Raw genomic sequence first — 60,948 nt, 5'->3', positions numbered from 1 at the left:
GGGAGAGGAGGGCTGGAGGAGGGAAGGAGACAGGGAGGGAGGGAGGGAGGGCTGGAGGAGGGAAGGAGACAGGGAGGGAGGGAGGGAGGGTAGGAAGGAGGGAAGGAGACAGGGAGGGAGGGAGGGAGGGAAGGAGACAGGGAGGGAGGGAGGGAGGGGAGGGAAGGAGACAGGGAGGGAGGGAGGGAGAGGGGGGAAGGAGACAGGGAGGGAGGGAGGGAGGGAGGGAGAGGGGGGCTGGAGGAGGGAGGGAGGGAGGGAGGGAGGGAGGGAGGGAGAGGGGGGAAGGAGACAGGGAGGGAGAGAGGGTGTGGGACGACTTGGAGGGACGGTTGGGGATTGAGGAGTTGCCATGGAGACAAGGGGCCTCTGCCTGGCCGATTGAAACAGAGCAGAAGGGATCACTAAGCGCTCACCTCCTGGAGGAGCTGGGAGCCTTTACATCGACTCCACAGCTTTTATTATCGTGAAGGAAATGATTATTATAATATCATTATTAGTGGTCAACTCTTTAAGTGGGACCTAATCTATTCTCATGGCTGATGGCTTCTGGACCAACGGACAGAAGACATGGAGCCATGGAGGTGAGGCTGAGAGGCTGAGAGGCTGAGAGGGGAGGCTGAGAGGAGAGAATGAGAGGAGAGGCTGAGAGGGGAGACCGAGAGGAGAGGCTGAGAGGAGAGACTGAGAGGGGAGACTGAGAGGAGAGGCTGAGAGGAGAGGCTGAGAGGGGAGACTGAGAGGGGAGGCTGAGAGGGGAGACTGAGAGGTGAGGCTGAGAGGAGAGGCTGAGAGGAGAGGCTGAGAGGGGAGACTGAGAGGGGAGACTGAGAGGAGAGGCTGAGAGGGGAGACTGAGAGGAGAGGCTGAGAGGAGAGGCTGAGAGGAGAGGCTGAGAGGAGAGGCTGAGAGGAGAGGCTGAGAGGAGAGGCTGAGAGGAGAGGCTGAGAGGAGAGGCTGAGAGGAGAGGCTGAGAGGGGAGACTGAGAGGAGAGGCTGAGAGGAGAGACTGAGAGGAGAGGCTGAGAGGGGAGACTGAGAGGAGAGGCTGAGAGGGGAGACTGAGAGGTGAGGCTGAGAGGAGAGGCTGAGAGGAGAGGCTGAGAGGAGAGGCTGAGAGGGGAGACTGAGAGGAGAGACTGAGAGGAGAGACTGAGAGGAGAGGCTGAGAGGGGAGACTGAGAGGTGAGGCTGAGAGGAGAGGCTGAGAGGAGAGGCTGAGAGGAGAGGCTGAGAGGGGAGACTGAGAGGAGAGGCTGAGAGGAGAGACTGAGAGGAGAGGCTGAGAGGGGAGACTGAGAGGAGAGGCTGAGAGGGGAGACTGAGAGGTGAGGCTGAGAGGAGAGGCTGAGAGGAGAGGCTGAGAGGAGAGGCTGAGAGGCTGAGAGGGGAGACTGAGAGGGGAGACTGAGAGGAGAGGCTGAGAGGAGAGGCTGAGAGGGGAGACTGAGAGGAGAGGCTGAGAGGCTGAGAGGCTGAGAGGGGAGACTGAGAGGAGAGGCTGAGAGGGGAGACTGAGAGGAGAGGCTGAGAGGAGAGGCTGAGAGGCTGAGAGGGGAGGCTGAGAGGCTGAGAGACTGAGAGGCTGAGAGGGGAGGTTGAGAGGGGAGACCGAGAGGAGAGGCTGAGAGGGGAGGCTGAGAGGGGAGACTGAGAGGAGAGGCTGAGAGGAGAGGCTGAGAGGAGAGGCTGAGAGGAGAGGCTGAGAGGAGAGGCTGAGAGGAGAGGCTGAGAGGAGAGGCTGAGAGGAGAGGCTGAGAGGGGAGACTGAGAGGAGAGGCTGAGAGGAGAGACTGAGAGGAGAGGCTGAGAGGGGAGACTGAGAGGAGAGGCTGAGAGGGGAGACTGAGAGGTGAGGCTGAGAGGAGAGGCTGAGAGGAGAGGCTGAGAGGAGAGGCTGAGAGGGGAGACTGAGAGGAGAGACTGAGAGGAGAGACTGAGAGGAGAGGCTGAGAGGGGAGACTGAGAGGTGAGGCTGAGAGGAGAGGCTGAGAGGAGAGGCTGAGAGGAGAGGCTGAGAGGGGAGACTGAGAGGAGAGGCTGAGAGGAGAGACTGAGAGGAGAGGCTGAGAGGGGAGACTGAGAGGAGAGGCTGAGAGGGGAGACTGAGAGGTGAGGCTGAGAGGAGAGGCTGAGAGGAGAGGCTGAGAGGAGAGGCTGAGAGGAGAGGCTGAGAGGAGAGACTGAGAGGAGAGGCTGAGAGGGGAGGCTGAGAGGGGAGGCTGAGAGGAGAGGCTGAGAGGAGAGGCTGAGAGGAGAGACTGAGAGGAGAGGCTGAGAGGGGAGGCTGAGAGGGGAGGCTGAGAGGCTGAGAGGAGAGGCTGAGAGGAGAGGCTGAGAGGAGAGGCTGAGAGGGGAGACTGAGAGGAGAGGCTGAGAGGGGAGACTGAGAGGAGAGACTGAGAGGAGAGGCTGAGAGGGGAGACTGAGAGGAGAGGCTGAGAGGAGAGACTGAGAGGAGAGACTGAGAGGAGAGGCTGAGAGGGGAGACTGAGAGGAGAGGCTGAGAGGAGAGACTGAGAGGAGAGGCTGAGAGGAGAGGCTGAGAGGAGAGGCTGAGAGGAGAGGCTGAGAGGAGAGGCTGAGAGGGGAGACTGAGAGGAGAGGCTGAGAGGAGAGGCTGAGAGGCTTAGAGGAGAGGCTGAGAGGAGAGGCTGAGAGGAGAGGCTGAGAGGAGAGACTGAGAGGAGAGGCTGAGAGGGGAGACTGAGAGGAGAGACTGAGAGGAGAGGCTGAGAGGGGAGGCTGAGAGGGGAGGCTGAGAGGCTTAGAGGAGAGGCTGAGAGGAGAGGCTGAGAGGAGAGGCTGAGAGGGGAGACTGAGAGGAGAGGCTGAGAGGGGAGACTGAGAGGAGAGACTGAGAGGAGAGGCTGAGAGGGGAGACTGAGAGGAGAGGCTGAGAGGAGAGACTGAGAGGAGAGACTGAGAGGAGAGGCTGAGAGGGGAGACTGAGAGGAGAGGCTGAGAGGAGAGACTGAGAGGAGAGGCTGAGAGGAGAGGCTGAGAGGAGAGGCTGAGAGGAGAGGCTGAGAGGAGAGGCTGAGAGGGGAGACTGAGAGGAGAGGCTGAGAGGAGAGGCTGAGAGGAGAGGCTGAGAGGCTGAGAGGGGAGACTGAGAGGAGAGGCTGAGAGGAGAGACTGAGAGGAGAGGGTGAGAGGGGAGACTGAGAGGAGAGGCTGAGAGGAGAGGCTGAGAGGGGAGACTGAGAGGAGAGGCTGAGAGGAGAGACTGAGAGGAGAGGCTGAGAGGAGAGACTGAGAGGCTGAGAGGAGAGACTGAGAGGCTTAGAGGAGAGGCTGAGAGGAGAGGCTGAGAGGAGAGACTGAGAGGCTTAGAGGAGAGGCTGAGAGGAGAGGCTGAGAGGAGAGGCTGAGAGGGGAGACTGAGAGGAGAGGCTGAGAGGAGAGACTGAGAGGAGAGGCTGAGAGGAGAGGCTGAGAGGAGAGGCTGAGAGGGGAGACTGAGAGGAGAGGCTGAGAGGAGAGACTGAGAGGCTGAGAGGAGAGACTGAGAGGCTTAGAGGAGAGGCTGAGAGGAGAGGCTGAGGGGGGAGGCTGAGAGACTGAGAGGCTGAGGGGGGAGGCTGAGAGGAGAGGCTGAGGGGGGAGGCTGAGAGGAGAGGCTGAGGGGGGAGGCTGAGAGGGGAGGCTGAGAGGAGAGACTGAGAGGGGAGACTGAGAGGAGAGGCTGAGAGACTGAGAGGCTGAGAGGAGAGGCTGAGAGGAGAGGCTGAGGGGGGAGGCTGAGAGGAGAGGCTGAGGGGGGAGGCTGAGAGGGGAGGCTGAGAGGAGAGGCTGAGAGGGGAGACTGAGAGGAGAGGCTGAGAGGAGAGACTGAGAGGCTGAGAGGAGAGACTGAGAGGCTTAGAGGAGAGGCTGAGAGGAGAGGCTGAGGGGGGAGGCTGAGAGGGGAGGCTGAGAGGGGAGACTGAGAGGAGAGGCTGAGAGGAGAGGCTGAGAGGAGAGGCTGAGAGGAGAGACTGAGAGGGGAGACTGAGAGGAGAGGCTGAGAGACTGAGAGGCTGAGAGGAGAGGCTGAGAGGAGAGGCTGAGGGGGGAGGCTGAGAGGGGAGGCTGAGAGGAGAGGCTGAGAGGGGAGACTGAGAGGAGAGGCTGAGAGGGGAGACTGAGAGGAGAGGCTGAGAGGGGAGACTGAGAGGAGAGGCTGAGAGGGGAGACTGAGAGGAGAGGCTGAGAGGGGAGGCTGAGGGGGGAGACTGAGAGGAGAGGCTGAGAGGGGAGGCTGAGAGGGGATATACTACACATGTTAATTACAACACTACACATGTTAATTACAACACTACACATGTTAATTACAACACTACACATGTTAATTACAACACTACACATGTTAATTAAAACACTACACATGTTAATTACAACATTGCAGATGTTCAGTACAACACATGAGTTGTCTTTGAGCTTATGTTTGATGTTTCGTCCGATTCCTTCTTTAGAGCTCAATTAATGTCCTGATAGTCAACCGGTAATACCAAAACAAATGCTTGAAGACATAATGGATACTGTTTGGTCTGATGAGTCCGTGGTCACCCTGTTACCTTGGAGATGGTCAGGTTATATCCCCTCCAAGTGTTCCAATGGCCTCTCTCACAACCCATTAGCCCGCAGAGGAAACAGGTCGGCACATTCTAACTGAGAGGTGGGAGCAAAGAGCAGCGATCACGCTCAGATGACTGGACACTGGATGATTGAATGTGCGCGTGTGCCTGTGTTTGTGTACGTGCATGTGTGTGCGTGCGTCCTGCTTGCATGTGAGTGTGTGCACTTGCGTGTGTGGTTGTGTGTGTTGAGAAAAAGAGAGATATGCACAGAGCAAACGGGGGTAAGTGCAGTTACTCATTGCTGAGGTAATGGGCTGGGGAGACTGATTCAGCAACATGCAGCCTTACAGACAGAGCCCTGACCCTCGATACATGACAGAGCCCTGACCCTCGATACATGACAGAGCCCTGACCCTCGATACATGACAGAGCCCTGACCCTCGATACATGACAGAGCCCTGACCCTCGATACATGACAGAGCCCTGACCCTCGATACATGACAGAGCCATGACCCTCGATACATGACAGAGCCCTGACCCTCGATACATGACAGAGCCCTGACCCTCGATACATGACAGAGCCCTGACCCTCGATACATGACAGAGCCCTGACCCTCGATACATGACAGAGCCCTGACCCTCGATACATGACAGAGCCCTGACCCTCGATACATGACAGAGCCATGACCCTCGATACATGACAGAGCCCTGACCCTTGATACATGACAGAGCCATGACAGAGCCCTGACCCTCGATACATGACAGAGCCCTGACCCTCGATACATGACAGAGCCCTGACCCTCGATACATGACAGAGCCCTGACCCTCGATACATGACAGAGCCCTGACCCTCGATACATGACAGAGCCCTGACCCTCGATACATGACAGAGCCATGACCCTCGATACATGACAGAGCCCTGACCCTCGATACATGACAGAGCCCTGACCCTCGATACATGACAGAGCCCTGACCCTCGATACATGACAGAGCCCTGACCCTCGATACATGACAGAGCCCTGACCCTCGATACATGACAGAGCCCTGACCCTCGATACATGACAGAGCCCTGACCCTCGATACATGACAGAGCCCTGACCCTCGATACATGACAGAGCCCTGACCCTCGATACATGACAGAGCCATGACCCTCGATACATGACAGAGCCATGACCCTCGATACATGACAGAGCCCTGACCCTCGATACATGACAGAGCCATGACAGAGCCCTGACCCTCGATACATGACAGAGCCCTGACCCTCGATACATGACAGAGCCCTGACCCTCGATACATGACAGAGCCCTGACCCTCGATACATGACAGAGCCATGACCCTCGATACATGACAGAGCCCTGACCCTCGATACATGACAGAGCCCTGACCCTCGATACATGACAGAGCCCTGACCCTCGATACATGAGAGCCTGGCCTGGACCCTCGATACATGACAGAGCCTAGCCCTAGATGTATGACACAGCAGGGTGTACTAGTGTGTTTAAAGAGAAATTGTACTACCATGGCCAGTTAATCAATTCCCATGATTGATGATTTGTTAAAAGTCTTTGTGTTGCATCCCCTCCCAGGTGAGAAGTTGAAGATGGTTTTATCCTCATAAATCGACAAGGCTTCCAGACCCCATCCTCAGTGTCAGAGGATGAGCTTCCACGACCGCAGAGCCTCCCAGCCCCCCACGGCCACGGCCGCCACGGAGCTCCTCACCATGGATACTGAGAGCCGCTACAGCCTGCCAGGACCCCTCCTGAACACCTCCGCCCCCTCCTTTCCTCTTCCCCATCCCAACGCCTCTTGCAGCATCGATGAATCCTACAAGTACATATTCCTCCCCATCTGCTACATCTTCACCTTCGTCTTCAGCATCTCGCTCAACGCGGTGGTCCTCTACCGCTCCTTCAGGAGGAAGAAGCGCTGGAACGCGTCTCTGATCTACATGGTAAACCTGGCCTCCACCGACTTCATGTACGGCCTGTCGCTGCCCTTCCTGGTGGCCAGCTACGTGATGCGGGACCGCTGGGTGTTCGGGGACTTCATGTGCCGCCTGGTGCGCTTCCTGTTCTACTTCAACCTCTACGGCTCCATCTTCTTCCTCACCTGCATCTCCGTGCACCGCTACCTGGGCATATGCCACCCCATGAGGACCGTGATGCTGGAGACCGAGAGGGCGGTGAAGTGGACCTGCGTCCTCATCTGGGCCGTGGTGTTTGCTCTCACCTGCCCTATATTCCGATTCGCCCAGAGCGGTTACGTCACGCGGCTGGGCGGAGTCGGGACTGGAGACCCCAGCACGGTCACCCTGGAGCCATCGCTGATGAACGGCAGCCATGACGCCACCCAGGGATACCAGAACTGTTGGGACGATGCAATCGACGAGGAGTTCCATGACTACGTCCCCTACGCAATCGTCCTCCACCTGCTGGGCTTCTTCCTGCCGTTCTCCATCATCGCCTGGTGCTACTCCCACGTGGTCGTCACCATCTTCAGGAGCCTGGGCCCCCGCCCGCCGGCCCCGAGGGCGGGGGACGGGGAGGACGCCTGTCGAGGTGGAGGACTGGAACTAACCGGATTCATCCCTGGTGGCGACGCAGAGGACAGAACCGGGGGCAGCGACGCCAGGAAAGATGTCTTCAAAAGAGAGCCGGGCTATTCCCTCTCGTTGGGAGCCCACTCCCCATATGCCCGCCGCAGACGTAAGTCCATCAGGACCATCGTCACCATCACCCTGCTGTTCGCTCTATGTTTCTTCCCCTTCCATGTCACGCGGACGCTCTTCCTGCTGCTGAAGGTGACCCGAGGGGTGCCCTGCCACACCATGACCGCGGTGTCCATGTGCTACAAGATCACGCGTCCGCTGGCCTCCTTCAACGCCTGGCTAAACGCCCTGCTCTACTTCCTCACCAAGGACAAGGCCGCCGCGCCCTGCTGCCAGGCCACTGTGCCCTGTTGGCAGGCGACCAGCGAAGGTGCCGGGCCGCAGACGGGGTCGCTATGGCAGCGCAGCGCGATGGGCCGAGCCGGTGCTGCGCGGGACGGACCCATCAGAGAGGAGATGAGGCGCAAAGACGTGGAAATGTCGCCGGTGTCTGTCCACAGAGCTCGGGACAAAGTGACGTACACCAACGGATGATTCACAGGGTTAGCATTAGCCATGCAAGCTAACCCTGGTATAGTGACGTACAGCAAAGGCTGATTCACATGGTTAGCATTAGCCATGCAAGCTAACCCTGGTATAGTGACGTACAGCAACGGCTGATTCACATGGTTAGCATTAGCCATGCAAGCTAACCCTGGTATAGTGACATAAACCAACGGATGATTCACATGGTTAGCATTAGCCATGCAAGCTAACCCTGGTATAGTGACGTACAGCAACGACTGATTCACATGGTTAGCATTAGCCATGAAAGCTAACCATGGTATAGTGACGTACACCAACGGATGATTCACATGGTTAGCATTAGCCATGCAAGCTAACCATGGTATAGTGACGTCCACCAACGGATGAGTCACAGGGTTAGCACTAGCCATGTAAGCTAACCATGGTATGGTGACGTACAGCAACGGCTGATTCACATGGTTAGCATTAGCCATGCAAGCTAACCATGGTATAGTGACGTACACCAACGGATGAGTCACAGGGTTAGCATTAGCCATGTAAGCTAACCATGGCATCAGTTCTATATAAATTCTAGTCTTATCGCTAATTTTAACTTCACTCTCTTATCACTAACTTTAAGTACAACTAGTCTTTTCACAACGTTAACTACACTGTCTTTTCACTAACTTTAATACACTTTAAATTCACTGTCTAATCACTAACTTTAATACTAAATACAAGATGAACCATAAAATATGCCTTATTAATAATGCTATGAGGCTAACAATAGGTTGGTATTCTGTGAGAAAGACAGCAGTATGGTTCCGGAACTGAAATTCTCATTCATTTTCTCCATATAGGTTTTCTTTCAAAAGCCATAAGGTCGTAGACATCCAAAGTATACCATGCGCCGTTATATTGTGAAACGATGGTATATTCTCCTGTAGAAGCCACAAGTTAAAGAAAAGTTTGTAGATTGTGAGTGTTGCAGTGCTTTTAAATGCCATCATGAATAAAAAAAGTCAAGCCGGCGATGAGTGCTGCCGATGGACCTGTGCTGCCGCGGACCAGCGACCACTGGGTGGAAACCAGTACAGGTCAGCCTGTACTGGAGTGAGGACCAGCGTCCACCGAGTGGAAACCAGTACAGGTCAGCCTGTACTGGAGTGAGGACCAGTATGAGGGAGAGGAACACAGGGCTGTGCGGAGCTTAGCAGGCTGGATAGTCAGCTGACATGAGTTGTACGAATCATGTCGTTATGGTGCCGCAGTGATAAAATAAAATAAAACATATGATATAGCAGTACTATGTAGTTATCTGGGTGACATATATAATAAAGTATATATGATATAGCAGTACTATGTAGTAATCTGGTTGACATACATATATATATATATATATATATATATATATATATACATAGGTTGGTGTTGGGGCAGCGAGATGGGCCCAAACTGTTGCCGGCGCTTCCTTCTGACATGTTGGTTTTTAATAAGGAGTCATTTTTGGCTTTTGTTTCTGATGTGTTGGTGGGAGCTCAAAAAGCAGCTAACAGGTCAGACATCATCAGGCTAGTGGTGGGGGCAGCCGAAAGGTTCCTCGGAACAAAGCAGCTGCCAGAAAAATTGCATCAATTCATGACAGAGACTCAGGGCATGAACACGTCACAGTTGACGAGGACCAACAGTTTGGAGGATGTAAGCGATGATGATGAGGTTCCTTAACGTTTGAATGTGGTTTATTCTTCAATGGAATGGAGCCCGGAGTCTGACTGCGAATGGCCAGGAGTTAAAGAGATTTCTTAATGAAGTTAAAGAGGCTCCAGAATTGATTTCAAGAAACATGGCTAAAGCCCTGTCTTGATTTAGTAATTCCAGGATATGAGTGTTTGAGGTTAGATAGGTCGGATAGATCAGGTGGGGGTTGTGCAACTTTTGTTAAGAACGGATTGCAATATAGGAGAGTTGATGTTTGTTCTTGTGGTGAGTGTTTGGCTGTGGCGGTTTGGAGCAGGCATGGCTCTATAACTGTGCTAAATTATTATAACCCCTGTAAACCTTTGGTATTGTCGGATTGTGATGATATAATGGAGAGGGTAAGGTGTCCTGTTATATGGGTTGGAGATTTTAATGCGCATAATCCTTTATGGGGCAGTGATCACAGGGATAGTAATGGTGTGATAATAGAAGATTTTTTAGATAAGTACGATCTGGTATTGATAAATGATGGAAGGCCAACTAGATATTCTGAGAAACACATGTAATCAAATAGATTTATCAATTGCTTCTTCAAATTTAGCTAGAACTGGTGAATTGGATGTAATGGACAAATACGCTCTTGGAAGCGATCATTATCCAATTATTTGCAAGTTTGGTAGGGATTTGAGGAGAGTAGTGGAAGAGAGGGTTCCTAGGTATAATCTTTCTAAAGCTAAATGGGATAAGTTCCAGGAGAGTGCTCGAAGCTTAATTTGAGAGGTTGAAAGTGAGGATTCTGTGGACAATTTGAATTCTGCCATTAGCTTCGTGACCCATGAGGCTGCTCGTTGTTAGGGTTAAGGTTAGGGTTGACCCATGAGGCTGCTCGTTGTTAGGGTTAGGGTGAGGGTTGACCCATGAGGCTGCTCGTCGTTCCATTCCTGTGAAGCAGGCACCTAGGCCCCGTATGCTGGTCCCATGGTGGAATAAAGAGTGTGATGAAGCTGTGAGGAATAGGAATGTAGCATATAGAAGATTAAAAAAATACCCAATAATGTTTAATGCAACAGAGTATAAAAGATTAAGGGCAGTGGCAAGAAGAGTTATTAAAGAGGCAAAGCGATGTAGTTGGAGGAAGTTTTGTGGTACGCTGGGTCCTGAGACTCCAGAAAGGCAGCTGGGGTCAGCTGTACGTAAAATGTCAGTGGTATACAAAAGCAGATCAATGCCTGTGTTACAGAAAGGAGTGAGCGGAGAAGTTTCCAATAAAGAAAAAGCAGACATGTTTGTTGTCAAGCAGTGCACAGTTCTGGGAGCCTGGGAGTTGAGAGACGTAGGAAGAGGGCAGAGCTGTGGAAATTGGAGGGGAGTTTAGGTAATGCTAATCCCATTAATCTGTTTTTTACTATTAAGGAGTTGAAGGAAGCAATTATGTCTGGGACAAATACTACCCCAGAGAGAGATAGGTTGTCTTAAGAGTTATTTAAACATCTGGATGATATGGTACTCGAGGGCATTTTGGCTTTGTTTAATACTGTGTGGGCAGGGGGTTGTTTGCCAAAGGAATGGAAACATGCGGTTGTGGTCCCTATCATGAAGCCAGGCAAACAGGCGTCTGACCCTAGATCATACCGTCCTAGAGCACTCACAGCAGTGCTATGTAAGATTATGGAGAAAATTATTACTAATAGATTAGTGTATTTTTTAGAGACCAAAGGACTCTTTGTTGGTTTTCAGAATGGTTTACGAAATGGGAGGTCCATGATGGAGTCAGTTACAATTTTAGATCAGGATTCATCATTTCTGGATATTGAGAAGGCGTATGATTCCTTGTGGAAGGAGGGTTTAATGATTCAAATGTTTGATTTAGGAGTGAGGGGGAGGATGTTTAATTGGATTAAGGATTTTTTAATGAATAGAACTATACAAGTCATGGTGGGTGGCGTTAGTTCAAATAGTGTAGAAATAGAGAATGGAACCCCACAGGGAAGTGTTATTAGTCCAGTTTTATTCAATATAATGATTAATGACATTTTCTGCAAAGTAGAGGGAGCATTCGGGTTGTCTTTGTTTGCAGACGATGGGGCTATCTGGAAAAGAGGGTGAAATGTTGAGTTTATTTTAAAGCAGATTCAGAACAGAACATTTTTTGTTGAAGTGTGATTTTTTTTTAATGTTATCAGAAGTGTAGCTGGCTGTGGGTGGGGGCTGACAGGGAGACAATGCTTCTCATTTTCCAGGCCATGATCAGATCTTCTCTTGACTATGGGTGCTTTGTGTATGGGTCTGCATCTAAGTCTGTTCTGGCAGGGCTAGATGTGCTGCAGGCCAGGGCTTTGAGGCTTTGCTGTGGGGCCTTCAGAACTTCCCCAGTCCGAGCCCTGCTTATTGAAATGGGGAAATGCCCTTATGGTTAAGGCGCATTAAGTTAGGGTTGCAGTACTGGGTAAAACTAAGTGGGTGTCATCAAACTTTTCTGAGAGTCTGACGGAGCCAATAAGTATAAAACATTTTTTGTAAATATAAATCAGTGGGCTGTGCGGCTGGGTTTGGAACAGGTTAGTGTAGCGGAACATACAAGCTGGCTACCTATGCCATATTGGGTGCTGCCCGAGCTGAACATTGAAATGGTCTTTCTACAGGAAAAAGATAAGAAGCTGGTAACTCCAAAAATAGCAGAACATAAACTAAATCTAAACTCCATCAGAGACAGTACTTTGATTATTTTTACGGATGGATCTAGAGACCCAGTTAGTGGGAGAGCTGGGTTTTGGATGTATGTGGAGCAGCTTGGGGTGAAGATTGGCCGGCGCATCTCTAATGGGAGCTCTGTTTTCACATCTGAGTTAATGGCAATCCTATATGGGCCTTAAGGGGGATTGAAGAAACCACACCTAGATCATCTGTTCTGACTCTGCAGCTGCTCTGGAAGCCATAAAAGGGGGGAAATCTAAGGCTCGACCTGATATTATTACTGACATTCTAACTGTGTTTTTTAGAATTGGGTTTAGGTCTAACATATCCTTTTGCTGGGTTCCGGGACACGCTGGGGTTGGGGGGAATGAGCAGGTGGATCAGATTGCTAAAAAGGAGTTTGAGTAGAGAGGTAGATGTTCATATATCCTGGGGGAGAGTGGATCTGAGAGAAATAATTAAAAAAGGCTTAACGAAGGAATGGCAGAGAGGGTGGGGAAAATAAAACAGGGGTAGACACTAAGCTATTTCTCTTTACAATCTCAAGTAAAAAAAAAGATGTACCTGCACTTTTCAGTCCCGCAGGGCCTCAGTTAAACTGTACAGATTGAGGCTGGGTCACTTTTTATTTATTGTAGGAAAACATGTGTCTGGTTTACGTGAATGTGGGAGTTCTGAGACAGTAGGTCCCATGACTGTTGGTCATGGGACTTGGAGGTCAGGCTTTTTCAGTTTTTTCCTTGTTTGGGCACTGTGATAACCATAAACTGTTTAGCAGTTCCTGCATAGTACTAGGACTATCATGTAAACATTTAGTTAAACATCGGACCTGTGGAGGGCAGTAATACGCTGGACAGCGTCCAAACCGCCGGAAACTAAAGAAGAAGAAGAAGAAGACTTCTGGATCCGGTGGGGTTACGTGACGCGCATTGTTGTCTGTTTGTGTCTGCGTAAGATACAGGTTAACTACATCACCCAGCTTAACGACACCAGGTTAACCACGTCAGCCAGGATAACCCCACCAGCCAGGTGAACCCCATTGAGTCGGGGGGTTCTGTTTTCGAGGATTCTGATATCGAGTCTCTTGTGAGAGAATTAGCAATGGAAGGAGAATTAGCATGGAGCTAGCCCTCTGTTGTCCTCGTTAAGACCACCTCACTGGTATCTCTCTGGTCTGTTTCTCTCTCTCCGGTCTGTCTCTCGCTCTCTCTCCCGTCTCTCTCCGGTCTGTCTCCCCCGTCTCTCTCCGGTCTGTCTCTCTCTCTCTCTCCCGTCTCTCTCCGGTCTGTCTCCCCCGTCTCTCTCTCTCTCTTGTCTGTCTCTGTATCTCTCTCCGGTCCCTCTCTCTGGTATCCTTCTCCGGTCTGTCTCTTTCTCCAGTCTGTCTCGCTCCCCCCTCTCTCTCTCTGGTATCTCTCTGGTCTGTTTCTCTCTCTCTCCGGTCTGTCTCCCCCGTCTCTCTCTCTCTCTTGTCTGTCTCTGTATCTCTCTCCGGTCCCTCTCTCTGGTATCCTTCTCCGGTCTGTCTCTTTCTCCAGTCTGTCTCGCTCCCCCCTCTCTCTCTCTGGTATCTCTCTGGTCTGTTTCTCTCTCTCTCCCGTCTCTCTCCGGTCTGTCTCCCCCGTCTCTCTCTCTCTCTTGTCTGTCTCTGTATCTCTCTCCGGTCCCTCTCTCTGGTATCCTTCTCCAGTCTGTCTCGCTCCCCCCTCTCTCTCTCTGGTATCTCTCCCGTCTCCCCAGTTTGGCAATACGGAAAATGACTTCAGCCTCAACAAAAGTAAGTCCAATATGGCTTTCATGTTTTTTTTATTACTTTTTATTACTATCGATTAGTTGTTTCAAAGTATTCCATACATTTTTATTTAATGAAAGGTCAATGAAATTAGGCTGATCGATTACCCACAACTAGCCTCCTAATTCTCCCTATGAGAAACCTCAGAAAAGCAGCAGGCGACCCCATCCTTAGACCGTTCTATATATAGAGTATATCTATATATATATATATATATATATATATATATATATATATATATATATATATAGATATGTACATACGCAATAATGTCCGCCGTGGTTCCAGGTGGGGGAGATCTTCTCAGCTGCCGGCGCTGCCTTCACCAAGCTAGGGGAGCTCACCATGCAGCTGCACCCGGTCGCAGACGCCAGTCCTGCAAGGTACCTCCACCCTGGACCCGCATACTGGTCTATAGGTCCAGCCCTAGACCACCACGATGGGACCAGGCTTATAGCCTGGTCCCAGTGTGGTTGTCCAGGCCGGACACCAGGCTATAAGCCCGGTGTCCGGCCTGGACCACCACGCTGGTCACCCAGTGGAGAACGTGTCATGGTGGGACATACTCCTCTTCCCTTGGGGTTCCTCTACTAAAGGTTGCTACTCCACGGCTGCTGATTGTTTAGAGGCACCACCCGTAGGTGTAGCAGGGGCTGAGTGTAGAGACACCACCCGTAGGTGTAGCGGGGGCTGAGTGTAGAGACGCCAACCGTAGGTGAAGCAGGGGCTGAGTGTAGAGACACCACCCGTAGGTGTAGCGGGGGCTGAGTGTAGAGACACTCAGGGGGGGTTAACCCTGACTCCTGTGGGAGGTGGGGGGGGGTTAACCCTGACTGCCGTTATGCTGCAGCGCTCCGGTCAAAACCACGGTGAAGAGGAAGGCTCACGGAGACGGGCCGGTGTTCAGCGACGGCAGCAGGAAGGCTGTGAAGAAGGCCAGCCCCGGGGGGCCCCCCCAGACCGGTCTGTCGGCGCTCCGGGACCCCCCCTCCGCCCAGCCCAGCGTGAAGAAACAGAAGACGGCCGGTGAGTGGAGCACAACACGCTACTCATATCACACCCTCAGCTCAGTCTGAAGGACCAATCCTGAAGCGGCTCCACCATAAGGAGCTGGTACAGATCCTTCCTGAAGCGGCTCCACCATAAGGAGCTGGTACAGATCCTTCCTGAAGCGGCTCCACCATAAGGAGCTGGTACAGATCCTTCCTGAAGCGGCTCCACCATAAGGAGCTGGTACAGATCCTTCCTGAAGCGGCTCCACCATAAGGAGCTGGTACAGATCCTCCCTGAAGCGGCTCCACCTTAAGGAGCTGGTACAGATCCTTCCTGAAGCGGCTCCACCATAAGGAGCTGGTACAGATCCTCCCTGAAACGGCTCCACCATAAGGAGCTGGTACAGATCCTCCCTGAAGCGGCTCCACCATAAGGAGCTGGTACAGATCCTCCTGAAGCGGCTCCACCATAAGGAGCTGGTACAGATCCTTCCTGAAGCGGCTCCACCATAAGGAGCTGGTACAGATCCTCCTGAAGCGGCTCCACCATAAGGAGCTGGTACAGATCCTTCCTGAAGCGGCTCCACCATAAGGAGCTGGTACAGATCCTCCCTGAAGCGGCTCCACCATAAGGAGCTGGTACAGATCCTCCTGAAGCGGCTCCACCATAAGGAGCTGGTACAGATCCTCCCTGAAGCAGCTCCACCTTAAGGAGCTGGTACAGATCCTCCCTGAAGCGGCTCCACCATAAGGAGCTGGTACAGATCCTCCCTGAAGCGGCTCCACCATAAGGAGCTGGTACAGATCCTCCTGAAGCGGCTCCACCATAAGGAGCTGGTACAGATCCTTCCTGAAGCGGCTCCACCATAAGGAACTGGTACAGATCCTTCCTGAAGCGGCTCCACCATAAGGAGCTGGTACAGATCCTCCTGAAGCGGCTCCAACATAAGGAGCTGGTACTTGCAGATCAACCGGAGGCTCAGCGGGGGGGTTGGTGGGACCCTCTCTTTGGTATTTTGTGGAGGTTGACAGTGAGGACAGTTATTTAATTATTTCTACATTCATTTATATATTCATTCATTTATTTCTTAATACTTCATGTGCACTAATACCTGGAGAAGGACCTTGAGGACAGTTAGTCGTTAGGCTGCTCCTCCCTCCTCCCTCCGCTGCTCCTCCCTCCCCCCTCCCCCCTCCCTCCCTCCTCCTCCTCCCCCTCCCTCCTCCTCCTCCCTGCTCCCCCCTCCTCCTCCTCCTCCTCCTCCCTGCTCCCCCCTCCTCCCTCCTCCCTCCCTCCTTCTCCACCCCCCTCCCTCCCTCTCTGATCTTGCCCCCCCGTTGTGTCCCAGACGTCACCCTCAGTGCGCTGAACGACTCGGACGTGACCAGTGACCTGGTGGACCTGGAGGGGCCCGGACAGGGCCCCGGCCCCAAGAAACTCAACAACTTTGATCAAGGTCTGTAAGCTGGTAGTAGCTAGTGTTACAGTACACATGGAGGGTAGTGGTGTGTAAGCTAGTAGTAGCTAGTGTTACAGTACACATGGAGGGTAGTGGTGTGTAAGCTGGTAGTAGCTAGTGTTACAGTACACATGGAGGGTAGTGGTGTGTAAGCTAGTAGTAGCTAGTGTTACAGTACACATGCAGGGTAGTGGTGTGTAAGCTAGTAGTAGCTAGTGTTACAGTACACATGGAGGGTATTGGTGTGTAAGCTAGTAGTAGCTAGTGTTACAGTACACATGCAGGGTAGTGGTGTGTAAGCTAGTAGTAGCTAGTGTTACAGTACACATGGAGGGTAGTGGTGTGTAAGCTAGTAGCGGGCTGTTACATGGAGGGTAGTGGTGTGTAAGCTAGTAGCGTGCTGGTACATGGAGGGTAGTGGTGTGTAAGCTAGTAGCGTGCTGTTACATGGAGGGTAGTGGTGTGTAAGCTAGTAGCGTGCTGTTACATGGAGGGTAGTGGTGTGTAAGCTAGTAGCGTGCTGGTACATGGAGGGTAGTGGTGTGTAAGCTAGTAGCGTGCTGTTACATGGAGGGTAGTGGTGTGTAAGCTAGTAGCGCGCTGTTACATGGAGGGTAGTGGTGTGTAAGCTAGTAGCGTGCTGTTACATGGAGGGTAGTGGTGTGTAAGCTAGTAGCGCGCTGTTACATGGAGGGTAGTGGTGTGTAAGCTAGTAGCGCGCTGTTACATGGAGGGTAGTGGTGTGTAAGCTAGTAGTAGCTAGTGTTACAGTACACATGGAGGGTAATGGTGTGTAAGCTAGTACCGCGCTGTTACATGGAGGGTAGTGGTGTGTAAGCTAGTAGCGCGCTGTTACATGGAGGGTAGTGGTGTGTTTCATATGCATTGTACACCACCCGCGCCTGTTGCTCTTGTGACGTCATTTCCTGTCTTGTAGCACTGCAAGCGTTCCCGTTTGTCTTTGTGGGCGTCGCTACACGACGACTTAAGCAGCAATGTAATATAGTGTGTAAGAGCATTTAAAATTGACAGTAAAACTACCAACGTGGTACAAATACAAAGAAAAGACATCTCATTACGGGCGCAGCCATCTTTGTTTGTCGAGTCGTACGGTTTGACACGGTGGACTCTCGGAGTGGGACGGACACAAAGGGGGAGTGCCTCGGTGAAAGGTCACCAGGCAGCTGGGAGATGTCCCACTTTGCAACTCGTGCGGGGGGAGTACGAACGCACCAATAGTTAGCTGGTAGCATGCTCTTACATCTGTTACATCTGCTCTTACATACTGAGCATGTATTAAAGTTGAATAAAATGCAAAAATTGCATTTTATTCAACTTTAATACATGCTCAGTAACTAGATATAGATATAGATAGATAGATCTTTTGTTCTATATAGTGTGTATAGATACAGTATAATGTATAGATACTGTATACTCTATACATCCCTAACCCTCATGGCTCCTCCCCATCCCAGATAATCTGAACTTGGACTCCAGCCTCATCATGAGCTCCACTCACCTCCCGTTGCTGTCCCGCTGACCCCCAGGGGCCAAGGAGGGGCCGACCGGGCCCTGTGGGCCCTCTCCTATAGACCGGGCCCTCTCCTATAGACTGGGGGAGGTGGCCCTGTCCTATACACCAGCCCTGTGTCTCTGTGGACCTGCAGACTGCCTCCTTGTCTCTCCTCTTCGTATGGCAGCTCTGTGACTGTGGAACCATGTGAAGTGCTGCACTTGTTCCTACTGAGAACTTTGTTGCTTTCAGTTTCAATAGAGAACTTGTCTAACGTCAAGATCAAGGGAGGCCTGAATTAATCACAATAGATTTCAATATGTTTATTAAGTCAATTATAGATTTTTCCTTTGAAATTGCAATGAAACTAATGCATAATTGAAAAATAAAAATGAAATATTTGGCCTAAGAAATGTCAGGAATTGTGCAAAAGGAAAAACGTCTCTCTCTCTCTCGCTCTCAGTCTCGCTCGCCAGGGTGTTGTTCTCCGGGGCTCCAGCTGGATACTATTGGGTCTGTGCGCAAACTAGGCAGCGATCAGAGTTTCCTTTCTGCCGGCGTTCGGGAATGTTTTTAATTTATAGCTTTATTATATGAATAAAATCAATACTTTAAAAACAGCGGCGTTGCTGTTGTATTTTCGTCTTTAATGTGTAGTTATATGTTTTTAGAGTTCAACCGAAGTTCACCTCGTATGTAATCTGGCCAAAAAATATATACTGCCAGCAGTTCTCGTTTTGTCCATCAGAGGGCAGGCGTTGACTGACTGTGAAACAAAGCGTATGGGAATGTCTTAAGTTGTAACATTATTCCATTAACGAAGTCAAAATCTTAACTTGCTGTTTGGTTCATTTGATTGCATAAATAGTATTTCATGGAACACCAATCTCGAAACGTATGCTATGACAACGACCTACCTATGGGGACGATATATCCGGGGCTAGAATTCCTCATCCGTCGGCGTGTAATTGTTTACAGTCCGACGAGCAACTTCAAACGCAAGTATTGAGTTGCAGCATATATTTTTATTTGCAGGCAAGTCTAACGTTGTTATAATCGTTTTATATATACATATGTGTTTCAACACAGTTTTCTATTCAAAGATCTCAACTGAAGTTCACCTCGTATGTATTTGCGTTCCTGGCCACACAAAATATATACTGCGTGCAGTTCTCGTTTTGTCCATCAGAGGGCAGGCGTTGACTGAGTGTGAAACAAAGCGTCTGTGGGAATGTCTTTTAAGTTGTAACATTATTCCATTAACGAAGTCAAAATCTTAACTTGCTGTTTGGTTCATTTAATTACATAAATTGAATTTTATGAAACACCAATCTCGAAACGTATGGTATGACAACGAGCTACATATGGGGACGATATATCCGGGGGCACCGGTGGAGCCAGATATCCGGGGCTTGAATTCCTCATCCGTCGGCGTGTCATTGTTTACAGCCCGACAAGCAACTTTAAACGCAAGTATTGAGTTGGAGCTTATATTTTTTGTTTACAGACTATTTTAACGTTGCTATAATCGTTTATAATCGTTGCTATAATCGTTTTATATATACATATTATGTGTTTCAACACAGTTTTCTATTCAAAGATCTCAACTGAAGTTCACCTCGTATGTATTTGCGTTCCTGGCCACACAAAATATATACTGCGTGCAGTTCTCGTTTTGTCCACCGGGAGGCAGGCGTTGACCGACTGTAAATATATGTGTTTTCACATGAACTGAACATTAAACAGAACAGATAGGTGCAATAAATACACACATGCAGAAGGTATTCATGTTATTTATGTTAAATCAATATATGTTCTACTAAAACTCAGAAAAAGCTAAAGTTTGTAAGAAACCAAACCGTTTGTAAATCCTTCAAGATTTCAGCTAGATAAGAGTATTAGCGTTTGTGCAGATCACTGATTTACGTCCGCTACAACAGATTCCACCAGAGAGCTACCTATGGGGACGATATATCCGGGGCACCGGTGGAGCCAGATATCCGGGGCTTGAATTCCTCATCCGTCGGCGTGTCATTGTTTAGCAACTTTAAACGCAAGTATTGAGTTGCAGCATATATTTTTATTTGCAGGCAAGTCTAACGTTGTTATAATCGTTTTATATATACATATTATGTGTTTCAATACAGTTTTCTATTCAAAGATCTCAACTGAAGTTCACCTCGTATGTATTTGCGTTCCTGGCCACACAAAATATATACTGCGTGCAGTTCTCGTTTTGTCCATCAGAGGGCAGGCGTTGACTGACTGTGAAACAAAGCGTCTGTGGGAATGTCTTTTAAGTTGTAACATTATTCCATTAACGAAGTCAAAATCTTAACTTGCTGTTTGGTTCATTTAATTACATAAATTGAATTTTATGAAACACCAATCTCGAAACGTATGGTATGACAACGAGCTACATATGGGGACGATATATCCGGGGGCACCGGTGGAGCCAGATATCCGGGGCTTGAATTCCTCATCCGTCGGCGTGTCATTGTTTACAGTCCGACAAGCAACTTTAAACGCAAGTATTGAGTTGGAGCTTATATTTTTTGTTTGCAGACTATTTTAACGTTGTTATAATCGTTTATAATCGTTGCTATAATCGTTTTATATATACATATTATGTGTTTCAACACAGTTTTCTATTCAAAGATCTCAACTGAAATTCACCTCGTATGTATTTGCGTTCCTGGCCACACAAAATATATACTGCGTGCAGTTCTCGTTTTGTCCACCGGGAGGCAGGCGTTGACCGACTGTAAATATATGTGTTTTCATATGAAATGAACATTAAACAGAACAGATAGGTGCAATAAATACACACATGCAGAAGGTATTCATGTTATTTATGTTAAATCAATATATGTTCTACTAAAACTCAGAAAAAGCTAAAGTTTGTAAGAAACCAAACCGTTTGTAAATCCTTCAAGATTTCAGCTAGATAAGAGTATTAGCGTTTGTGCAGATCACTGATTTACGTCCGCTACAACAGATTCCACCAGAGAGCTACCTATGGGGACGATATATCCGGGGCTTGAATTCCTCATCCGTCGGCGTGTCATTGTTTACAGTCCGACAAGCAACTTTAAACGCAAGTATTGAGTTGGAGCTTATATTTTTTGTTTGCAGACAAGTCTAACGTTTCTATAATCGTTTTATATATACATATTATGTGTTTCAACACAGTTTTCTATTCAAAGATCTCAACTGAAGTTCACCTCGTATGTATTTGCGTTCCTGGCCACACAAAATATATACTGCGTGCAGTTCTCGTTTTGTCTACCGGGAGGCAGGCGTTGACAGACTGTAAATATATGTGTTTTCATATGAAATGAACATTAAACAAAACAGATAGGTGCAATAAATACACACATGCAGAAGGTATTCATGTTATTTATTTTAAATCAATATATGTTCTACTAAAACTCAGAAAAAGCTAAAGTTTGTAAGAAACCAAACCGTTTGTAAATCCTTCAAGATTTCAGCGAGATAAGAGTATTAGCGTTTGTGCAGATCACTGATTTACGTGCGCTACAACAGATTCCACCAGAGAGCTACCTATGGGGACGATATATCCGGGGCACCGGTGGAGCCAGATATCCGGGGCTTGAATTCCTCATCCGTCGGCGTGTCATTGTTTACAGTCCGACGAGCAACTTTAACGCAAGTATTGAGTTGCAGCATATATTTTTATTTGCAGGCAAGTCTAACGTTGTTATAATCGTTTTATATATACATATTATGTGTTTCAACACAGTTTTCTATTCAAAGATCTCGACTGAAGTTCACCTCGTATGTATTTGCGTTCCTGGCCACACAAAATATATACTGCGTGCAGTTCTCGTTTTGTCCACCGGGAGGCAGGCGTTGACCGACTGTAAATATATGTGTTTTCATATGAAATGAACATTAAACAGAACAGATAGGTGCAATAAATACACACATGCAGAAGGTATTCATGTTATTTATTTTAAATCAATATATGTTCTACTCCTGAATCCTCCTGAAGCGGCTCCACCATAAGGAGCTGGTACAGATCCTTCCTGAAGCGGCTCCACCATAAGGAGCTGGTACAGATCCTCCCTGAAGCGGCTCCACCATAAGGAGCTGGTACAGATCCTTCCTGAAGCGGCTCCACCATAAGGAGCTGTTACAGATCCTTCCTGAAGCGGCTCCACCATAAGGAGCTGGTACAGATCCTTCCTGAAGCGGCTCCACCATAAGGAGCTGGTACAGATCCTTCCTGAAGCGGCTCCACCATAAGGAGCTGGTACAGATCCTCCTGAAGCGGCTCCACCATAAGGAGCTGGTACAGATCCTCCCTGAAGCGGCTCCACCATAAGGAGCTGGTACAGATCCTCCTGAAGCGGCTCCACCATAAGGAGCTGGTACAGATCCTTCCTGAAGCGGCTCCACCATAAGGAGCTGGTACAGATCCTTCCTGAAGCGGCTCCACCATAAGGAGCTGGTACAGATCCTCCCTGAAGCGGCTCCACCATAAGGAGCTGGTACTTGCAGATCAACCGGAGGCTCAGCGGGGGGGTTGGTGGGACCCTCTCTTTGGTATTTTGTGGAGGTTGACAGTGAGGACAGTTATTTAATTACTTCTACATTCATTTATATATTCATTCATTTATTTCTTAATACTTCATGTGCACTAATACCTGGAGAAGGACCTTGAGGACAGTTAGTCGTTAGGCTGCTCCTCCCTCCTCCCTCCGCTGCTCCTCCCTCCCCCCTCCCTCCCTCCTCCTCCTCCCCCTCCCTCCTCCTCCTCCCTGCTCCCCCCTCCTCCTCCTCCTCCTCCTCCCTGCTCCCCCCTCCTCCCTCCTCCCTCCCTCCTTCTCCACCCCCCTCCCTCCCTCTCTGATCTTGCCCCCCCGTTGTGTCCCAGACGTCACCCTCAGTGCGCTGAACGACTCGGACGTGACCAGTGACCTGGTGGACCTGGTGGGGCCCGGATAGGGCCCCGGCCCCAAGAAACTCAACAACTTTGATCAAGGTCTGTAAGCTGGTAGTAGCTAGTGTTACAGTACACATGGAGGGTAGTGGTGTGTAAGCTAGTAGTAGCTAGTGTTACAGTACACATGGAGGGTAGTGGTGTGTAAGCTGGTAGTAGCTAGTGTTACAGTACACATGGAGGGTAGTGGTGTGTAAGCTAGTAGTAGCTAGTGTTACAGTACACATGCAGGGTAGTGGTGTGTAAGCTAGTAGTAGCTAGTGTTACAGTACACATGGAGGGTATTGGTGTGTAAGCTAGTAGTAGCTAGTGTTACAGTACACATGCAGGGTAGTGGTGTGTAAGCTAGTAGTAGCTAGTGTTACAGTACACATGGAGGGTAGTGGTGTGTAAGCTAGTAGCGGGCTGTTACATGGAGGGTAGTGGTGTGTAAGCTAGTAGCGTGCTGGTACATGGAGGGTAGTGGTGTGTAAGCTAGTAGCGTGCTGTTACATGGAGGGTAGTGGTGTGTAAGCTAGTAGCGTGCTGTTACATGGAGGGTAGTGGTGTGTAAGCTAGTAGCGTGCTGGTACATGGAGGGTAGTGGTGTGTAAGCTAGTAGCGTGCTGTTACATGGAGGGTAGTGGTGTGTAAGCTAGTAGCGCGCTGTTACATGGAGGGTAGTGGTGTGTAAGCTAGTAGCGCGCTGTTACATGGAGGGTAGTGGTGTGTAAGCTAGTAGCGCGCTGTTACATGGAGGGTAGTGGTGTGTAAGCTAGTAGCGCGCTGTTACATGGAGGGTAGTGGTGTGTAAGCTAGTAGTAGCTAGTGTTACAGTACACATGGAGGGTAATGGTGTGTAAGCTAGTACCGCGCTGTTACATGGAGGGTAGTGGTGTGTAAGCTAGTAGCGCGCTGTTACATGGAGGGTAGTGGTGTGTTTCATATGCATTGTACACCACCCGCGCCTGTTGCTCTTGTGACGTCATTTCCTGTCTTGTAGCACTGCAAGCGTTCCCGTTTGTCTTTGTGGGCGTCGCTACACGACGACTTAAGCAGCAATGTAATATAGTGTGTAAGAGCATTTAAAATTGACAGTAAAACTACCAACGTGGTACAAATACAAAGAAAAGACATCTCATTACGGGCGCAGCCATCTTTGTTTGTCGAGTCGTACGGTTTGACACGGTGGACTCTCGGAGTGGGACGGACACAAAGGGGGAGTGCCTCGGTGAAAGGTCACCAGGCAGCTGGGAGATGTCCCACTTTGCAACTCGTGCGGGGGGAGTACGAACGCACCAATAGTTAGCTGGTAGCATGCTCTTACATCTGTTACATCTGCTCTTACATACTGAGCATGTATTAAAGTTGAATAAAATGCAAAAATTGCATTTTATTCAACTTTAATACATGCTCAGTAACTAGATATAGATATAGATAGATAGATCTTTTGTTCTATATAGTGTGTATAGATACAGTATAATGTATAGATACTGTATACTCTATACATCCCTAACCCTCATGGCTCCTCCCCATCCCAGATAATCTGAACTTGGACTCCAGCCTCATCATGAGCTCCACTCACCTCCCGTTGCTGTCCCGCTGACCCCCAGGGGCCAAGGAGGAGAGAGACGTTTTTTCTCCTTGACCCCCAGGGGCCAAGGAGGGGCCGACCGGGCCCTGTGGGCCCTCTCCTATAGACCGGGCCCTCTCCTATAGACTGGGGGAGGTGGCCCTGTCCTATACACCAGCCCTGTGTCTCTGTGGACCTGCAGACTGCCTCCTTGTCTCTCCTCTTCGTATGGCAGCTCTGTGACTGTGGAACCATGTGAAGTGCTGCACTTGTTCCTACTGAGAACTTTGTTGCTTTCAGTTTCAATATAGAACTTGTCTAACGTCAAGATCAAGGGAGGCCTGAATTAATCACAATAGATTTCAATATGTTTATTAAGTCAATTATAGATTTTTCCTTTGAAATTGCAATGAAACTAATGCATAATTGAAAAATAAAAATGAAATATTTGGCCTAAGAAATGTCAGGAATTGTGCAAAAGGAAAAACGTCTCTCTCTTTCTCGCTCTCAGTCTCGCTCGCCAGGTTGTTGTTCTCCGGGGCTCCAGCTGGATACTATTGGGTCTGTGCGTAAACTAGGCAGCGATCAGAGTTTCCTTTCTGCCGGCGTTCGGGAATGTTTTTAATTTATAGCTTTATTATATGAATAAAATCAATACTTTAAAAACAGCGGCGTTGCTGTTGTATTTTCGTCTTTAATGTGTAGTTATATGTTTTTAGAGTTTAACCGAAGTTCACCTCGTATGTAATCTGGCCAAAAAATATATACTGCCAGCAGTTCTCGTTTTGTCCATCAGAGGGCAGGCGTTGACTGACTGTGAAACAAAGCGTATGGGAATGTCTTAAGTTGTAACATTATTCCATTAACGAAGTCAAAATCTTAACTTGCTGTTTGGTTCATTTGATTGCATAAATAGTATTTCATGGAACACCAATCTCGAAACGTATGCTATGACAACGACCTACCTATGGGGACGATAAATCTGGGGCTAGAATTCCTCATCCGTCGGCGTGTAATTGTTTACAGTCCGACGAGCAACTTCAAACGCAAGTATTGAGTTGCAGCATATATTTTTATTTGCAGGCAAGTCTAACGTTGTTATAATCGTTTTATATATACATATGTGTTTCAACACAGTTTTCTATTCAAAGATCTCAACTGAAGTTCACCTCGTATGTATTTGCGTTCCTGGCCACACAAAATATATACTGCGTGCAGTTCTCGTTTTGTCCATCAGAGGGCAGGCGTTGACTGACTGTGAAACAAAGCGTCTGTGGGAATGTCTTTAAAGTTGTAACATTATTCCATTAATGAAGTCAAAATCTTAACTTGCTGTTTGGTTCATTTAATTACATAAATTGAATTTTATGAAACACCAATCTCGAAACGTATGGTATGACAACGAGCTACATATGGGGACGATATATCCGGGGGCACCGGTGGAGCCAGATATCCGGGGCTTGAATTCCTCATCCGTCGGCGTGTCATTGTTTACAGTCCGACAAGCAACTTTAAACGCAAGTATTGAGTTGGAGCTTATATTTTTTGTTTGCAGACTATTTTAACGTTGCTATAATCGTTTATAATCGTTGCTATAATCGTTTTATATATACATATTATGTGTTTCAACACAGTTTTATATTCAAAGATCTCAACTGAAGTTCACCTCGTATGTATTTGCGTTCCTGGCCACACAAAATATATACTGCGTGCAGTTCTCGTTTTGTCCACCGGGAGGCAGGCGTTGACCGACTGTAAATATATGTGTTTTCATATGAAATGAACATTAAACAGAACAGATAGGTGCAATAAATACACACATGCAGAAGGTATTCATGTTATTTATGTTAAATCAATATATGTTCTACTAAAACTCAGAAAAAGCTAAAGTTTGTAAGAAACCAAACCGTTTGTAAATCCTTCAAGATTTCAGCTAGATAAGAGTATTAGCGTTTGTGCAGATCACTGATTTACGTCCGCTACAACAGATTCCACCAGAGAGCTGCCTATGGGGACGATATATCCGGGGCTTGAATTCCTCATCCGTCGGCGTGTCATTGTTTACAGTCCGACAAGCAACTTTAAACGCAAGTATTGAGTTGGAGCTTATATTTTTTGTTTGCAGACAAGTCTAACGTTGCTATAATCGTTTTATATATACATATTATGTGTTTCAACACAGTTTTCTATTCAAAGATCTCAACTGAAGTTCACCTCGTATGTATTTGCGTTCCTGGCCACACAAAATATATACTGCGTGCAGTTCTCGTTTTGTCTACCGGGAGGCAGGCGTTGACAGACTGTAAATATATGTGTTTTCATATGAAATGAACATTAAACAAAACAGATAGGTGCAATAAATACACACATGCAGAAGGTATTCATGTTATTTATTTTAAATCAATATATGTTCTACTAAAACTCAGAAAAAGCTAAAGTTTGTAAGAAACCAAACCGTTTGTAAATCCTTCAAGATTTCAGCGAGATAAGAGTATTAGCGTTTGTGCAGATCACTGATTTACGTGCGCTACAACAGATTCCACCAGAGAGCTACCTATGGGGACGATATATCCGGGGCACCGGTGGAGCCAGATATCCGGGGCTTGAATTCCTCATCCGTCGGCGTGTCATTGTTTACAGTCCGACTAGCAACTTTAAACGCAAGTATTGAGTTGCAGCATATATTTTTATTTGCAGGCAAGTCTAACGTTGTTATAATCGTTTTATATATACATATTATGTGTTTCAACACAGTTTTCTATTCAAAGATCTCAACTGAAGTTCACCTCGTATGTATTTGCGTTCCTGGCCACACAAAATATATACTGCGTGCAGTTCTCGTTTTGTCTACCGGGAGGCAGGCGTTGACAGACTGTAAATATATGTGTCTTCATATGAAATGAACATTAAACAAAACAGATAGGTGCAATAAATACACACATGCAGAAGGTATTCATGTTATTTATTTTAAATCAATATATGTTCTACTAAAACTCAGAAAAAGCTAAAGTTTGTATGAAACCAAACCGTTTGTAAATCCTTCAAGATTTCAGCGAGATAAGAGTATTAGCGTTTGTGCAGATCACTGATTTACGTCCGCTACAACAGATTCCACCAGAGAGCTACCTATGGGGACGATATATCCGGGGCACCGGTGGAGCCAGATATCCGGGGCTTGAATTCCTCATCCGTCGGCGTGTCATTGTTTACAGTCCGACGAGCAACTTTAAACGCAAGTATTGAGTTGCAGCATATATTTTTATTTGCAGGCAAGTCTAACGTTGTTATAATCGTTTTATATATACATATTATGTGTTTCAACACAGTTTTCTATTCAAAGATCTCAACTGAAGTTCACCTCGTATGTATTTGCGTTCCTGGCCACACAAAATACTGCGTGCAGTTCTCGTTTTGTCCATCAAAGGGCAGGCGTTGACTGACTGTGAAACAAAGCGTCTGTGGGAATGTCTTTTAAGTTGTAACATTATTCCATTAACGAAGTCAAAATCTTAACTTGCTGTTTGGTTCATTTAATTACATAAATATAATTTTATGAAACACCAATCTCGAAACGTATGGTATGACAACGAGCTACATATGGGGACGATATATCCGGGGGCACCGGTGGAGCCAGATATCCGGGGCTTGAATTCCTCATCCGTCGGCGTGTCATTGTTTACAGTCCGACAAGCAACTTTAAACGCAAGTATTGAGTTGGAGCTTATATTTTTTGTTTGCAGACAATTTTAACGTTGCTATAATCGTTTATAATCGTTGCTATAATCGTTTTATATATACATATTATGTGTTTCAACACAGTTTTCTATTCAAAGATCTCAACTGAAATTCACCTCGTATGTATTTGCGTTCCTGGCCACACAAAATATATACTGCGTGCAGTTCTCGTTTTGTCCACCGGGAGGCAGGCGTTGACCGACTGTAAATATATGTGTTTTCATATGAAATGAACATTAAACAGAACAGATAGGTGCAATAAATACACACATGCAGAAGGTATTCATGTTATTTATTTTAAATCAATATATGTTCTACTCCTGAATCCTCCTGAAGCGGCTCCACCATAAGGAGCTGGTACAGATCCTTCCTGAAGCGGCTCCACCATAAGGAGCTGGTACAGATCCTCCCTGAAGCGGCTCCACCATAAGGAGCTGGTACAGATCCTTCCTGAAGCGGCTCCACCATAAGGAGCTGGTACAGATCCTCCCTGAAGCGGCTCCACCATAAGGAGCTGGTACAGATCCTTCCTGAAGCGGCTCCACCATAAGGAGCTGGTACAGATCCTTCCTGAAGCGGCTCCACCATAAGGAGCTGGTACAGATCCTTCCTGAAGCGGCTCCACCATAAGGAGCTGGTACAGATCCTTCCTGAAGCGGCTCCACCATAAGGAGCTGGTACAGATCCTTCCTGAAGCGGCTCCACCATAAGGAGCTGGTACTTGCAGATCAACCGGAGGCTCAGCGGGGGGGTTGGTGGGACCCTCTCTTTGGTATTTTGTGGAGGTTGACAGTGAGGACAGTTATTTAATTATTTCTACATTCATTTATATATTCATTCATTTATTTCTTAATACTTCATGTGCACTAATACCTGGAGAAGGACCTTGAGGACAGTTAGTCGTTAGGCTGCTCCTCCCTCCTCCCTCCGCTGCTCCTCCCTCCCCCCTCCCTCCCTCCTCCTCCTCCCCCTCCCTCCTCCTCCTCCCTGCTCCCCCCTCCTCCTCCTCCTCCTCCTCCCTGCTCCCCCCTCCTCCCTCCTCCCTCCCTCCTTCTCCACCCCCCTCCCTCCCTCTCTGATCTTGCCCCCCCCGTTGTGTCCCAGACGTCACCCTCAGTGCGCTGAACGACTCGGACGTGACCAGTGACCTGGTGGACCTGGAGGGGCCCGGACAGGGCCCCGGCCCCAAGAAACTCAACAACTTTGATCAAGGTCTGTAAGCTGGTAGTAGCTAGTGTTACAGTACACATGGAGGGTAGTGGTGTGTAAGCTAGTAGTAGCTAGTGTTACAGTACACATGGAGGGTAGTGGTGTGTAAGCTGGTAGTAGCTAGTGTTACAGTACACATGGAGGGTAGTGGTGTGTAAGCTAGTAGTAGCTAGTGTTACAGTACACATGCAGGGTAGTGGTGTGTAAGCTAGTAGTAGCTAGTGTTACAGTACACATGGAGGGTAGTGGTGTGTAAGCTAGTAGCGTGCTGTTACATGGAGGGTAGTGGTGTGTAAGCTAGTAGCGCGCTGTTACATGGAGGGTAGTGGTGTGTAAGCTAGTAGCGCGCTGTTACATGGAGGGTAGTGGTGTGTAAGCTAGTAGCGTGCTGTTACATGGAGGGTAGTGGTGTGTAAGCTAGTAGCGTGCTGTTACATGGAGGGTAGTGGTGTGTAAGCTAGTAGCGTGCTGTTACATGGAGGGTAGTGGTGTGTAAGCTAGTAGCGTGCTGTTACATGGAGGGTAGTGGTGTGTAAGCTAGTAGCGTGCTGTTACATGGAGGGTAGTGGTGTGTAAGCTAGTAGTAGCTAGTGTTACAGTACAAATGGAGGGTAGTGGTGTGTAAGCTAGTAGCGCGCTGTTACATGGAGGGTAGTGGTGTGTAAGCTAGTAGCGCGCTGTTACATGGAGGGTAGTGGTGTGTTTCAGATGCATCGTACACCACCCGCGCCTGTTGCTCTTGTGACGTAATTTCCTGTCTTGTAGCACTGCAAGCGTTCCCGTTTGTCTTTGTGGGCGTCGCTACACGACGACTTAAGCAGCAATGTAATATAGTGTGTAAGAGCATTTAAAATTGACAGTAAAACTACCAACGTGGTACAAATACAAAGAAAATACATCTCATTACGGGCGCAGCCATCTTTGTTTGTCGAGTCGTACGGTTTGACACGGTGGACTCTCGGAGTGGGACGGACACAAAGGGGGAGTGCCTCGGTGAAAGGTCACCAGGCAGCTGGGAGATGTCCCACTTTGCAACTCGTGCGGGGGGAGTACGAACGCACCAATAGTTAGCTGGTAGCATGCTCTTACATCTGTTACATCTGCTCTTACATACTGAGCATGTATTAAAGTTGAATAAAATGCAAAAATTGCATTTTATTCAACTTTAATACATGCTCAGTAACTAGATATAGATATAGATAGATAGATATTTTGTTCTATATAGTGTGTATAGATACAGTATAATGTATAGATACTGTATACTCTATACATCCCTAACCCTCATGGCTCCTCCCCATCCCAGATAATCTGAACTTGGACTCCAGCCTCATCATGAGCTCCACTCACCTCCCGTTGCTGTCCCGCTGACCCCCAGGGGCCAAGGAGGGGCCGACCGGGCCCTGTGGGCCCTCTCCTATAGACCGGGCCCTCTCCTATAGACTGGGGGAGGTGGCCCTGTCCTATACACCAGCCCTGTGTCTCTGTGGACCTGCAGACTGCCTCCTTGTCTCTCCTCTTCGTATGGCAGCTCTGTGACTGTGGAACCATGTGAAGTGCTGCACTTGTTCCTACTGAGAACTTTGTTGCTTTCAGTTTCAATAGAGAACTTGTCTAACGTCAAGATCAAGGGAGGCCTGAATTAATCACAATAGATTTCAATATGTTTATTAAGTCAATTATAGATTTTTCCTTTGAAATTGCAATGAAACTAATGCATAATTGAAAAATAAAAATGAAATATTTGGCCTAAGAAATGTCAGGAATTGTGCAAAAGGAAAAACGTCTCTCTCTCTCTCGCTCTCGCTCTCAGTCTCGCTCGCCAGGGTGTTGTTCTCCGGGGCTGCAGCTGGATACTATTGGGTCTGTGCGTAAACTAGGCAGCGATCAGAGTTTCCTTTCTGCCGGCGTTCGGGAATGTTTTTAATTTATAGCTTTATTATATGAATAAAATCAATACTTTAAAAACAGCGGCGTTGCTGTTGTATTTTCGTCTTTAATGTGTAGTTATATGTTTTTAGAGTTTAACCGAAGTTCACCTCGTATGTAATCTGGCCAAAAAATATATACTGCCAGCAGTTCTCGTTTTGTCCATCAGAGGGCAGGCGTTGACTGACTGTGAAACAAAGCGTATGGGAATGTCTTAAGTTGTAACATTATTCCATTAACGAAGTCAAAATCTTAACTTGCTGTTTGGTTCATTTGATTGCATAAATAGTATTTCATGGAACACCAATCTCGAAACGTATGCTATGACAACGACCTACCTATGGGGACGATATATCCGGGGCTAGAATTCCTCATCCGTCGGCGTGTAATTGTTTACAGTCCGACGAGCAACTTTAAACGCAAGTATTGAGTTGCAGCATATATTTTTATTTGCAGGCAAGTCTAACGTTGTTATAATCGTTTTATATATACATATGTGTTTCAACACAGTTTTCTAGTCAAAGATCTCAACTGAAGTTCACCTCGTATGTATTTGCGTTCCTGGCCACACAAAATATATACTGCGTGCAGTTCTCGTTTTGTCCATCAGAGGGCAGGCGTTGACTGACTGTGAAACAAAGCGTCTGTGGGAATGTCTTTTAAGTTGTAACATTATTCCATTAACGAAGTCAAAATCTTAACTTGCTGTTTGGTTCATTTAATTACATAAATTGAATTTTATGAAACACCAATCTCGAAACGTATGGTATGACAACGAGCTACATATGGGGACGATATATCCGGGGGCACCGGTGGAGCCAGATATCCGGGGCTTGAATTCCTCATCCGTCGGCGTGTCATTGTTTACAGTCCGACAAGCAACTTTAAACGCAAGTATTGAGTTGGAGCTTATATTTTTTGTTTGCAGACAATTTTAACGTTGCTATAATCGTTTATAATCGTTGCTATAATCGTTTTATATATATACATATTATGTGTTTCAACACAGTTTTCTATTCAAAGATCTCAACTGAAGTTCACCTCGTATGTATTTGCGTTCCTGGCAACACAAAATATATACTGCGTGCAGTTCTCGTTTTGTCCACCGGGAGGCAGGCGTTGACCGACTGTAAATATATGTGTTTTCATATGAAATGAACATTAAACAGAACAGATAGGTGCAATAAATACGCACATGCAGAAGGTATTCATGTTATTTATGTTAAATCAATATATGTTCTACTAAAACTCAGAAAAAGCTAAAGTTTGTAAGAAACCAAACCGTTTGTGAATCCTTCAAGATTTCAGCTAGATAAGAGTATTAGCGTTTGTGCAGATCACTGATTTACGTCCTCTACAACAGATTCCACCAGAGAGCTACCTATGGGGACGATATATCCGGGGCACCGGTGGAGCCAGATATCCGGGGCTTGAATTCCTCATCCGTCGGCGTGTCATTGTTTAGCAACTTTAAACGCAAGTATTGAGTTGCAGCATATATTTTTATTTGCAGGCAAGTCTAACGTTGTTATAATCGTTTTATATATACATATGTGTTTCAACACAGTTTTCTATTCAAAGATCTCAACTGAAGTTCACCTCGTATGTATTTGCGTTCCTGGCCACACAAAATATATACTGCGTGCAGTTCTCGTTTTGTCCATCAGAGGGCAGGCGTTGACTGACTGTGAAACAAAGCGTCTGTGGGAATGTCTTTTAAGTTGTAACATTATTCCATTAACGAAGTCAAAATCTTAACTTGCTGTTTGGTTCATTTAATGACATAAATTGAATTTTATGAAACACCAATCTCGAAACGTATGGTATGACAACGAGCTACATATGGGGACGATATATCCGGGGGCACCGGTGGAGCCAGATATCCGGGGCTTGAATTCCTCATCCGTCGGCGTGTCATTGTTTACAGTCCGACAAGCAACTTTAAACGCAAGTATTGAGTTGGAGCTTATATTTTTTGTTTGCAGACAATTTTAACGTTGCTATAATCGTTTATAATCGTTGCTATAATCGTTTTATATATGTACATATTATGTGTTTCAACACAGTTTTCTATTCAAAGATCTCAACTGAAGTTCACCTCGTATGTATTTGCGTTCCTGGCCACACAAAATATATACTGCGTGCAGTTCTCGTTTTGTCCACCGGGAGGCAGGCGTTGACCGACTGTAAATATGTGTGTTTTCATATGAAATGAACATTAAACAAAACAGATAGGTGCAATAAATACACACATGCAGAAGGTATTCATGTTATTTATGTTAAATCAATATATGTTCTACTAAAACTCAGAAAAAGCTAAAGTTTGTAAGAAACCAAACCGTTTGTAAATCCTTCAAGATTTCAGCTAGATAAGAGTATTAGCGTTTGTGCAGATCACTGATTTACGTCCGCTACAACAGATTCCACCAGAGAGCTACCTATGGGGACGATATATCCGGGGCACCGGTGGAGCCAGATATCCGGGGCTTGAATTCCTCATCCGTCGGCGTGTCATTGTTTAGCAACTTTAAACGCAAGTATTGAGTTGCAGCATATATTTTTATTTGCAGGCAAGTCTAACGTTGTTATAATCGTTTTATATATACATATGTGTTTCAACACAGTTTTCTATTCAAAGATCTCAACTGAAGTTCACCTCGTATGTATTTGCGTTCCTGGCCACACAAAATATATACTGCGTGCAGTTCTCGTTTTGTCCATCAGAGGGCAGGCGTTGACTGACTGTGAAACAAAGCGTCTGTGGGAATGTCTTTTAAGTTGTAACATTATTCCATTAACGAAGTCAAAATCTTAACTTGCTGTTTGGTTCATTTAATGACATAAATTGAATTTTATGAAACACCAATCTCGAAACGTATGGTATGACAACGAGCTACATATGGGGACGATATATCCGGGGGCACCGGTGGAGCCAGATATCCGGGGCTTGAATTCCTCATCCGTCGGCGTGTCATTGTTTACAGTCCGACAAGCAACTTTAAACGCAAGTATTGAGTTGGAGCTTATATTTTTTGTTTGCAGACAATTTTAACGTTGCTATAATCGTTTATAATCGTTGCTATAATCGTTTTATATATGTACATATTATGTGTTTCAACACAGTTTTCTATTCAAAGATCTCAACTGAAGTTCACCTCGTATGTATTTGCGTTCCTGGCCACACAAAATATATACTGCGTGCAGTTCTCGTTTTGTCCACCGGGAGGCAGGCGTTGACCGACTGTAAATATGTGTGTTTTCATATGAAATGAACATTAAACAAAACAGATAGGTGCAATAAATACACACATGCAGAAGGTATTCATGTTATTTATGTTAAATCAATATATGTTCTACTAAAACTCAGAAAAAGCTAAAGTTTGTAAGAAACCAAACCGTTTGTAAATCCTTCAAGATTTCAGCTAGATAAGAGTATTAGCGTTTGTGCAGATCACTGATTTACGTCCGCTACAACAGATTCCACCAGAGAGCTACCTATGGGGACGATATATCCGGGGCACCGGTGGAGCCAGATATCCGGGGCTTGAATTCCTCATCCGTCGGCGTGTCATTGTTTAGCAACTTTAAACGCAAGTATTGAGTTGCAGCATATATTTTTATTTGCAGGCAAGTCTAACGTTGTTATAATCGTTTTATATATACATATGTGTTTCAACACAGTTTTCTATTCAAAGATCTCAACTGAAGTTCACCTCGTATGTATTTGCGTTCCTGGCCACACAAAATATATACTGCGTGCAGTTCTCGTTTTGTCCATCAGAGGGCAGGCGTTGACTGACTGTGAAACAAAGCGTCTGTGGGAATGTCTTTTAAGTTGTAACATTATTCCATTAACGAAGTCAAAATCTTAACTTGCTGTTTGGTTCATTTAATTACATAAATTGAATTTTATGAAACACCAATCTCGAAACGTATGGTATGACAACGAGCTACATATGGGGACGATATATCCGGGGCTTGAATTCCTCATCCGTCGGCGTGTCATTGTTTACAGTCCGACAAGCAACTTTAAACGCAAGTATTGAGTTGGAGCTTATATTTTTTGTTTGCAGACAAGTCTAACGTTGCTATAATCGTTTTATTTATACATATTATGTGTTTCAACACAGTTTTCTATTCAAAGATCTCAACTGAAGTTCACCTCGTATGTATTTGCGTTCCTGGCCACACAAAATATATACTGCGTGCAGTTCTCGTTTTGTCTACCGGGAGGCAGGCGTTGACAGACTGTAAATATATGTGTTTTCATATGAAATGAACATTAAACAAAACAGATAGGTGCAATAAATACACACATGCAGAAGGTATTCATGTTATTTATTTTAAATCAATATATGTTCTACTAAAACTCAGAAAAAGCTAAAGTTTGTAAGAAACCAAACCGTTTGTAAATCCTTCAAGATTTCAGCGAGATAAGAGTATTAGCGTTTGTGCAGATCACTGATTTACGTGCGCTACAACAGATTCCACCAGAGAGCTACCTATGGGGACGATATATCCGGGGCACCGGTGGAGCCAGATATCCGGGGCTTGAATTCCTCATCCGTCGGCGTGTCATTGTTTACAGTCCGACGAGCAACTTTAAACGCAAGTATTGAGTTGCAGCATATATTTTTATTTGCAGGCAAGTCAAACGTTGTTATAATCGTTTTATATATACATATTATGTGTTTCAACACAGTTTTCTATTCAAAGATCTCAACTGAAGTTCACCTCGTATGTATTTGCGTTCCTGGCCACACAAAATATATACTGCGTGCAGTTCTCGTTTTGTCCATCAAAGGGCAGGCGTTGACTGACTGTGAAACAAAGCGTCTGTGGGAATGTCTTTTAAGTTGTAACATTATTCCATTAACGAAGTCAAAATCTTAACTTGCTGTTTGGTTCATTTAATTGCATAAATTGAATTTTATGAAACACCAATCTCGAAACGTATGGTATGACAACGAGCTACATATGGGGACGATATATCCGGGGGCACCGGTGGAGCCAGATATCCGGGGCTTGAATTCCTCATCCGTCGGCGTGTCATTGTTTACAGTCCGACGAGCAACTTTAAACGCAAGTATTGAGTTGCAGCATATATTTTTATTTGCAGGCAAGTCTAACGTTGTTATAATCGTTTTATATATACATATTATGTGTTTCAACACAGTTTTCTATTCAAAGATCTCAACTGAAGTTCACCTCGTATGTATTTGCGTTCCTGGCCACACAAAATATATACTGCGTGCAGTTCTCGTTTTGTCCATCAGAGGGCAGGCGTTGACTGACTGTGAAACAAAGCGTCTGTGGGAATGTCTTTTAAGTTGTAACATTATTCCATTAACGAAGTCAAAATCTTAACTTGCTGTTTGGTTCATTTAATTACATAAATTGAATTTTATGAAACACCAATCTCGAAACGTATGGTATGACAACGAGCTACATATGGGGACGATATATCTGGGGGCACCGGTGGAGCCAGATATCCGGGGCTTGAATTCCTCATCCGTCGGCGTGTCATTGTTTACAGTCCGACAAGCAACTTTAAACGCAAGTATTGAGTTGGAGCTTATATTTTTTGTTTGCAGACAATTTTAACGTTGCTATAATCGTTTATAATCGTTGCTATAATCGTTTTATATATACATATTATGTTTTTCAACACAGTTTTCTATTCAAAGATCTCAACTGAAGTTCACCTCGTATGTATTTGCGTTCCTGGCCACACAAAATATATACTGCGTGCAGTTCTCGTTTTGTCCACCGGGAGGCAGGCGTTGACCGACTGTAAATATATGTGTTTTCATATGAAATGAACATTAAACAGAACAGATAGGTGCAATAAATACACACATGCAGAAGGTATTCATGTTATTTATGTTAAATCAATATATGTTCTACTAAAACTCAGAAAAAGCTAAAGTTTGTAAGAAACCAAACCGTTTGTAAATCCTTCAAGATTTCAGCTAGATAAGAGTATTAGCGTTTGTGCAGATCACTGATTTACGTCCGCTACAACAGATTCCACCAGAGAGCTACCTATGGGGACGATATATCCGGGGCACCGGTGGAGCCAGATATCCGGGGCTTGAATTCCTCATCCGTCGGCGTGTCATTGTTTAGCAACTTAAAACGCAAGTATTGAGTTGCAGCATATATTTTTATTTTCAGGCAAGTCTAACGTTGTTATAATCGTTTTATATATACATATTATGTGTTTCAACACAGTTTTCTATTCAAAGATCTCAACTGAAGTTCACCTCGTATGTATTTGCGTTCCTGGCCACACAAAATATATACTGCGTGCAGTTCTCGTTTTGTCCATCAGAGGGCAGGCGTTGACTGACTGTGAAACAAAGCGTCTGTGGGAATGTCTTTTAAGTTGTAACATTATTCCATTAACGAATTCAAAATCTTAACTTGCTGTTTGGTTCATTTAATTACATAAATTGAATTTTATGAAACACCAATCTCGAAACGTATGGTATGACAACGAGCTACATATGGGGACGATATATCCGGGGGCACCGGTGGAGCCAGATATCCGGGGCTTGAATTCCTCATCCGTCGGCGTGTCATTGTTTACAGTCCGACAAGCAACTTTAAACGCAAGTATTGAGTTGGAGCTTATATTTTTTGTTTGCAGACAATTTTAACGTTGCTATAATCGTTTATAATCGTTGCTATAATCGTTTTATATATACATATTATGTTTTTCAACACAGTTTTCTATTCAAAGATCTCAACTGAAGTTCACCTCGTATGTATTTGCGTTCCTGGCCACACAAAATATATACTGCGTGCAGTTCTCGTTTTGTCCACCGGGAGGCAGGCGTTGACCGACTGTAAATATGTGTTTTCATATGAAATGAACATTAAACAGAACAGATAGGTGCAATAAATACACACATGCAGAAGGTATTCATGTTATTTATGTTAAATCAATATATGTTCTACTAAAACTCAGAAAAAGCTAAAGTTTGTAAGAAACCAAACCGTTTGTAAATCCTTCAAGATTTCAGCTAGATAAGAGTATTAGCGTTTGTGCAGATCACTGATTTACGTCCGCTACAACAGATTCCACCAGAGAGCTACCTATGGGGACGATATATCCGGGGCACCGGTGGAGCCAGATATCCAGGGCTTGAATTCCTCATCCGTCGGCGTGTCATTGTTTAGCAACTTTAAACGCAAGTATTGAGTTGCAGCATATATTTTTATTTGCAGGCAAGTCTAACGTTGTTATAATCATTTTATATATACATATTATGTGTTTCAACACAGTTTTCTATTCAAAGATCTCAACTGAAGTTCACCTCGTATGTATTTGCGTTCCTGGCCACACAAAATATATACTGCGTGCAGTTCTCCTTTTGTCCATCAGAGGGCAGGCGTTGACTGACTGTGAAACAAAGCGTCTGTGGGAATGTCTTTTAAGTTGTAACATTATTCCATTAACGAAGTCAAAATCTTAACTTGCTGTTTGGTTCATTTAATTACATAAATTGAATTTTATGAAACACCAATCTCGAAACGTATGGTATGACAACGAGCTACATATGGGGATTATATATCCGGGGGCACCGGTGGAGCCAGATATCCGGGGCTTGAATTCCTCATCCGTCGGCGTGTCATTGTTTACAGTCCGACAAGCAACTTTAAACGCAAGTATTGAGTTGGAGCTTATATTTTTTGTTTGCAGACTATTTTAACGTTGCTATAATCGTTGCTATAATCGTTTTATATATACATATTATGTGTTTCAACACAGTTTTCTATTCAAAGATCTCAACTGAAGTTCACCTCGTATGTATTCGCGTTCCTGGCCACACAAAATATATACTGCTTGCAGTTCTCGTTTTGTCCACCGGGAGGCAGGCGTTGACCGACTGTAAATATATGGGTTTTCATATGAAATGAACATTAAACAGAACAGATAGGTGCAATAAATACACACATGCAGAAGGTATTCATGTTAAATCAATATATGTTCTACTAAAACTCAGAAAAAGCTAAAGTTTGTAAGAAACCAAACCGTTTGTAAATCCTTCAAGATTTCAGCTAGATAAGAGTATTAGCGTTTGTGCAGATCACTGATTTACGTCCGCTACAACAGATTCCACCAGAGAGCTACCTATGGGGACGATATATCCGGGGCACCGGTGGAGCCAGATATCCGGGGCTTGAATTCCTCATCCGTCGGCGTGTCATTGTTTACAGTCCGACAAGCAACTTTAAACGCAAGTATTGAGTTGGAGCTTATATTTTTTGTTTGCAGACAAGTCTAACGTTGCTATAATCGTTTTATATACACATATTATGTGTTTCAACACAGTTTTCTATTCAAAGATCTCAACTGAAGTTCACCTCGTATGTATTTGCGTTCCTGGCCACACAAAATATATACTGCGTGCAGTTCTCGTTTTGTCCACCGGGAGGCAGGCGTTGACCGACTGTAAATATATGTGTTTTCATATGAAATGAACATTAAACAAAACGGATAGGTGCAATAAATACACACATGCAGAAGGTATTCATGTTATTTATTTTAAATCAATATATGTGCTACTAAAACTCAGAAAAAGCTAAAGTTTGTAAGAAACCAAACCGTTTGTAAATCCTTCAAGATTTCAGCGAGATAAGAGTATTAGCGTTTGTGCAGATCACTGATTTACGTCCGCTACAACAGATTCCACCAGAGAGCTACCTATGGGGACGATATATCCGGGGCACCGGTGGAGCCAGATATCCGGGGCTTGAATTCCTCATCCGTCGGCGTGTCATTGTTTACAGTCCGACAAGCAACTTAAACGCAAGTATTGAGTTGGAGCTTATTTATTTTTTCTAACGTTGCTATAATCGTTTTATATATACATATTATGTGTTTCAACACAGTTTTCTATTCAAAGATCTCAACTGAAGTTCACCTCGTATGTATTTGCGTTCCTGGCCACACAAAATATATACTGCGTGCAGTTCTCGTTTTGTCCATCAGAGGGCAGGCGTTGACTGACTGTGAAACAGCGTGTGTGGGAATGTATTTTAAGTTGTAACATTATTCCATTAACGAAGTCAAAATCTTAACTTGCTGTTTGGTTCATTTAATTGCATAAATAGTATTTCATGGAACACCAAAAATCTCGAAACGTATGCTATGACAACGACCTACCTATGGGGACGATATATCCGGGGCTAGAATTCCTCATCCGTCGGCGTGTAATTGTTTACAGTCCGACGAGAACTTTAAACGCAAGTATTGAGTTGCAGCATATATTTTTATTTGCAGGCAAGTCTAACGTTGCTATACTCGTTTTATCTAGGCATATTTTTTTTTGAATAGTTTTCTGTTCAAAGATCTCAACCGAAGTTCAACTCCTATGATTTCCCCTACCTTGCCACAGAAATCCAATAGTATCCAACTGCAGCCCCGGAGAACAACACCCTGGCATGACGGAACACCCAGGCGGGACAGAAGTACTGTGGCTGGACGCAAGTTACCTCCGATTATTTTTTCTATAGACAAATAAACGTATTTATCGCTTGAATTAACAAAACATAGAAATAAAAAAATATTTTGACACGTTAGTAACCATTTTTAGAGCTTAAAAAAGGTTTAACGTTATTTAGACAAATACCTCAGGATTTTTTCTTTGCGTTCTTAAACTTATTAGACCAAAAAATTAAAATAAAACAATATTATGACATGTCAGTAAGCTATTTTTATAACTTCATTTTGTTAATGTTATTTAGACGAATAAACTGATTTAGGGTGTAGACAATTATTTTATGGAATTGTGTATTATACACTTTACTAATTAAATAATTGACCATTAGAATTAAGTAATTGGAATTAAGTATTAATATGTCTAATAGAATCAAAAAAAAAAAATTGTAAAGTATATCATCATAATTTGATATAAATATACATTGAAGAATAACCACACCAAAGTTTCCTCACAATTTATTTAACAAATAATCTACAGAAGCTTAAAGATATAGCTTCTTAATGCTAACTGCCATCAGCTCCAACTCACTGTCAAAAGAATCAAACAGTCAAATCAATATTAAGCCTAAACAATATATTATTTGTATTCTGTCACTGGAAACGTCATTCACTTCTCTTTTTCGCCTCAGTCTGGAGACTGGTGGAAGTAGCTCAGCCGCCATTTGTTTGGCCTCCTCCATGAAGTGTGGGAACCTTCTGCCGTGCCTGTATAAATAAAGAGAAATGATTGTAGGAATTATACATATTTTGTTAATATTGGGTTGAGGTATATATTCATATTTGAAATAAAAAAAAAGGGTTAGTGTTTTTTAGTTAGTTGTGATCGCCAATGTCTTGCTTTCTTGTACTTTTGCCTCTGTAGTCTGTTTTGATGCTCGTCATTGTAGTCCTTTGCATAACCTGACCTTCTTTTCTCATATTACTATTCAGATGTAAAGCTGTTCCGCCGAATTCAACAACCGTAGAAACAGAGGAAAGGACACAACATTATCGAGACCAATCTCATGGGCCCTGACGAACCGGTGAAACGGATAAGTCTGATGAATTTGACCACGGGTCGAACCAATGATGGGGCAAGAGTGGTGTTTTTTTTGCTTAAATACATAAGGGGTAACGCTGTCTTCTTTTTTATCGGGCGTAATGAAAAAAAACGAAGGGCCCTATCTTGCATCCGGCGCAAGTGACTTAGTCACTGGCGCATGTGTCGTTGCTAGTTTACAACTGGCGCAGAGCGTTCTTTTCCCACCAGCGCCACTCGCCGGTAAATTAGGGATTGATCATGCGCCCCAAGGGGCGGTTCGGCGGAAGGAGGAGGCGTGTTCTGGCGCAAACGGTATTTTGCCGTTGCTGAATACCATTGCGCTACTGACCAGGAAATACCTGGTTTAAAGTCGGTGGCGCGTTGTTCAGATGCTATTTTAAGGGCGGATGCATACATGCGCATGCGATGCATACGGATTGCTTGTGCACCTCGCGCATACACTTTGCTTCTCCCATCTACCTAGCCGCACATTCTTGGTAAATTATTTGGGAAAGAACAGCTGATGCAGTGGTAATAAGTTGTACTTTTAAATCAATGCATCTGCAAACACTGTACAGCAAACACATATTTTCTTAACAGAGACATCGTGTAGGCCTACATGCCCATAACTGTTAGGATTGATGAGTATTTCATCGTGAATAACATTGTTTTACCACGAGTGAGTGTTAAAAAGAATGAATGAATGCGGGTGCGCGTGTGTGCTCTGTTTAAACACACGCAAACTAAACACGTAACTCATAATACAATCAATGGCAATGTCTATTACCGCGGGGAAACATGCATATTAGGATAGCATACAATACTGATAAGAAACAATGTTTATAATGTATTGCGTATATCATTAAATAGAACCACAGTTACGGCATATCATATGTTATATCATATACGTTTTCTTTGCCGAAATTTATTTGAGGACTCAGTATTTCTGAAGTTGTGGAAGAAAACCCCTTATTCCATGTGTGAATTAGGCCATATTATTTGGCAATAAACTGAGCCATTTGCAGTTTGAAATTCACGTGCATCTGTCTCATCGGAGACTGCCGACGCGCTGTCAAAATATCAACTCGTCCGATTCAAATGCGCTCATGGCTCTTAAAGGGGATGGGAGCTGGCACTCTCATTGGTTTGTTGCGACGCAAGTGTCATTTATCCGCCTGTAAAATAGCGATAGCGCCGTAGAACCGCCCACAAAGCTACTTGCGCTTTGCGCTTCCCACTTGCGTTTCAGACCGTCAAAATAGGGCCCTAAAAGGCTAACACTGTCGTTTTTATTGGTCGTCATGAAAAAAACATAAGGCATAAGGGCTAACTCTGTCATTTTCTATCAATTCAAACTTAACAGACAACACTGGTGTTTTTTTTATCTTAAAAACATAAGGGGTAACACTGTTGTTTATCGGTCGTCATGAAAAAATCATAAGGGAAATTTTATTTTATTTTATTAAAATAAAACATAAGGGGTAACACTGTCGTGTTTTATCAAATAAAACATAAGGGGCAAGACTGTCGCTTTTGATCAATTATGAAATAAAGGGGTAAGACTGTCGTTAGTTCTCAAAGGAAACACAAGGGGTAACACTCTCGTTTTTTATTGTTCGTCGTAAAAAAAAACATAAGGTGTAACACTGTATTCTTTGTAAAAAAACGTAAGGGGTAACACTGTCGTTTTCTATCAATTCAAACTTAAGGGACAACACTGGTTTTTTTTTATCTTAAAAACATAAGGGGTAACACTTGTTTTTTATCGGACGTCATGAAAAAATCATAAGGGTAATGTTATTTTATTTTATCAAAATAAAACATAAGGGGTAACACTGTCGTGTTTTATCAATTAAAACATAAGTGGTAACACTGTCGTTTTTTATCAATGATAAAATAAATAATTGATAGAATGTCATTAGTGTCGTTAGTTCTCAAAGAAATCACAAGGGGTGATGCTGTCGTTTTTTATTGGTCGTCATGAAAGAAAAACTGGAGGCAGAAGTCACTGTTCCATCTGTTGAAGTCAGAATTGTTGATGCAGAAGTCAATGGTACATCCGTTTGAGTCAGAACTATGGATGCAGAAGTTGATGGCTCTGCTGTTGAAGTTTGAACCGTAGTTTGAGAAGTTAGTGGGTCCGAAGTCACTGTTCCATCTGTTGAAGTCAGAACTGTGGATGCAGAAATCAAATGTCCATTCGTTGAGGTCATAAATGTGGATGCAGAAGTCGATAGCTCTGCTGTTGAAGTCAGAACTGTGATTGCAGAAGTCGATGGCTCTGATGTTGAAGTTTGAACAGTAGTTTGAGAATTCAGTGGTTCAGAAGTAACTGTTTCATCTGTTGAAGTCAGAACTGTGGATGCAGAAGTCCATGGTCCATCTGTTGAAGTCGGAACTGTTGATGCAGAGGTCAATGGCTGATCTGTTGAAGTCAGAACAATGGATGCAGAAGTCAGTTTTTTATCGGTCGTCATGAAAAAAGACATAAGGGGTAACACTGTCTTTTATATCGGTCGTCATGAAAAAAAACATAAGGGGTAACACTGTCGTTTTTTTATTGGTCGTCATGAAAAAAAACATAAGGGGTAACACTGTCGTTTTTTTATTGGTCGTCATGAAAAAAAACATAAGGGGCAACACTGTCGTTTTTTATTGGTCGTCATGAAAAAAACATAAGGGGTAACACTGTCGTTTTTTATTGGTCGTCATGAAAAAAAACATAAGGGGTAACACTGTTGTTTTTTATCGGTCGTCATGAAAGAAAACATAAGGGGTAACACTGTCGTTTTTTATTGGTCGTCATGAAAAACGACCAATAAAAAACACTGTTGTTTTTTATCGGTCGTCATGAAAGAAAACATAAGGGGTAACACTGTCGTTTTTTATTGGTCGTCATGAAAAACGACCAATAAAAAACTCGTTTTTTATCGGTCGTCATGAAAAAAACATAAGGGGCAACACTGTCGTTTTTTATTGGTCGTCTTGAAAAAAAACATAAGGGGTAACACTGTCGTCTTTTATTGGTCGTCTTGAAAAAAAACATAAGGGGTAACACTGTCGTTTTTTATTGGTCGTCTTGAAAAAAAACATAAGGGGTAACACTGTTGTTTTTTATTGGTCGTCTTGAAAAAAAACATAAGGGGTAACACTGTCGTTTTATATTGGTCGTCTTGAAAAAAAACATAAGGGGTAACACTGTCGTTTTTTATTGGTCGTCTTGAAAGAAAACATAAGGGGTAACACTGTCGTTTTTTTATTGGTCGTCATGAAAAAAACATAAGGGGTAACACTGTCGTTTTTTATTGGTCGTCTTGAAAAAAAACATAAGGGGTAACACTGTTGTTTTTTATTGGTCGTCTTGAAAAAAAACAAGGGGTAACACTGTCGTTTTTTATTGGTCGTCTTGAAAAAAAACATAAGGGGTAACACTGTCGTTTTTTATTGGTCGTCTTGAAAAAAAACATAAGGGGTAACACTGTCGTTTTTAATTGGTCGTCATGAAAAAATACATAAGGGGTAACACTGTTGTTTTTTATTGGTCGTCATGAAAAAAAACATAAGGGGTAACACTGTCGTTTTTTATTGGTCGTCATGAAAAAAACATAAGGGGTGAGTTGTTTTTGTGATTTTCAATTTTACTTGACGAACTATTAAGTGACTACGAGCATTCAGATTGGCCAATGCGTAGTCATGCTATCCGTGTACTGCCCACGTCAAAATGAGTGAAAGTCAGTCAGAGTTTTACTATCCATATTAAACTCCGGTTTCGGCGTATCAACTTCGCTATAGCTTGGTCGCTATGTTAAAGCCTCAATTTGGAGACGTGAGGTTGGCGGTTGCAGCCGTGGACTCCGCGTCTGAACCGTGGATCGGGCGGATGACGCGACAAAAAAATATATTTTAATTAAATTCGGGCGGTTGGCGGTTAAACCAATAAAAATAAAAATATTTATAAATATTTGTATTTTATATATTATAAATATTTTTATTTTATTATTTATTTTCTTTAAAGTTATTTTCCCAGCAAACTGGCCTGTTCCCTAGAGGAGCAGTATGGGGAATCCAAGTTGAAACAACTTGCCCAAAGGTTCAGACTTGATGACAGAAAAATTCTTGAAGGCTATAGGGATTTTAAGGATAACTCAAGCATCATTCCAGAAAACCTTGCACCACTCCTGAATATCGACCATCTCATTCCAGTTAGCACTGCTGAGTGTGAGAGGGGGTTCAGCTTAATGAACATCATAGTGTGCCCCCTGAGATGCAGTCTGCACTTGGTCACAGTGTCGTCCTTGATGTTTATTCAACTGAATGGCCCACCACTCAGCCACCACAAAGTTCAATCCAACACGTATGTGAAGTCCTGGCTGGTGAAGCACAGGGGAGCCATGAACCCCAGAACACGGCCCTGCAAGGCAGGACCTGACGTGGAGGACAAGGAGGCCCTCTGGGTACTACTGTGAAAAGCATGCATACTAATACACACACATACACACATGCCATAGATAGATAGTTCTTAATCTACACATACTTTTCTTTACTGTTGAAATTTGAACAACTTGAATAAACTACAAACACATTCATTGACTGTCATTGATTGATTTAATATGACTTTAATTGATAACATAATGGAATATAGCTAGCCTTACAGAGTTGCAACACTTTGCGTTGCGTTGCGTTGTGTCGAGGTCGGTCTGATCAAAAAATTCATAGTTTACCCACCTCTAATTTGACCACTACAGCCCTGGTCGTCTTGAAAAAAAACAAGGGGTAACACTGTCGTTTTTTATTGGTCGTCTTGAAAAAAAACATAAGGGGTAACACTGTCGTTTTTTATTGGTCGTCTTGAAAAAAAAACATAAGGGGTAACACTGTCGTTTTTTATTGGTCGTCTTGAAAAAAACATAAGGGGTAACACTGTCGTTTTTTATTGGTCGTCTTGAAAAAAAACATAAGGGGTAACACTGTCGTTTTTTTATTGGTCGTCTTGAAAAAAAACATAAGGGGTAACACTGTCGTTTTTTATTGGTCGTCTTGAAAAAAAACATAAGGGGTAACACTGTCGTTTTTTATTGGTCGTCTTGAAAAAAAACATAAGGGGTAACACTGTCGTTTTTTATTGGTCGTCTTGAAAAAAAACATAAGGGGTAACGCTGTCGTTTTTTATTGGTCGTCTTGAAAAAAAAACATAAGGGGTAACCCTGTCGTTTTTTTATTGGTCGTCTTGAAAAAAAACATAAGGGGTAACACTGTCGTTTTTTATTGGTCGTCTTGAAAAAAAAACATAAGGGGTAACACTGTCGTTTTTTATTGGTCGTCTTGAAAGAAAACATAAGGGGTAACACTGTCGTTTTTTATTGGTCGTCATGAAAAAAAACATAAGGGGTAACACTGTCGTTTTTTATTGGTCGTCTTGAAAAAAAACATAAGGGGTAACACTGTCGTTTTTTATTGGTCGTCTTGAAAAAAAACATAAGGGGTAACACGGTCGTTTTTTATTGGTCGTCTTGAAAAAAAACATAAGGGGTAACACTGTCGTTTTTTATTGGTCGTCTTGAAAAAAAACATAAGGGGTAACACTGTCGTTTTTTATTGGTCGTCTTGAAAAAAAACATAAGGGGTAACACTGTCGTTTTTAATTGGTCGTCATGAAAAAATACATAAGGGGTAACACTGTTTTTTATTGGTCGTCATGAAAAAAAACATAAGGGGTAACACTGTCGTTTTTTATTGGTCGTCATGAAAAAAACATAAGGGGTAACACTGTCGTTTTTTATTGGTCGTCATGAAAAAAAACATAAGGGGTAACACTGTCGTTTTTTATTGGTCGTCTTGAAAGAAAACATAAGGGGTAACACTGTCGTTTTTTATTGGTCGTCATGAAAAAAAACATAAGGGGTAACACTGTCGTTTTTTATTGGTCGTCTTGAAAAAAAACATAAGGGGTAACACTGTCGTTTTTTATTGGTCGTCTTGAAAAAAAACATAAGGGGTAACACTGTCGTTTTTTATTGGTCGTCTTGAAAAAAAACATAAGGGGTAACACTGTCGTTTTTAATTGGTCGTCATGAAAAAATACATAAGGGGTAACACTGTTTTTTATTGGTCGTCATGAAAAAAAACATAAGGGGTAACACTGTTGTTTTTAATTGGTCGTCATGAAAAAAAACATAAGGGGTATCACTGTCGTTTTTAATTGGTCGTCATGAAAAAAAACATAAGGGGTAACACTGTCGTTTTTTATTGGTCGTCATGAAAAAAACATAAGGGGTAACACTGTCGTTTTTAATTGGTCGTCATGAAAAAAAACATAAGGGGTAACACTGTTGTTTTTTATTGGTCGTCATGAAAAAAACATAAGGGGTAACACTGTTGTTTTTTATTGGTCGTCATGAAAAAAAACATAAGGGGTAAGTTCAATAAAAGGTAAGTTCAATAAGGTTCATAAAATGTCATTGACAACTATAACTTTCGACCATATCATAGTAAGTGTCTCGGTGGCGCATGTGAGAGAGCTGTTGGATATCAGTTCTGGAGACCTGGGTTCGAGTCCCACCTGACACACTCTCACCTGGAACTCCCTGACACATTCTCACCTGGAATCCAGGTGGGTGTTCAACATTTTTGTAGTAAAGTAAAAGAGAAACTTTTATCAAAACGTCCCCTCCGGGTGTTTGAGCTGTTGAGGATCTGTTCTGGAGTCATCGGTCTGACTCCTACGGGGGGGGGTCTTATGGGAACGACTCTCTGCTGATTGGGTCCATTCTCTCACACATTCATTTCGAATGACTGTCTGTGGGAATGGATGGCTGTGAATGAGTGCACTCATTCACAGTCATCCACTCACACAGACAGTCATTCCCACTCGCCCATTCATTCCCAATGACTGTCAGTGTGAATGGATGGCTGTGAATTAACTGATTCACAGACACATCCATTCACAGAGACAGTCATTCATACGCATCCAATCACCAGAGAGTGATTCTCACAAAACCCCCAATTGCAGGAATCGAACCGGTGTCTCCAGAACAGATCCTCAACAGCTCTATCACCTGCGCCACAGAGACACCGACTTAGAAAGGGAGAAAGTTCATTGTTGACCCTACAATACACATGACATTGTTGGAAAAGGTTTCCAATCCAAGGTGAGTGTTCCTGCCGGGATTTGAACCCAGGTCATATACACGACTCAATAACAGAACACATACAGCTCTATCCATTGCGCCACTGAGCAACTAGTCCAGACATAATCGGAGTTCATATTTGACTTGACATTTCACATGAAGTAATGTCGCGTGAAATTGAATGTCAATTATAACCTCCAACCACTCAATAGTAAGTGTCTCGGTGGCGCATGTGAGAGAGCTGTTGGGTAACAGTCGTGGAGACCGGGGTTCAACTCCCACCTGACACACTCTCACCTGGGACACGCAGACACCTGCAATCCAGGTGGGAGTACAACATTTTGGGTAAACTATCAGAGCAACGTTTATCAAAACGTCCCCTCCTCTCGGTGTTTGAGCTGTTGAGGATCTGTTCTGGAGTCATCGGTCTGACTCCTACGGGGGGGGTCTTATGGGAACGACTCTCTGCTGATTGGGTCCATTCACTCACACATTCATTTCGAATGACTGTCTGTGGGAATGGATGGCTGTGAATGAGTGCACTCATTCACAGTCATCCACTCTCCCAGACAGTCATTCCCACTCGCCCATTCATTCCCAATGACTGTCAGTGTGATTGGATGGCTGTGAATTAACTGATTCACAGACACATCCATTCACAGAGACAGTCATTCACACGCATCCAATCACCAGAGAGTGATTCTCACAAAACCCCCAATTGCAGGAATCGAACCGGTGTCTCCAGAACAGATCCTCAACAGCTCTATCACCTGCGCCACAGAGACACCGACTTAGAAAGGGAGAAAGTTCATTGTTGACCCTACAATACACATGACATTGTTGGAAAAAGACTCCAATCCAAGGTGAGTGTTCCTGACAGGATTTGAACCCAGGTCATATTCACGACTCAAGAACAGAACACATACAGCTCTATCCACTGCCCCACTGAGCAACTGGTTCAGACTTAATCAGAGTTCATAATTGACTTAACGATTCACGTCGCGTGAAATTGAATGTCAATTATAACCTCCAACCACTTAATGAAAAGTGTCTCAGTGGTGTAGTTGTTAGAGCAGGTCACCCTCATTCTGGAGACATGGGTTCAAGTCTCTTCAACCACGCTCTCTTCTGAAACCTGATATATTTTGTATACAACAAAGTAATATAAATTATAATCCTTATACCAACCCAAAGAACACCAACAGCTTTACCAACTGAGCAGCTGTGTGTGATTGTGACGCAGATTAACAAACTCAAGGAGCTAGGCAATTAGTGGCTTTCTCCTATAATAGGAACATCTCTTGACTCGTATTATTAGAAAACTTGTAAGAAAAAAGGAACAAGACTTAATTTCACAAGGCTAAATAATGATCAATAAAATCGAAATATTGACCAGAATATGACATTATACCACACCTTTCCTGATAAGTCCCTGATAGGCTACTGTCCAACTAATGAAATGACACAAACTAAACATGTGCTACCCTAAAATATTTTTTTTAATAGAAAACATTTAAATAACTGAATTTACTGGTTTGATTAATTCAGAACTCTGCTTACTGATTAAATGTTTGTACTTGCGTGATTCTGTCACTTGTTGGGTCATATCTTCATGTTGAATGAGTTTATGAACTTATGACATTGCTTTTGATAAAAGCGTCAGTGAAATAAATGTAATAAAATTTTTATTATTATTATGAGTATCGGTACTGTTGCAATGGTACTTCAGGTTTTTCCAGCTTTAAATGTGATCTTTAAATTCTTAGTTAGGCATAGATTGTCCCTACTTTAGATGAGCTCACATAAAAATACATAGAGTGAATGACAGAGTGATGACTCCTTTTTAATTTTACTGTGTGTAAAATGTTATTTTTGCAAACATGTGACCAATAAGACTTTGAATTGAAGTGGTGATATTATGTCACCAGGTGTGTGTGCTTAGCCTCGTCATGGCTAATCACACTGACGCACGGTGGTAATATCAACCCTTTAACAATTGCTTTCTAGCAAGCTGAACAAAACATGAACTGCAGCAATATTCGGTGTTCATAAAGAACTAACGTATTAAATTGTAAATCATTAACAAACCTTATAAATAATAGTATGAATCATCTCAATAATCATTTATAAAGGATTATACATTTCTCACCACTTCTCTATGGTTTCAGAGATACGCTTCTCTGTACTCCATTTCCCAGCATGCTCAGCTCCTCCCAGAGTCACCCAGTGTGTTTGACTCTCCGGGCTGACCTTTGACCAGTGCCATAATGGGTGCCAAGCTATTGAAGGACTTCAATATCGGGGTGAAATCGACTTCAGTCAAATGAAGGGCGGATAAAAAGGCTCAGGTCACAACTGATCACAAACGGCTGCTCCAAATACAAGGGTTGAACTGTGTACGTGCGTCAGATCATTGGCTGAGGAGGACTGAAGAACCACAGCAAGACCGCGGAAACATTGTTTATTTTCCTCCAATACAAAAAAAGAAATCACAAAAGGTGTGGGGGCAAAGGCCTTTCAGATGCGTTTACAAAAACATACAACAATTCGTCTGCCTCTCAAAATTCATAACATTGAAAGAAGCTAATTTATAGTGTTCTCATTGGTAATATTGAAAAAGGTACACATTTTCATTTGGCTTTGTGTGCAATGCATTGGGATTCTCTATGTGCATATTTGTGTGTATGCATGTATTGTGTGTAAATTACTGCGACAATACAGCAAACGTGATATCATACTTTTTATTTTGAGTTTGTGGGTGTGTTGGTTTTATTTTCAAATCAATTGTAAATTGAACAAAGTGTGATAAACAGTCTTTTGAATCCTAATTAATTGCTACTCTTTCTTTATCACTTGAGGCCAACTACTGAGTAAATATAATAATAAAGCAAAGCTAAGCGTTGTTTTTTTACATCTGATCTAAAGTCTGCTTCAAGTGCACATGCCTGGCCTGTAGCCAGAGACAATAGCCTAACTAGAAAGTATCCAGAGTTTCATTAATAGATTGTTTTCCCATTTCGGGCCACAAAAACATCCATGTTTAAATAGATTGTAATGTGTTCTAAACGCACAGACACACACGCACAGACACACACACACACACACTCACACTCATCCCATCAACACGGCAACAAACACACAAGCAATATAACACTCACACCCCCACACACACAAACACAGACACACACACGCACACACAACTGACCCACCAACCCACCCAAACACACACTCCTGGAAGTTGCTGTACTTGTAGACGGCGCCCCCGGTGTGCGCGGGCACATCCCCCATGGTGGCGATGTCCAGGTACTGGCTGGGGAACAGGAAGAGGTCCACGCGGAAGCCCTGAGCTACACAGTCCTTGGACAGCTGAAAGATCAGCATTCCTTGATAGGCTAAATTAATACGCAAGGAGCGTTTGAGGTTAATGATAATGATAGAGATACAAATGAAATGGGATAATTATAAGATGAGATGTAAACATGTTTAAAAATAACTTAATAAGTAATTAAGCACATAAGTCAAATATAAAATAGAACAGATTGAATCAGTGCATAACCTCGACCAGCTTGAAAGAAACAGAGTAGAAGCAGTGACCCCGAGCCTCACCTTCTCCTTGTCCGTGCTGACCAGCTTCTTATCGTCTCGGTTCTTCAACTTCCCAGGAGCCTCAGCGGTCGGGATGGAGGCGTGGAAGATGAAGAGCTTCCTGCTGCACTCAGCCGCCTGGAGAGAGAGAGAAAAGGAAGAGAGAGAGAAAAGGAAGAGAGAGAGAGAGACAGACAGACAGACAGACAGACAGACACATGCCTTTTGGGCAACAGAACGGTACAGTCCCTCATTGCAGCGGACCACCGAAATGAGCACAACGTTTTTTATTCTGTATCATTTTTCCCCAACTGAAACCTGCAAGTGAACCTCAGCTCCGAGTCGTTCCTCGACAATGACATCATGTCGTTCAGTTGTAAGAAAAATAGAATAATGTTCTAAAATAGGTACAAGATTTCCCTTGATGTTTACAAATATACATCAAGAAAGGCTGCATGTTGAAATCCCCACCCTGTACAGAGATGTATTTATATATAACCATGTGTTTTCATATGAAATGAACATTAAACAGAACAGATAGGTGCAATAAAAATACACACATGCAGAATGTATTCATGTTATTTATGTTGAATCAATATATGTTCTACTAAAACTCAGAAAAAGCTAAAGTTTGTAAGAAACCAAACCGTTTGTAAATCCTTCAAGATTTCAGCGAGATAAGAGTATTAGCGTTTGTGCAGATCACTGATTTACGACCGCTACAACAGATTCCACCAGAAAGCTTTACTGTGGTAAGATAGCGGCCTATGGTGACGTTCTAGACGCCGCCGTAGGGCATCTAGTTAATATCTATATCTATGGTGACAACAAACCTGGCGCGACGGAAGTACTCTGGCGTGACGGAAGTGATTTATTTTTTAAACTTTTTTTTTACTCGTTTTATCTATACATATTATGTGTTTCAATACAGTTTTCTGTTCAAAGATCTCAACTGAAGGTCACCTTGTATGTATTTGCGTTCCTGGCCACACAAAATATATACTGCGTGCAGTTCCCGTTTTGTCCACCAGACGGCAGGGGTTGACTGACTGATTATTGGCGTTCGGGAATGTTTTTAATTTATAACTTTAGTTTATGAATAAAATCAATACTTTAAAAACAGAGGCATTGCTGTTGTATTTTCGTCTTTAATGTGTAGTTATCTGTTTTTAGAGCTTAACCGAAGTTCACCTCGTATGTAATCTCCTGGCCACAAAAAATATACTGCCCGCAGTTCTCGTTTTGTCCATCAGAGGGCAGGCGTTGACTGACTGTGAAACAAAGCGTCTGTGGGAATGTCTTTTAAGTTGTAACATTATTCCATTAACGAAGTCAAAATCTTAACTTGCCGTTTGGTTCATTTAATTACATAAATTGAATTTTATGAAACACCAATCTCGAAACGTATGGTATGACAACGAGCTACCTATGGGGACGATATATCCGGGGCACCGGTGGAGCCGGATATCCGGGGCTTGAATTCCTCATCCGTCGGCGTGTCATTGTTTACAGTCCGACAAGCAACTTTAAACGCAAGTATTGAGTTGGAGCCTATATTTTTTGTTTGCAGACAAGTCTAACGTTGCTATAATCGTTTTATATTTACATATTATGTGTTTCAACACAGTTTTCTATTCAAAGATCTCAACTGAAGTTCACCTCGTATGTATTTGCGATCCTGGCCACACAAAATATATACTGCGTGCAGTTCTCGTTTTGTCCACCGGGAGGCAGGCGTTGACCGACTATAAATATTGGATTGTGGGCCTCAGTCTTGTGATTGCTCCATCATCTTTTCTTATGAAAAGCGTCTTACCATATTAAGCGCTATATAAATTTCATTTTTTATTATTATTATTATTATTATTATTTTTATGCACAAACAACAAATGAACGTCTCAACTGGTTCGGTTATGACGTCTCGATGACTGATTAACTTCTAATTCAATTGTTGGCGTAGTGGAATATATATCCGTCATCTTATCATTACTATGAAGGTATTAAGGCTGTAAACGAAGCAAACGCATACATTTTAATAACTGGTATTTTCCAACTGACATTTCTAACCGACATATTCAAACTCAAATTGAGGTTCAAATAAGCTGAGGAACACAGAAGAGTTACTACTGTGTCGAAACACAAATCTTTAAAATGGTGTGACCTGGTCCTAGGGTGAGGAGAGGGGTCGGGAATGAACAGAGAGAGTTGGATGGTCACCTGTTTTGGAGAAGAAGTTGATGAGCGAGTCCGTCTCGCAGCTCTTGAACAGCTCCATCAGCTGGGAGCTGATGGAGCTTGTTACTGTTCTGTTCTTTAATTGGTCCATAGAGCCAGAGGGCTACCGTCGGGCTCATATATATATATATAGAACACTGTGTATATAATATATCTATGGTAGGGCTCTTGAACCATAGACATAGACCATGGAAGAATGTCTTGAACGCACCCTCATGTACGTCCTCAGACTTCCGGTTTTAGTTTTCAATCAGGAAGTCCGGTGACATGCTGTCAGCTGACCTGCTGTCAGCTGACTCAGGGCAGGAGTTCTAAAACCAGCCAACAGTTCGATCGGTGGTCTGAGCTCTTACCTCCACTTCTCCTCTAGTTATCCTCCTCGTCATGTCGTGTCTGATCTGCGGGCCCAAGCTGGCGACGTGCGGCATCGTGATCAGCGTCTGGGGTGTCGTCATGCTGGTAGGTGATTCACGCTCCTCGCGGTCCGGTCCCCCTAACCCGCTCCCGTCTCACCCTCTCCCGTCTCCCCCTCAGGCCCTGCTGGGGGTCTTCTTCAGAACCCACTCCGCGGTGCTCATCGAGGACGTCCCGCTGACTGAGGAGGACTTGAGGGAGTAGGTTATCCTATCGCAACTACTAACCAGAGGTCCAGTTCACTAACCTGTGTCTCTTTCACTAACCTGTCTCGGTCCTGTTCACTAACCTAACCTCTTGTGGTTCCAGTACCAACCCTCCTCAGAAGGTCTACGGGATCTACAACCAGGTCGCCTACAACTGCTTCATCGCGGCGGCCGTCTACGTGGTGGTGGGGGGCTTCTCCTTCTGCCAGGTGGCGCTCAACCGGCGGAAGGTGATTTGGTCAATGTTGGTTCTCATGGCCGTGTTAGAATAACATTCATTCATAAATCACATGACCACCCGAGTCCACGATGTGTAGTAATGTTGATGTTTCATCAGGAATACCTGGTTCGGTAGCAGCCCCTAGCGGAGAAGAGGACTTCCTGGAGCTTGAGGAGCGGTTAATGCGCTCCATCGCTGTAAACACTTTGTGCCAAAACATTTCCTACGACAGTCTCAGTGCCTTCTTTGTCTTACAAATGGTGAATTCAGAATAAATGATTTTTTTCATTTGTACATGGCTTGATCACAGAAGTTGTAGATGTATTTTGTAACAAGGAAATTATAAATCCCTGAAGCATTTTGCAGACACAAGTGGTTTCCTTGCAACCGGTTTGATTGAAGATTTTTCCTCCAACTTCACTGTGAAAACTATGCAGGTGCAGATAAACACTCGCAGTATAATCGAAATCATGACATTATCTTTACATTAAATCGTAAATTACATGCACAGTCAAACAAGCTGAACATAATACATGGAAATGGCCAACCACAACTTTTTTCATCTAATCTCGACTGGGTTTTTGGATTGTCTGTGCCGTTAAAGTAGCATTAATAATCGTTTACTACTTTAACGGCACCGACAATCCAAAAACCCAGTCGAAAAAGTGAAGTTCAAATCGTGACGCAGCTTTTACTTCTTCGCCATCTAGTTTATTTACGATCATTAAAAAAAAATATTTCATGGGTTTCAATGGAGAAAGTAATTATTCTATGGTCCCAGTCTTTATTTGCCCTGGATTACACATATGTTTGCAGATTTAAATTATAATTTTTCATGCAAAGAAAAAATAAAAAAAATCGCAAAGAAGTTTAATGTTTTGTGTGAGAACTCTTTGAACTACAGCGCTCCCAAGCCCCGGGGAACAGTGCATACTTCCGCAATCCACCGCTGCTCAGCGGCCAAGCCGGGTATTGCAGCTGTTTAAGCGGGCTGTGGACGGGTCCCTCGATTCAATGGGGCCCAGAAGTAGTTATCTCCGTTCACTCCAATACAAGTGGGGCACAGGAATGTGTCTCTGCAAAAAATGACTGGATATCAATCAAAGGCTCATAATTATCTTTATGCCCTGTACTAAAAATATGTTAGTTTTCTCTTTTCAAAACGCCAACTCAAGCGTTTTATTAGCCGTTTTGTTATTTTTTGCTGAAGGAGGGGTGGGCAGCTGAAAGCAGTCGTAGTGAAACAAATGTTTTCGGCCCGGCATTCGAGAGGGCCTAGAGCACGGCTCCGTTAACATCTCGTGTCCGGGGTTTTTCCTTTTACCTTCTTTCAAGGAGAGCACAAAAGCCTTGATCGAGGTGAAAGAAGGTGGTAAAATGCACCAAAGACACAGCCATGTTCCGACTGCTGGATCTGTTTGCGAGTGGTGGTGACGTATATCATACGCGTCGAGAGCAGCGGGAGTTGTAGTCCACAAAGCGCCCCACACAAAAACTAACCGTATCAAACTCCTACCCGCTAAATTATAGTTTTCTTTGCATGAAAAATTATCATTTAAATCCACAAACAACATATGTGTAATCCGGGGCATATAAAGACTGGGATCAGAAAATAATTACTTTCTCTCCATCGACTCCCATCTATTTTTCCGGTCTCATAGGTCCCATGAGCAATGGCGACTTACGAGCTCTATTAGGAAGGGGGGTCTACTCCCCAAGTTTGCAGGGGCACAATCTGCTTCCGTGGGGCGTTTAACTATTTAAATAAAGTTGTATCCTTAGACAACGTAATAACGATGTTTAAAATTGTAAACATAACTTAAAAGTTATTTCCTCTATGCTCATCTTCTAATATGAAAATTCAAAATATAATAACAGCATATTTTTAATGATGACAGTTACAGAAATGATATCAAAAGCCATATACAGGAAACATCAATCACAGAACATCAATCACAACAGGAGGCTGCAGGTGACCCCGCCCCCCAAGTGCTGGTCTCTACGGCCCACTCGCTGGACTGAACCTCGAAAAAAACGTTAAACTGGGACCCATAACAGGGGGTCGGTGAGTCCTGGGGGAGGGGGGGCAGTCCTGGGGGAGGGGGGCGGTCAGTCCTGGGGGGGGGGGGGGGGGGGGGGGGGGGCGGTCAGTCCAGACATGGGAGGCTGGAGCTGGAGCCGCCCTCCTCTTCGTCGGGGGGGCAGGCGATGAAGTCAGCCAGCATGGAGGCCACGCCCCCTTCCTCCACCTGAGAAACAACGCAGTCACACTCAGTACACTACACACACTACACAATGCCCACAGACTGTGCACTGCCCACACACACACACACACACACACACACCACACTGTCCACACGGCCTCAACCTGTTTGACGAAGCGTCTCTGAGAGGCGCTGCTCATTAACAGTAGACCTGGAGGTCAGCCTCCTTTAACAACCACTTCAAATAAACACAGGCTTTAAAGGGCCCCAATTTATTAACTCATCAGGGGCACGGCCCACTAGGGATGTCACCAAGGGGGTGGGCCCACTAGTGATGTCACAAGGGGGCGGGCCCACTAGTGATGTCACAAGGGGGCGGGCCCACTAGTGATGTCACAAGGGGGCGGGCCCACTAGTGATGTCACGAGGGCCCACTAGTGATGTCACGAGGGCCCACTAGTGATGTCACGAGGGCCGACTAGTGATGTCACCCAGAGCCCACTAGTGATGTCACGAAGGGCCCACTAGTGATGTCACGAGGGCCCACTAGTGATGTCACGAGGGCCCACTAGTGATGTCACGAGGGCCCACTAGTGATGTCACGAGGGCCCACTAGTGATGTCACGAGGGCCCACTAGTGATGTCACGAGGGCCCACTAGTGATGTCACGAGGGCCCACTAGTGATGTCACGAGGGCCCACTAGTGATGTCACCGAGGGCCCACTAGTGATGTCACCGAGGGCCCACTAGTGATGTCACGAGGCAGCGTTTAGTCACCTTCCTCTTGTCGGCGCCCTGCAGGTCTTCCTCCTCCCTCTTCCTCTTCAAACCCTTCACGTCCTCGGGGCTCTCGTCTTCGGCTCCGGTGGTCTGGAGGTTGGCGGCGCCGTCACCCTCCTGCGGGGGCCCCGAGGGGGCCAGGGTGCTGCTGGGCGGGCTGCCGGGGGGCGGGGCTTCTGGCTGACCGGGGGCCGGCTCAGCACAGACACCGGGCCCCTCCAGGGACGGAGGGCCCTGAGGGTCAAACAGCGCACGCTCAGAGACAGAGCGGCTCAGAGACAGAGCGGCTCCACTCAGAGACAGAGCGGCTCCACTCAGAGACAGAGCGGCTCCGCTCAGAGACAGAGCGGCTCCGCTCAGAGACAGAGCGGCTCCACTCAGAGACAGAGCGGCTCCACTCAGAGACAGAGCGGCTCCACTCAGAGACAGAGCGGCTCGGCTCAGAGACAGAGCGGCTCAGAGACAGAGCGGCTCCGCTCAGAGACAGAGCGGCTCAGAGACAGAGCGGCTCAGAGACAGAGCGGCTCAGAGTAAGACTGGCTCCGCTCAGAGACAGAGCGGCTCCGCTCAGAGACAGAGCGGCTCCGCTCAGAGACAGAGCGGCTCCGCTCAGAGACAGAGCGGCTCCGCTCAGAGACAGAGCGGCTCCGCTCAGAGACAGAGCGGCTCCGCTCAGAGACAGAGCGGCTCCGCTCAGAGACAGAGCGGCTCCGCTCAGAGACAGAGCGGCTCCGCTCAGAGACAGAGCGGCTCCGCTCAGAGACAGAGCGGCTCCGCTCAGAGACAGAGCGGCTCCGCTCAGAGACAGAGCGGCTCCGCTCAGAGACAGAGCGGCTCCGCTCAGAGACAGAGCGGCTCCGCTCAGAGACAGAGCGGCTCAGAGACAGAGCGGCTCAGAGACAGAGCGGCTCAGAGACAGAGCGGCTCCGCTCAGAGACAGAGCGGCTCAGAGACAGACTGGCTCCGCTCAGAGACAGAGCGGCTCCGCTCAGAGACAGAGCGGCTCCGCTCAGAGACAGAGCGGCTCCGCTCAGAGACAGAGCGGCTCCGCTCAGAGACAGAGCGGCTCCGCTCAGAGACAGAGCGGCTCCGCTCAGAGACAGAGCGGCTCCGCTCAGAGACAGAGCGGCTCCGCTCAGAGACAGAGCGGCTCCGCTCAGAGACAGAGCGGCTCCGCTCAGAGACAGAGCGGCTCCGCTCAGAGACAGAGCGGCTCCGCTCAGAGACAGAGCGGCTCCGCTCAGAGACAGAGCGGCTCCGCTCAGAGACAGAGCGGCTCCGCTCAGAGACAGAGCGGCTCATAATGATACTACTCATAATAGTAATAATGATAATAATGCTACTAATAATGATAATATAATAATACTAATGATAATACTACTAAAGCGTCTTAGAGTACCATATTAAGCGCTATACATTTTATTTATTATTATTACTAATAAGGGTAATGTAATAATAATAAGAATACTACTAATAATGATAATATAATAATTAATAATACTAATGATAATAATACTACTACAAATATAGATAACATAATAATAATGATTATAATAATTCTAATAGTAATGATAACATGACAATGATTATAATAACGGTAATCACGCGACGCCACATTACAACACGTCGTTCTCATCAGGGGGGCGTGGCTCACCGGAGGTCCCGCCTCCCCGCCGGCCGGCTCCTCCCCAGGGGGCGGGCTGACCTCCTCAGGGGCCGGCCTCCACTGCTCCTCCTCCTCCGGCGCTGCCCTGGCCGGCTCCTCCTCCGGTGGCCCGACCTCCTGCTCCTCCAGACTGCCCCCGGTGACGCACAGGATCTGGGGCATGGTGGGGTCGCCCCCCTCCTCCTCCAGCGCCTCCCGCGCCTCCAGCGCCTCCCGCGCCTCCAGCGCCTCCCGCGCCTCCTCCATCACCCCGATGCTCTCCACCTCCTGGAGCCGCTCCCCCCGCTCCGCCCCGAAGGCCGCTCTGTTGGTCTGCACCTCCTCGATGCCTCCCATCTCCCCCTCCACCCCCGACGTCTCCGCCCCTTCCTCCTCCTCCACCTTCCCCTCCAGCGGGGGCATGTCTCCGTCCTGCTCCTCCTCCAGCTCCTCCGCCTCCTCGTCCTCGTAGTCGTCGTACTCCTCGTCGTACGGCTCCTCGTCCTGGAAGTCGCTGCCCTCCTCCTCCTCCTCCTCCATGCCGTCCTCGTCCTCCTCCTCCTCCTCTCCCAGCTCGTCTTCCTCCTCCTCCTCCTCCTCCTCTTCGTCTGAGCTGTTGATGTTAATGACGGCCGAGTCCTTGGGGCCCGGCCCCAGCGGGTGGGCGGGGCCGTGGAGGTGGCGGTTCTGGGGGGCCAGCTGGTGGCCCGCCGCCCCTGGGGGGCCAGGGGGCAGCATCAGCATCTGCTGCAGCTGGGCGCCTCCGGGCAGCCCCTCGCCCGCGGC

The 60,948-nt window shown here is 45.2% G+C and overlaps 3 protein-coding genes and 3 long non-coding RNA genes across 10 annotated transcripts in view; 4 read left to right on the top strand and 2 right to left on the bottom strand.

The window, feature by feature from the left end:
- The first annotated feature begins 565 nt into the window (after positions 1 to 565).
- LOC130369957 (P2Y purinoceptor 3-like) lies at positions 566 to 8,862 on the top strand. Its single transcript, XM_056575583.1, has 2 exons — positions 566 to 584; positions 6,149 to 8,862. Exon 2 carries the CDS (start codon positions 6,220 to 6,222, stop codon positions 7,705 to 7,707), a length of 1,488 nt encoding a protein of 495 aa, XP_056431558.1. The 5' UTR covers positions 566 to 584; positions 6,149 to 6,219; the 3' UTR covers positions 7,708 to 8,862.
- A 4,064-nt stretch (positions 8,863 to 12,926) lies between these two features.
- On the top strand, positions 12,927 to 18,838 carry LOC130369977 (chromatin complexes subunit BAP18-like). The gene is made up of 5 exons (XM_056575609.1): positions 12,927 to 13,846; positions 14,150 to 14,244; positions 14,712 to 14,887; positions 16,203 to 16,310; positions 17,789 to 18,838. Exons 1-5 carry the CDS (start codon positions 13,826 to 13,828, stop codon positions 17,851 to 17,853), a joined length of 465 nt encoding a protein of 154 aa, XP_056431584.1. The 5' UTR covers positions 12,927 to 13,825; the 3' UTR covers positions 17,854 to 18,838.
- A 3,389-nt stretch (positions 18,839 to 22,227) lies between these two features.
- LOC130369990 (uncharacterized) lies at positions 22,228 to 25,313 on the top strand. 2 transcript variants are annotated; one of them, XR_008892938.1, is made up of 3 exons: positions 22,228 to 22,374; positions 22,727 to 22,834; positions 24,313 to 25,313. It is a non-coding gene; the product is annotated as an uncharacterized LOC130369990 (long non-coding RNA). The 2 variants fall into 2 exon arrangements; XR_008892937.1 differs by having other exon boundaries at positions 22,228 to 22,415.
- Positions 25,314 to 28,741: 3,428 nt separating this feature from the next.
- On the top strand, positions 28,742 to 31,591 carry LOC130369987 (uncharacterized). 2 transcript variants are annotated; one of them, XR_008892933.1, is made up of 3 exons: positions 28,742 to 28,830; positions 29,184 to 29,291; positions 30,592 to 31,591. It is a non-coding gene; the product is annotated as an uncharacterized LOC130369987 (long non-coding RNA). The 2 variants fall into 2 exon arrangements; XR_008892932.1 differs by having other exon boundaries at positions 28,749 to 28,871.
- A 17,636-nt stretch (positions 31,592 to 49,227) lies between these two features.
- LOC130369985 (uncharacterized) lies at positions 49,228 to 57,623 on the bottom strand. 3 transcript variants are annotated; one of them, XR_008892928.1, is made up of 3 exons: positions 54,620 to 57,623; positions 52,480 to 52,596; positions 49,228 to 52,265 (listed from the first exon to the last, which is right to left on the bottom strand). It is a non-coding gene; the product is annotated as an uncharacterized LOC130369985 (long non-coding RNA). The 3 variants fall into 3 exon arrangements; XR_008892929.1 differs by having other exon boundaries at positions 54,676 to 57,623; XR_008892930.1 differs by lacking the exon at positions 54,620 to 57,623 and adding an exon at positions 53,885 to 53,926.
- Positions 57,624 to 57,680: 57 nt separating this feature from the next.
- The window catches only part of pelp1 (proline, glutamate and leucine rich protein 1), a 26,276-nt gene continuing 23,008 nt past the window's right edge, over positions 57,681 to 60,948 (bottom strand). The window contains exons 17-19 of the mRNA XM_056576130.1: positions 60,172 to 60,948; positions 58,515 to 58,751; positions 57,681 to 57,782 (exon numbers count right to left, since the gene is read on the bottom strand). The exon at positions 60,172 to 60,948 is cut by the window's right edge and continues 585 nt beyond it. Coding sequence (XP_056432105.1) covers positions 57,681 to 57,782; positions 58,515 to 58,751; positions 60,172 to 60,948 — 1,116 coding nt within the window. The remainder of the gene's footprint in view (positions 57,783 to 58,514; positions 58,752 to 60,171) is intronic.

The sequence above is a fragment of the Gadus chalcogrammus genome, chromosome 17 (genome assembly GCF_026213295.1).
Source record: "Gadus chalcogrammus isolate NIFS_2021 chromosome 17, NIFS_Gcha_1.0, whole genome shotgun sequence".
NCBI lineage: Eukaryota > Metazoa > Chordata > Actinopteri > Gadiformes > Gadidae > Gadus > Gadus chalcogrammus.
This window is presented reverse-complemented; position numbering and strand designations above follow the sequence as displayed.

Bases quoted from the DNA above. Each gene is read 5' to 3' on its own strand.
- LOC130369957 (XM_056575583.1), top strand. From the start codon at position 6,220: ATGAGCTTCCACGACCGCAGAGCCTCCCAGCCCCCCACGGCCACGGCC.
- LOC130369977 (XM_056575609.1), top strand. From the start codon at position 13,826: ATGACTTCAGCCTCAACAAAA. The intron at 14,245-14,711 runs GTACCTCCACCC...GTTATGCTGCAG, and splicing joins GCAGACGCCAGTCCTGCAAG to CGCTCCGGTCAAAACCACGG. The intron at 14,888-16,202 runs GTGAGTGGAGCA...GTTGTGTCCCAG, and splicing joins GAAGAAACAGAAGACGGCCG to ACGTCACCCTCAGTGCGCTG.